This window comes from Cajanus cajan, chromosome 6 (assembly GCF_000230855.2).
Source record: "Cajanus cajan strain Asha chromosome 6, NIPB_CcT2T_4, whole genome shotgun sequence".
Classification (NCBI taxonomy): Eukaryota; Viridiplantae; Streptophyta; class Magnoliopsida; order Fabales; family Fabaceae; genus Cajanus; species Cajanus cajan.
Window position 1 is genome coordinate 5,446,287 of NC_138522.1, and position 59,235 is coordinate 5,505,521.

A 59,235-nucleotide genomic window follows, 5' to 3' on the forward strand; every position below is an offset into this window, starting at 1 on the left:
ATTAATTTCATACTCATTTATTACTTTCAACAAAGAACAAAGTATAATAAATAGAAAATCGGACAGAACAACGGCACCTTCAACAAAAACAAAGTAGAGTAAATAGAAAATCAAACAGAACAACGGCACCTTCAACAAAGAACAAAGTAAAGTAAATAGAAAATCAAACAGAACAACGGCACCTTCAACAAAGAACAAAGTAAAGTAAATAGAAAATCAAACAGAACAACGGCATCTTCAACAAAGAACAAAATTGAGTAAATAGAAAATCAGACAGAACAACGGCAAGGGATTGGGGGCCAATCCGACAAACAACTATCCAACAATTATCCCCACACCCCTGAGCGAGGTTCTCACTCCCCCCCTTACCTGGATAAGCAGGAGCTGGAACTTGGGCAGGGTCTCCTCCTCTGGATTATCTCTTTCTTCCCTCTCTTTCTTTCTTTCTTTCTTTCTCTTTCTTTCTCTCTCTCTCTCTCTCTCTCTCTCTCTCTTCTCTTTCTCTCTCTAAAATTTCACTTTCTTCCTCTGTATAAAAATTTTCACCCCCCTTGGCCCTATTTATAGGCAAACTGGTGTACCCGGAACGGCCCGTATTGAATTCGGAATGGCCCGTTCCGGATCCTTTGAATTTGTGCAAATTTCTCAACTGGAACGGCCCGTTCCAAAATCGGAACGGCCCGTTCCCAAAAAGCAGAACGGCCCGTTCTAAAACCAGAACGGCCCGTTCTTAATCTCAGCAGAACGGCTCGTTCTCCCTCGGGAACGGCCCGTTCTCCATACCAGAACGGCCCGTTCCAGGCCCGTTCTAGGACTACAAAAACCTCACATTTTCAACATTTGGAACGGCCCGTTTCACTTTTGGAACGGCCCGTTCCGGAACCCAAAATACCCCTATAACTTTATTAAAATTACGAAAATGCCATTAAAATAATAATAATAAAAATTTGGGTGTTACATGTTTTCAAGTATCCTAATATTGTGATAAAATATGAGTTAGAATTGATTTAAATGAATAAATATTAGAACTATATATTCATATGTATCACAAAGAAAAAGTAAGGGAAATAACATATGAATTAATTGACATTGTAATAACTATCCACAGTCAACGGTAGAATGAAACAACATCAAATTAGCCTCAAACAACTCTAACCTCTCGTTTGCACTCTCAAGTGATAATTTATAAAGCATCCACAGTCATTATAATTTTATGGATTGAAAATGTTTCCCTTAAAATTACAAAATCATTTCAACAAAACTATATTACAAATAGTAAGAATTTAAAATTCTTTAAATTTGTAAAAATTTTCATCCAAACACACATTATAAGAATTATTTTCCTTATCTTCTTATCTTGTCCGATATATATATATATATATATATATATATATAAGCAAAACTCAATAAAATTATTGATTAAACGATAAAGTATACAAATTTTTAGACTTATAAATTTCACTTTATTATATAAATCAACAAGTTTAATATTTAAAAAGATAAATAAAAGTATATATAATTTCAATATATTATTGTAAATTTAATATAATAATAATAATAATTATTATTATTATTATTATTCATTTTTATTGAAATAGATCAATCTTTTAATATATTATAGTATATATAATTTTAATATATTATATATAGTCATTAAATTTAATATAATAATAATAATAACTAATATTATTATTCATTTTTATTCAGGTAGATCAATCTTTTAAGTGTAATATAAGTTTTTTTTTTAAATAACTTGTAGCCTATGCTTTTAAACTAAATACATATTATAATAAAAACTTTAGTTTATTTAATTTTAAATATATTTGATTACTTTGTACGTTTATGTAGTTATTTAGAGAGAATATCATTTTTTTATATCGAAAGAAAAAGTGTTGTACATAAAACTTTAAAATTTTGTTAAAATTTCAAAATTGAACTATTATTATTGTTATTATAAATATATTATTATTTTAAATTGGAAATACTACGATTTTGCATTTAAATTAAATTATATTAATCATTATTTTCAAGTTTAAATTCAAAATATTATTTATATATTAATTTAATTAATAAAAATATAAGGTAGTAATTTTAAAAATAATTGTATTTTAAAGATATTTATTTCATATTATTTATAGGAGTTAAAATGGTAGTTTCTTTTTCAAAATAAAAAATATATTTTTAAAACCCACAGAGTACTCTAATCCATACAATAAACATCTTACTCATATAATTGTCTCTTACAATTGCATTCCCTTATGGTGTGTTTGGATGAGTAATTTTACAAATTCAAGGAATTTGAAATTCTTGGTATTTGCGTATTGATCATAAATTTATGTGTTAGAACGGGACGTTCCAATTTAATTTTAATAGGGTATTTTAGTAGTCTAGAACGGCCCGTTCCAGTTTGAGAACGACCCATTCTGGGCTATTTAAATATGTGATTATTTAATTTATAGATCAAGTGAAAATATGTGACTAATTAACTATGTATGAAATGTGTAACTATTAACTTGTATATACATAATAAGATTTATAAATATTAACCATTATTAGGCTCTAGATATCTATTTTATAAATATTAGATTTCTTTTGATTATGAAATATATTTACCTGGATTTGAGTTATGATTGTTATAATCTTTTGATTTAATATTAGATTTTATTTATTATAAAACATAATAAATAAAATCTAAAATCTAGAGCAATTTCTTTGATACAAATATGTAATTAATTTTAATATATAATAAATTTAATATCAGAATATTTATTATAATTTTAGTTATGATTTATATAATATTTTGATTTAATATTAAATTTCTTTTGATTATAATATTTTAATATATTTTATTTGAAATATCAGTTAACATATTTTATTATAATTTTATTTTAATTTATTATAATTTCATTTTAATTTATATAATCAAAAGTGTTAATTTATTTTTCTAAGTTATTGATTTCTTTTGATTTGAATTATAATTTTTATAATATTTAGATTTATTATGATTTAATTTTTATAATTTAACAATCCAACCCTTAAAAATAATGTTTATTTTTAAGATAAATATTATTTAATTATTTATAAACTTTATTTATTAACATAAATAAACTTTATTTATTAACATAATTATTTAATTATGTTAATAGTATATGAAACTAATTAAAAAATTGATACTAAATTAATATGATTATCCGACACAAGTGAAATTTAAAACAATTTCTTTATTTTAATCTAATTCAATAATAACATGTTTGATTTAAATTAAATTTTAAAAAATTATTTATTTATTTATTTTAAATAAATTAAGCACAAATTAAAAATATATAAAAATGCTCATAAATTTTTGTTTTTTATTTTTTAATATCCATTTTCTTTTTTTTTAGGTTAGTAGCAAGTAGTTTTGCCGGGAGAAAAGCAAAAACAGAAGGGGGAAAGAGTGAGTGAGTGAAATTTGGCATCAAATTTTGAAAACCACCCCACACACACTTTCACCCTCCATCAAACTCCAATTTCATTTCTCTCTCTCTTCTAATCCCAATTCTCTGGTCCCCCCTCCCCCATCCATGGCCACCGAAACCCTAGAAGACTCCAAGCCTCCGCTCCACAACGCCAAATCGCCACCGGCCTCCGAGATTCCGAAGAAGGAGGCTTCAGCGAAGCGGGGTTTGCCCTTGAGGGTGAGGGACTTGACGCGAGTGAAACGCGAGGTCGCACGGTTGGGGGAGAGGGCGTAGCAGTTCCGGTCTCGCCGCGAGGTCAGGAAGTGGAGCACGTTTTCCAGGACGTTCTCCAGGACCTGGTCCGGGAAGGGGGCGTGGGGCTCGGGTTGTTTTACAACACATTATAAATTTATCTTAATTTAAACTATTTCAATTATTAATTTAACGAGTCGGCTCGTAACTGACTTGAGGCCATTTGGCCTATTAAGCTTAATAGGTCAGACCAAAATGGTCTGATTCTATTTAGGTCATTATTTTTAAGGTCTAGTCTTGCCTTACTTTTGGGCTTTGTGTATACATGTGTTTGTACCCATATATATGTTTGATGAAAAACATAGGTCATATAACCTTTACACACACACACGAAGTTGTGATCCGATAAAGGAATTCCTTTAAACTCCTTTAAACTTTTGGTTATTAGGACTTTTGGATGAGTATATCTATTTATGTTCTCCCTAATTTATATGTTGTTTTGTGTATACACATGTTTATGCCCATTTACATGTTCAATAAAAAACACACATAACTAGTATATTATTTTATAATTTTTTAATTTATTTTAAATCTAATTATATATTTAAAGAATCTTTATCGAGTAAATGATAACTTAGTAAATTAAAAGTATTTTTATTTTTATATAGTTTAGTATTAATATATATGTATATATATTTAATTGAAAATATTTTCTAGTGATGTTAAATTAATAAATTAAATTATACATTTTAATGCTAATTCCTCACAACATGGCAAAACAATGTTAAAATTTCTATTTGAAAAGGTGCTCACATTTAATATCTAATTGGGACTTAAATAATATTTTACTAAAAGGAAGATACATGTGGAGAATATATATATATATATATATATATATATATATATATATATATAAATAAAGGAGAGATAATATAATAATATTCATATCTCTTAAGAGAGAAAAATATTTTTTTTATATTTTAATATTAAAAAGAAAATAATATAATATTTATATCTCTCAAAAGAAGAAAATTTAATTTACTTTAACAATGTTAAGTCTAATGAACTAAACTATATATTTTATCATTATATTTGCATATCTTAAGGGAATGTAGTGTAATTTACCCTTTACTTTTATGACTAAATGGGGCTTTTAATTTCTCTATAATATAGAGAAAGAACATATATTTATCAAATTTTGTTCTCATTATTATCCAACAACAAGAAATATGTATCCTGACGAATTTTTTACCAAAATATTATTTTTTTTAAAAAAAATTACAAGATTAACAACTGTGCAGGTTTATTTACCACACTAGAACCATTTACTGTGCATGCTCAGAATTCGGTTCCCGGGGAACCGAATTCTGAGCTTCAAAGTATTATTTTTTTTTTCAACTCAGAATTCAGTTCCCGGGGAACCGAATTCTGAGTTGTTTTTATATTTTTTTCTTTCGTGTTTGCGGGGAAATTTGGGCAGATTTTGAAAGTGGAACGGCCCGTTCCGAAAGCAGAACGGGCCGTTCTGCTTAATGCCACAGAGTCATTTTTTCGAAATTGAAATGGGCTCAGAACGGGCCGTTCCAGAATTAAGAATTACACCTTTTTTTGAATGTGGAACGGCCTTGGAACGGCCCGTTCCAGGAGCTGTTTTAACGAAGGATACGTGGTTTTGGAACGGGCCGTTCTGGTTTTGGAACGGCCCGTTCTAGGAAAACAGTAAAAATGACATTAAATTAATATATATATATATATTAAAATTATATTTATTATATAATTTTAATATTATATAATTTAATTAAAATTTTAAAAATTAATTATCTTTTTGAGTTTACTAGTACTCATTATGTGATTTTAATTTTTAAAATTTTAATTTATTAAATATTGAAGTTGTATAATTTTAATATTACAATTTTAATCAAATAATTTTAGTTCTTTAAATTTTTAATTGTACAATTCTACTTTATCCTATTTAAAATTAATATATATATTAGAATTATATTTATTATATAATTTTAATATTATATAATTTAATTAAAATTTTAAATGATATATATATTTATTTTTATTAATGTATTAAATGATATAATTTTTTATTATTAAATGATATATATATATATATATATATTAATTTAATGTCATTTTTACTGTTTTCCCAGAACGGGCCGTTCCAAAACCAGAACGGCCCGTTCCAAAACCACGTATCCTTCGTTAAAACAGCTCCTGGAACGGGTCGTTCCAAGGCCGTTTCACATTCAAAAAAAAGGTTTAATTCTTAATTCTGGAACGGCCTGTTCTGTGCCCGTTTCAATTTTGAAAAAATGACTGTGGCATTAAGCAGAACGGCCCGTTCTGATTTCGAAACGGGTCGTTCCACTTTCAAAATCTGCCCAAATTTCCCTGCAAACACGAAAAAAAAAATATAAAAACAACTCAGAATTCGGTTCCCCGGGAACCGAATTCTGAGTTGAAAAAACAAAAAAAAATAATACTTTGAAGCTCAGAATTCGGTTCCCCGGGAACCGAATTTTGAGCATGCACAGTAAATGGTTCTAGTGTAGTAAATAAACCTGCACAGTTGTTAATCTTGTAATTTTTTTTTAAAAAATTAATATTTTGGTAAAAAATTCGTATCCTCACAATCTTTAGGGACAAAAGATGAAAAATAAAATTAATATTTTATAGAAATTGTAAAATGTCGTAGGGATCATTATTTCCTTCTAAATTGTGTCTTATAATAAGGATTAAAAGGAATAATATTTAATAAATACATTAATTAGTACTATATGAGGAACAAATTTGTTTCTAATATGATAATTCGTTATATTAATTCAAATTAACGTATAATATACATGTGCGAATAACTGTTAATTTGAATAAATGTAAAGAAATATTAAATGATTTTCAAATTTTGTAAAAATTGTTTACTTGATCAATATATTAAAAACTTTTAATTCAACGGTTAGATCGTTAAAATTCAATGTAAGTCATAACTTACTCTTATTTCAATTAAAATTTATGATTAACTAAAAGAACTTTTTTAACATCATTATTCCTATGTGTATAAGTAGTTGTCACTCGGTCACTTTGTCAAGTATTGTCAATACAGATAGGTCAACATTTTCTGTTTAATTTTGGATGGTATGTTATTGATGGATCAACATTGCTTAATTTTGAAACTAGGGGACTAAATTTATAATAAAATTCTTGAGGGACTAAAATTGAATATTAACAAAAGTATATCGAGTAAAAGTAGATATTAAGTCTTAAATGTAGTAAATATAATATATTTAATAAATGTAGTATTTTTAATGTTATTTATATATAAAAAACTTCATAAATAAAAAATTAATATTATATAAGGAATTTTTTAAAAATATTATATCATTATTAACAAATTCAATAAATAATATAACATAGGGTAAAATCTGTTTATTTTATTCATATATTTATAAAATATTGTATTAATAATGTTAAACATTATATTTAATAAATACAACAAATATTATTATTTAAGGAAGAAATATACTCATATATTTAGAAGAAAAAACGATTAATAACATTAAACATTATACCATTTTTTTCTCTAATATATATATTTTTTAAAATATAATATTTTATGTTGTTGATATTATTAAAGACGATTAATAACATTAAACATTATACCATTTTTTTCTCTAATATATTTTTTAAAAAAAATATAATATTTTATGTTATTGATATTATTAAAGTTAGTTATTTACTTCCTTTGATTCTTATTATAAGACATTTTTAATCAAATCACACACGCTAATATAAGTAGTTATATTAGTTAGTTTTATTGAGTTTATAAAACAAATCATGATATGAAAATTTTATAATGCTTACTTATCATTCAACTAGTATTTTAACATGTATAATGTATATGTTAAATAATTATTATATATAACTAAAATTTATAATAAATTATATATATAAATAAAAATTATGTTCAAATATATAAATTATATTTAAAATTTATATAAATAAATATTTTTAAACATATAAAATATATTTTATATTTATGATAATAATTTATATTGTCCGATAATATAATTTTTATTTATTGATAGTTCATTTTAAAATATTAAAATTTAATTCATAAATAATTATATTAAATAAAAATCTAGTTAAAAATATTCTTAAAAATAATTTTATCAAATAAAAATCTCTATAATCACTCTTGCACAAGAAAAATGTTCATGTTTGATAATGTTGGGGTTGATTGTTGATTTTCATGGGAGGGATGAAGATATTACTCCATATTGTGTATAAATTAAAATCAAGCAATTAAAAAAATAGTGGACCAAAATTGCTCCCACAATAAATTAGAAGATTATAAGTAATTAAGGCTTTTTATTAATTATATTTTAATATTCACGTCAAAGGTAGAGTTTGTACTTGGTAAGTAGTATTTTATATGTATTTTATCTCCGTGGTTGATTGTTGATTTTCATGGGAGGGATGAAGATATTACTCCATATTGTGTATAAATTAAAATCAAGCAATTAAAATTAGTGGACCAAAATTGCTCCCACAATAAATTAGAAGATTATAAGTAATTAAGGCTTTTTATTAATTATATTTTAATATTCACGTCAAAGGTAGAGTTTGTACTTGGTAAGTAGTATTTTATATGTATTTTATCTCTGTGGTTGATTGTTGATTTTCATGGAAGGGATGAAGATATTACTCCATATTGTGTATAAATTAAAATCAAGCAATTAAAATTAGTGGACCAAAATTGCTCCCATAATAAATTAGAAGATTATAAGTAATTAAGACTTTTTATTAATTATATTTTAATATTCACGTCAAAGGTAGAGTTTGTACTTGGTAACTAGTATTTTATATGTATTTTATCTCCGTGGTTGATTGTTGATTTTCATGGGAGGAATGAAGATATTACTCCATATTGTGTATAAATTAAAATCAAGCAATTAAAATCAGTGGATCAAAATTGCTCTCACAATAAATTAGAAGATTATAAGTAATTAAGACTTTTTATTAATTATATTTTAATATTCACGTCAAAGGTAGAGTTTGTACTTGGTAAGTAGTATTTTATATGTATTTTATCTCTGTGGTTCTTAGACTAAGAATGCAAAACTAACAAGTTCATAACTTTATAAAAGATAGAAAACAAGTGGAAAGAGAAAACAAAGAAAAAGATAGCAATGCTAGTGCATCTAACTCCCACTAGGTTATTGTTATTTATAGAAAAGGGAAACTAACTATTGTGGCTACAATTAATCATGAAACTTAAAATTAATTAATTTTAAGTTGCTAATTTAAAATGTGATTAAAATTACAATGTTCATATTATTATATCTCATTAAAATTGAATTTAATTAGACTGTAAAACAAGTGATTAATAAAATAACAAATTTTAGAGATACTTTGAAATCAAATTTTCAAAAAAATAATTCATAATTAAATTAACCTTTTGAAATATCACTAAATATACAACAACCTTTGACGTATGGAATCAACATGTCCGCCATGTCCTGGGAAATAGTAAGCAGACTCGGTTTTGGAATGACAGGTGGATCGGTGAAACTCGTTTTTGTGATGAGTTTAGTCGCCTTTACGGAATCTCGTTAAACAAAAATGACTCGGTAGAAGAAATGTATGGGGATGGTTCAAAGTGGCGGTGGAGTTGGAGGCGCCCACTTTTTGCATGGGAAGAGGAAAAGTTGGTTGAGTTGGCTAATAGGTTGGCCTCGGTAGTTTTAACAGAGGCTCACCCAGATGAATGGCGTTGGTTAGCCGAAAGGTCAGGGAAATATTCGGTGGCATCTGCTTATAAGATTTTAGCAAAGTCAAACCTTGTTCAAGTGGACACTTTTTATGATACGATATGGGTCAAAGGTATCCCTCCTAAGGTTCAAGTTTTAGTGTGGCAGTTGGAAGCGGACAGGTTACCTACCCAGGATAACCTCCTTTTGAGAGGGGTTACTCTAGAAGGACAAAATGGTTGTGTTTTTTGCGAAGAAGGCTTGGAGTCCAGCAAGCATTTGTTCCTCTTGTGTCCAAAGGCTTATGCTGTTTGGGTCAGATTATACGCTTGGTGGGGAGTGTCAGGGGTGCTTATCAACGAACTTAGGAGTTTTTGTCATCAATATATGGGATTGGTGAGTGGCAGTAAGGGTATTAAGCGAGTTTGGTCCTTTGTTTGGTTTGCAGGTATATGGCAGTTATGGAAGGCTCGAAATGAGAACATTTTTAAAGACAAACTCTTTAAGGTGGAAGAGATCGTGTTCATGGCACAGTTGAGATCGTGGGAGTGGTGTACGGCTGCTAGAATGGTGTCTTCTTCTTTTCCAGAATGGTTGATGAACCCATTGTCCTGTGCAAGTGTCCCTTAAATTTGTTTTTTCTTATTTTTGGGTCATCTTGTTTATAATTATGACTTGCACTTCTTGTGCACAATTTTCTTGGGATTAATAAATTCTTAGCTTATCAAAAAAAAAAAATATACAACAACCCATTTATTTCAAAAGGTTAAAAAGAAATATTTGGATTCTCATATAGGATGTAATATATTATACCTAGTGTAGCAAGCTATTGAATCATACTTAAATTGATAAAACATAACACATAATATAGTGAGTGTAGCAAGCTATTGAATCCAAAATACTTGTCATGTGTTAGCGGTTAACCAATCATAATACACTCTGCAATATCCCACACAAGTGACCCCACTTGAGACTCATATAGGTAATTTCATCAAGTGTATGTTACAAATCATACGCCACCCATAAAAATATGAAAACCATTAAAATATCTACAAGTGGTCAAGCTTTCTCATAATCATATAAAGCTTAACTATAAAGATTCTCCTCTTATTAATGTAGGGTTCAACATTTTTTCACAGCATAGAATGGGTTAGAAAGTTAATTTTAGTGCTAACAGAACTAACAAATTACTTGTTCTTCCTATTGAACCTTCTTCATGGGATCTCCAATTACAAATGGTTGGTTACTGTTACTAATTATTTTCAAGTGGCTTAATAAAGTCTTGTTCCCCTTGATGTCTCATAACTAATATCTTCTCTAAGGGTTTAATGTCAACGAATCAATTAAATCCATTATTGACTTCACATAATCAATAAATTTCAATCTTTTAAGTGATTGCTTTATCATTTTATTTTTTACTTTTATATTCCTAATGAATATTTGCTTAAATATTTTTCAACCATTAAGTCTCATATTCAGTCATTTTCATATCAATAAACTCTAACTCAATAACTATATTTAGTTGATATCCATGTAATTGCACTATAACAAAGTGTAATGACACAATAACTAATGAGTTGTCTCATTTGGATTCAAGACCAAATTAACCATCACTATATTTTCTAATATAATGAAAACTCCACAATGTTAAATATCATAATTTAATAATTTATGGTACCTATCTAGCATCTCATGTTATCATAAATTTTCTAATATGGAGAACATCACACTTGCATTATAACCAAATAAAAGACTTAATTATGTTTTTGATCTTTCAAATTTGGGGTATATATCTTTTTGATTCCCAAATTTAAAGCTTGTGTATTTAATCCCTAAAATATCAAAAAATATTAATTTAATATCTAAAATTAAAAAATTTCTTTCCAGTCTCTATATTTTTTTAAAAACATTATTTTAGTCTCTTAGGGCCACTAATAACATAATTAAGCAAACAGACTAAAATAATATTTTTTTGATATTTTAGGGACTAAAAACATAAATTTTTAATTTGAAGAACAAAAAAATTATATAAAGGGACTAAAATAATATTTTTTTTAAAATGGACTAAATGTAACACTGTGAATTTTGTTAGTAAATTGTCGATTTTATTAAGTTAATTATTGTTGTGATTAGTTGTTTAATTGTGTGGAACTAAGGATTTAGAAATTCTTATGAGTTTTTGTTGTTTAAGAATTATTTTAAGCTAAGGTTTAGTTGACCGGTTAGAGGATGATATATAAGATTTTTCTTAAGACGTATACTTCATAAGTTCATTTTTTTAGAAAACTAGAGAGAAGTTAAAGAGAGGGGCTTTGGGGCCATAATTCTCTCTTCTTCTTTTGAGTCTACTAGAGAGTGCTAGGATCCTTTCATTGAGATATTTGAGTAGTTGTGTAGAGATTCAAGTCTCTAGAGCTAAGAATCAAAGACCCTAAAGTGGTAGTGTGAAATTTCCTGGATGATCTCATTCTTCTCCCTCTTCCTCTATTTTAGGTGATCGAAGGTAAGGGAAGTTATTAGATTTTTGTTGTTGAAACCTTGTTTGAATTGTGAACTTTTGTGGTTGTCTTGGTTGATTTTGATATTGAAATTAATTAAGTTGAGTTTTTAGATGGTTTTTTGGAGAAGTTGAGAATATGTGATGATTTGAACTAATGGTGGGATGTATATAGGAATTTATGTTGTTTATGAGTTGATTATGTTGTATGGTTATGTTTTCTGGTGCTACATGTTGCTTTAGACTGTTTTTTAGGTAAGGAGAGCTAAAAATATAATTTTGTCAAGTGCATATATTACCATTACGTTGAGAGCAACTTCATGACGTCAACCATGGTGTAGGCCAAAGGCTCTCTACTTCCTTGACATAGGCACGAGATTGATAGTGCCAAGCATGAGTTAGTTGGGAGTTCTTTGACTTGGTCACGCTAGGCATGGGTTGAGGAGTGCCAAATGTGATTTCCTTTGGAGCACTTTGACTTGGTGACGCCAAGCCCCAGTTTAAGTGGTGCCAAGCATGATCATAGTAGTAACTCTCTATCTAGATGACACCAAACACATATTTTATTGCATTAGAAGTGAGTCAAGCAGAGGCTCCCTACCTAAATGAGGTCGAGCTTATGTCTAGCTATGTTAGGCGTGATTGACACATGGGCTTGTTAGAATATAATAATTAAGTGGCTCATAATTGGAATTGAAATAATCGTTATAAGTTTCAAATTTTTTTGCATTATTGGCTTTTAATGGAGGAGCCAGATTAAAGGGAAGTTACATTTTTAAGTTTATGAAGGAGCCCTGCCCTTGCCTATCTAAAGCCTGTGATGCTCCATTGGAGCCATAATTCTCCCTTCTTCTTTTGAGTCTACTAGAGAGTGCTAGGATCCTTTCATTGAGAGATTTGAGTAGTTATGTAGAGATTCAAGTCTCTAGAGCTAAGAATCAAAGACCCCGGAGTGGTAGTGTGAAATTTCCTGGATAATCTCATTCTTCTCCCTCTTCCACTATTTTAGGTGATCGAAGGTAAGGGAAGTTATTATATTTTTGTTGTTGAAACCTTGTTTGAATTACGAACTTTTGTGGTTGTCTTGGTTGATTTTGATATTGAAATTAATTAAGTTGAGTTTTTAGATGGTTTTTGGAGAAGTTGAGAATATGTGATGATTTGAACTAATGGTGGGTTGCATATAGGAATTTATGTTATTTATGAGTTGATTATGTTGTATGGTTATGTTTTCTGGTGCTACATGTTTCTTTAGACTATTTTTTAGGTAAGGAGAGCTAAAAATATAATTCTGTCAAGTGCATATATTACCATTACGTTGAGAGCAACTTCATGATGTCAACCGTGGGGTAGGCCAAAGGCTCTTTACTTCGTTGACATAGGCACGAGATTGATAGTGCCAAGCATGAGTTAGAGGGGAATTCTTTGACTTGGTCACGCTAGGCATGGGTTGAGGAGCGCCAAATGTGATTTCCTTTGGAGCACTCTGACTTGGTGACGCCAAGCCCCAGTTTAAGTGGTGCCAAGCATGATCATAGTAGTAACTCTCTACCTAGATGACACCAAACACATATTTTATTGCATTGGAAGTGAGCAATTAGAGGCTTCCTACCTAAATGAGGTCGAGTTTACATCTAGCTATGTTAGGCTTGATTGACACATGGGCTTATTAGATTATAACAATTAAGTGGCTCATAATTGGAATTGAAATAACCGTTATAAGTTTCAAATTTTTGTATTATTGGCTTTTAATGGAGGAGTCAGATTAAAAGACAACTACATTTTTAAGTTTATGAAGGGGTCCCTGACCTTGCCTATCTAAAGTCTGTGATGCTCGATTGATTCACACATATTCAGAAAAGGTTAAGGCTAGAAGACTTCTCTATACTCTCTAAATTTTCTTCTCTATATTCTCTAAATTTTCTTTCTCTAATATTTGTGTAGTTTCTTTGTAATAAATAATAATAATGGTTGTGACACCCTTACTACCCCAACAAATACATCATAATAATGTAATTAAATTAAGAAAAATAAACTTTAAAAGTTGGTAAAAGGGTTCACATAAACTTCATAATTGTTCTTTCTTCAATATCCAAAATAACTGAAAATAAAACTTGGAAGGTAAAATTTAAGAGTTTACAAATTATTTTCAAAATACAAGGTATAACTCAAAATACATATAAAAATCTATATCCTAGAATTTTCTGCCCCGATGTCACAATATCAAAGCACACCCACAATTCAACTGTTGGCATCCTTGATGCCACTCAAAGCCGGATCTTCCTCACCTAAAACATCCACAAATTGTACGGTGAAAAAAAGAAAGCATCTATATATATAAAGTACATAAGAAAAACGCAACATATCGTCCCATTATACTTAATAAAATATTCATAAACATTTCAACATATCATAACTCGATCAATCATACATCATCATCATGTCATAATTCGCAATCACACCAATCATCACAAATCTTGCCCTTCACACTATGCCAAGGTCACGTTACCCATTTAACAATCCAAGGTCGTGCTCACCCCTGATATAACATTGTGCCAAGGTCACGATTCCCCTGTAGCATATCTAGCCCAGGGTCGTGCTCACCCCCGACATGTTAACCAAGGTCACGATACCCACGTAATAATTCAAGGCCGTGCTCACCCCTGATATAACACTGTGCCAAGGTCACGTTACCCCTAACCCAGGGCCGTGCTCACCTCTGACATGTTAACCAAGGTCACGATACCCATGTAACAATCTCGGGCCGTGCTCACCCCTGATATAACACTGTGCCAATGTCACGTTACCCCTAACCTAGGGTCGTGCTCACCCCTGACATGTTAACCAAGGTCACGATACCCATGTAACAATCCCGGGTCGTGCTCACCCCTGGTCATAGGTGTGAAGAACCACAATCACATCTCATTCACATTCCACACAACATCTCATAGTTCAATTCCATACACACATCAGATAAGTCCAAAATAATGGGTTTCATACACCTCAAGCAATTCACATTTAAATCATCAATTTTTATCAATTAATATAATAATTAATGGAATTACATATTTAATATAATCTTAACATAAATAGTAAAACCCCCAATGGTTCTAAAACTTAACTCACAGACACTTTTCTACAATTTTGTTTTCTCTCCCAGATTATCATTCTTACAAATTAAATATATATTTCTAGTCCTCAACACATACAGAATCTAATGGAATCATTAATTCCTCAAACAGAAATAATCTAATTTTTCCAAAACTTAACTTATAGGCACTTTTCTATAATTTCGTTCTCTCTCCCAGAGCATCATTTTTACAAATTAATCATATATTCATAGTTTAAATACATACAGAATCACATAAGACCAATAATTCTCCAAATAAAAATAATTATAAAATTACTCATAATCCTAAAGGCTCTTCCTCTACCCAATTTCCTCATGTAACTCTACATATAAATAATCTCCTTTTCCCTCGTACCTTGATATGTAGAAGCTGAACCTACACAAGATCTGGTTGGTCTCCCTCGCTGGGTTTCCCCTCGATCTGAAGTAGAAAGTAGAGGGAAAGAAGAGAGAGAAGAAGAAAAGAAATCAGAAAATGAGAGGTGTGCTTTTTGGGAGTGGCAGAGAGCTCAATTTATAGGCATCAGGCTTCGCCGGAATGACCCGTTCCAAATCCAGAATGACCCGTTCTGGACCCTTAAATCATGGGTAAAAACTGACACCCAGAACGACCCATTCTCAAACCAGAACGGACCGTTCTAGTGTACATTTATTGCTCACAACAGCCATATTTTGGAAACGACCCGTTCCAAGCCCGTTCCCATTTAGGGTTATAGGCAGTTTTAATAGTCCGGAATGGCCCGTTTCAACTTGAGAACGGCCCATTCTAGGCTACTAACTCACATTCATTTTGGTAGTTTGGAACGACCCGTTCCAATTATAAGACTTACCAAAATACCCTTAATAAAAATAAAAATGAAATAAAAATTGAGGTGTTACAATTCTCCTCGCCTTTTAAAAATTTCGTCCTCGAAATTACCTAAAGCAAATAAAAATGGATATGACACTTTCATCTTCTGCTCTAGCTCCCAAGTAGCACTTTCAGGTGTAGCTCCTCCCCAAATAACTTTCATCAAAGGAATTTCCTTACCCCTAAGTTGCTTCACCATTCGATCCTCAACTCTCACCTGGGTAGCTTCCATAGTTAGGTTCTCCTTAACCTCAAGATGATCTGACTCAATCACATGCGAAGGATCATGGATGTATTTCCGAAGTTGGAAAATGTGGAAAACATCATGGAGATTTGACAGATTAGGAGGCAAAGCAATTTGGTAGGCAACACTACCGACTCTTTTTAGAATTTGGAAAGGACCAATAAATCGAGGAGTAAGTTTTCTGGATTTCAGTGCCCTGCCAACCCTAGTCCACAGAGTGACTTTCAAGAACACATGGTCACCTTCTTGAATTTCTAAGTCTTTTCTCCTCTTGTCAGCATAACTTTTCTGTCTACTCTGAGTTGTCATCATCCTCTCTTGTATCAATCTAACCTTATCAGTGGTTTGTTGCACAATCTCAGGTCCTAAGATAACATTATCACCAGGCTCGCACCAACACAAAGGGGTCCTACATCTCCTACCATACAAGGCTTCATAAGGTGCCATACTTATATTAGAGTGGTAACTATTATAATAGGTAAACTCTATCAAAGGTAAAAGACTATCCCAACTACCCCCTTGGTCCAACACACAGGCTCTAAGTAAACCTCTAAAGATTGAATAGTCCTCTCAGTTTGACCATCAGTTTGAGGGTGGTAAGCTAAACTAAGTCTAAGTTGGGTCCCTAAAGCTCGTTGTAAGCTCTCCCAAAACCTAGAGGTGAATCTAGGGTCTCTGTCTGACACTATGCTAGATGGTATCCCATGCAATCTCACAATCTCATTAATATACAGTCTAGCCAATCTCTCTAGAGAATACCTAATGTTAATAGGTAAGAAATGTGCACTCTTAGTCAACCTATCAACTATAACCAAATGGAATCATCCTCTCCTAGTCCTAGGCAAAGCAACTACAAAATCCATAGAAATGCTATCCCACTTCCACTCGGGTATACTCAAAGGCTGAAGTAGTCCTGGAGGTTTCTGATGTTCTATCTTAGCCTTCTGACACACTAAACAGGCACTGACAAATGCAGCTATATCTTTCTTCATCCTAGGCCACCAAAATATCTTCCTAAGGTCTTGATACATCTTAGTTGCTCCTGGGTGAAAACTAAGCTTGCTCCCATGACCTTCCTCTAGGATCAAACATCTAAGTGTAGGGTCACTAGGCACGCATACTCGGTTTTTAAATCTTAACACTCCATCTACACCCAAGGTAAATTCTCCTCCAATACCTTGTCCTATAGCATCACGTCTAGCTACTAGAAATGAATCCACTAACTGTGCTTCTCCAATTTCCCTCAACAACTCACTAGTCACCCGAGTCATATCTAGTCTCACACTACTAGGGGTCACCTCACAAGTCAAACTCAAGTCTCTAAATTGAGCCAAAAGTTCCATCTCCCTAATCATAAGAGAAGACAAATGCAAAGATTTCCTACTTAAAGCATCAGCCACCACATTAGCTTTGCCGAGATGATAACTAAGATCAAAATCATAGTCCTTAAGGAACTCTAACCATCTCCTTTGCCTCATATTTAATTCCTTTTGGTCAAATAAATACCTAAGACTCTTATGATCACTAAACACCTCAAATTTTGAACCATACAAATAATGTCTTCAAATCTTAAGTGTGAATACCACAGCTGCTAATTTAAGATCATGGGTGGGATAATTCTTCTCATGTATTTTCAATTGCCTAGATGCATAAGATACGACCTTTCCTTCTTGCATTAACACTCCACCCAATCACATCTTAGAAGCGTCACAATAAATCACAAAAGTCTTACTAAGGTCAGGCAACACTAAAACAGGTGCACTAGTCAACTTCTCCCTAAGGACTCGGAAACTATTCTCACATTTACTATCCCATACAAACACAACTCCTTTCCTAGTTAAACTTGTCAAGGGTAATGCTAACTTAGAGAATCCCTCTATGAATCTTCTATAGTATCCAACCAATCTAAGGAAGCTCCTAATCTCACTAACTGACTTAGGTGTCTCCCACTTAAGCACCGCCTCAACTTTAGATGGATCTACTGCTATACCCCCACTTGAAATCACATGTCCTAAGAAACTCACCTCCTCTAGCCAAAAGTCACACTTAGACAACTTGGCATAAAGTTTTCTCTCCCTGAGGGTTTGAAGTACTACCTTTAAGTGTTCCTTATGCTCCTCTTTAGTCTTGGAATGAACTAGTATGTCATCTATGAAGACAACAACAAATTTATCCAAATACGAATGAAAAATTCGGTTCATGTAATCCATAAAAATTGCAAGAGTATTCGTCACACCAAAAGGAATTACTAGATACTCATAGTGTCCATAACGAGTCCTAAATGTTGTCTTAGGTACATCCTCACCCTTAACTCTAATTTGATGGTACCCCGATCTAAGATCAATTTTACTAAATACACAAGCACCCACCAAATGGTCCATAAGATCATCTATCCTAGGCAATGAATATTTATTCTTAATGGTCACCTTGTTCAATTGGCGATAATCTACACACAATCTCATGCTACCATCCTTCTTCTTAACTAATAGTACGGGTGCTCCCCAAGGTGATACACTAGGCCTCACAAACCCCTTCTCCAACAAGTCTTCTATTTGTTTCTTAAGCTCCACTAACTCTATGGGTGACATCCTGTAAGGTGCAATAGAAATAGGTCATGTTCCTGGTACTAAGTCTATGAAAAATTCTACTTCTCTTCAAGGTGGTAAGCTAGACATATCATCAGAGAAGACATCCGAAAAGTCACACACAACAGGCAGTTCATTCACCAAAACATTACTCTCAGAATTCAAAGAAGCTAACAACATGTACACTTGGGCATCCTCTTGCAAAGATACCTTAACTTGGTTGGCAGTCAAATAATCCTTACTCACTTTTTTGACAGACTCACCAAAAACAATAAATTTATCAGCACAACTCAAAAGGACATGATTGGAAGATAACCAGTCCATACTTTGAATAACAGCTAGCTGACTTAGAGGCAAACAAATTAAGTCAACCATGAAATCTCTACCATTAATAATCAAAGGACACTTTAAACAGACATCAGAAATAGACATTGAACCATTAGTTGGTGTCTCTACTATTAATTTAAAAGATAAGGAAGAAACAGGTAATTTTAATTTGGACACACACGCATGTGATATGAAAGAGTGGTCGCACCAGAATCATACAAAACAATTAGAGGAGTTCCATTGATGAAACGCATACCCTGGATTAAGTCTTCAGATTGCGTAACTTCAGCACCACTCAAGACAAACACCCTTCTTGTCGCTCAAGGTTTGTTAGCACTCCCTCCAACCTCTGTTGTCTTGTTCTTGGGGCAATCACGAGCTCTGTGTCCCTTCTCTTGATAGTTTAAGCATGTTATTACTCTGGGCAAAGAACACTCATATGCCCTATGACCTGGCTTCCCACAGTTGTAGCAGTTGTTGTGTGGAACAGAACCCACACTTCCCCCTCTAGAAGTTTGGCTAGCCATTGGAGCTTGGCTCCTTTGTTGCACAGAACCTTGATTATTCACCCTAAAACTTGAGTCCCCAACAGACTTGGTGTAAGGTTTATTCTTACTAGATGAACCAAACTTATTATTCCTCATGGGTCCTCCACTCTTATAATGAGTTACCCTAGTACGGTTGTCCTCATCATATACTCGGCACTTGTTTACCAATTCATGATAGTGAGTGATCCCTTGATAATTGAAAACTTGTTTAATCTCAGGGCGAAGACCACTCACAAACTTCACACATTTGTCCTCCTCATTGCTCACACCATCATACATAGGACAGAATCTAACCAAGTCTTCAAACTTAGTCACATACTCAGCCACAAAATTTTCTCCTTGCTTCAACTCAAGGAATTCCTGTGACACCCTTACTACCCCAACATATATATTGTAATAATAAAAACTTATAAATGAATTTTTCAATTTTGGTAAAAGGGTTCACATGAGAATCTTAAAAATTATCCTTCAATAACCACAATAACAAAAATGAAACACAAGAGTTTTCAAATTATTTTCAAAAATAACATTTACAATAAAAACCTATGTTCTAAAAAATCCTTTGCCCCGATGTCACAATATCAGAGCATCCCGAAAATTCAACCGTTGACATTCTAGATACCACTCGTAGCCAGATCTTCCTCACCTAAAATATCCACAAATCGCACGGTGAGAAAAGAAAACATCTATATATATAGCACATAAGAAAACACAATATATTATCTCATTATAACTTAATATTCATAAATATTTCAACATATCGTATTTCAATCAATCATGCATCGTCATCACGTCATAATTCTCAATCACCCAAATCATCACAAATCTTGCACTTCACACTATGCCAAGGTCACGCTACCCATTTAACAATCTCAGGCCGTGCTCACCCCTGATATAACACTGTGCCAAGGTCACGTTATCCCTATCCCAGGGTCGTGCTCACCCCTGGCATGTTAACCAAGGTCACGATACTCGCGTAACAATCTAGAGTCGTGCTCACCCCTGATATAACATTGTGCCAAGGTCACGTTACCCCTAACCTAGGGTCGTGCTCACCCCTGACATGTTAACCAAGGTCATGATACTCACGTAACAATCTCGGGCCGTGCTCACCCCTGGTCATAGGTGTGAAGAACCACAATCACATCTCATTCACATTCCACACAACATCTCATAATTCAATTCCATACGCACATCTCAAGCAATTCACATCTAAGTCATCAATTTTTATCAAGTAATATAGCAATAATATTCATAAATTAATATAATAATCAATTTTAATACAATCTTAACATAAACGATAAAATTCCCAATTATTCCAAAACCTAACTCACAGGCACTTTTCTACAGTTTCGTTCTTCCTCTCAGGTCATCATTCTTACAAATTAAATATGTATTTCTAATCCTGAACACCTACAGAATCTAATGGGATCATTAATTTCTCAAACAAAAATATTCTAATTTTTCCAAAACTTAGCTTACAAGCACTTTTCTATAATTTCGTTCTCTCTCCCAGATCATCATTCTTACAAATTATTGGCATATTTATAATCCTCATCACATACAGAATCTAATGGGATCATCCATTCCTCAAACAGAAATCATCCAACTTTTCACAACCTAACTTACAGACACTTTTCTATAATTTCGTTTTCTCTCCCAGAGCATCATTTTTACCAATTAATCATATATCCATGTTCCTAAATACATACATAATCAAATAAGATCAATAATTCTTCAAACAGAAATAATTATAAAATTAGGGTTCTTTCTCTACCCAATTTCCTCATGTAACTCTACATATAAATAATTCCCTTTTCTCCCGTACCTGGATAAGGAGAAGCTGAATCTAGATATGTAGAAGTTGAATCTACACTAGATCTGGTTGATCTCCCTCGCTGGGTTCCCCTCGGTCTGAAGCAGAAAGTAGATGAAAGAAGAGAGAGAGCAGAAGAAAAGAAATCAGAAATGAGAGGTGTGCTTTTTGGGAGTGGCAAACAACTCTATATATAGGCATTCTGCGCCGGAATGTCCCGTTCCAAATCCGGAACGGCCCGTTCTGGACCCTTAAACCATGGCTAAAAATCACATCCAGAACGGCCCGTTCCAAAACCAGAACGGCCCGTTCTGGTGTGCATTAATTACACCCAACGACCATAATTTTGGGAACGCTCCGTTCCAAGCCCGTTCCCATTTAGGGTTAATGGCATATTTAATAGTCCGGAACGGCCCGTTCCATCTTGAGAACGGCCTGTTCTGGGCTATTAACTCACATTCAATTTGGTAGTTTGGAACGGCCCGTTCCAATTTCGGAACAGCCCGTTCCAAGCTACTAAATCACATACATTTTGGTAGTTTGGAACGGCCCATTCCAATTCCGGAACAGCCCGTTCCAAGCTACTAAATCACCCCTATCTCCTTTATAAAATTACCAAAATATACCCTCAATTAAAATAAATAAATAAAAAGTGAAATAAAAACTAGGGTGTTACAATTCCACTTGTTTCTTATGTCTCACATCTCGAGGAAAGTATTTCTCCAAGAATAGCTGCTTGAAATTCTCCCAGTTCACTTGAGTACCTGCAGCTATCATTCTTTGCAAAGCACCTTGCCACTAGATGCCAGCCTCTCCAGAAAGCATGAAGGTAGCCAAAGTCACCTTATGTATCAAAGGACATCGCATAGCTTGGAATATATTTTCAACTTCAAAAATCCAGTCAGCAGTTCCATCATGATTATAACCCCCACGGAAACTTGGTGGATTTTTTCATTGGAATCTCTCCAATCAATCTACCTCTGGTCGTTGGTTCATATTACCAAGAGCCTGAGCCATCGCTTGTAGAGCATCAGCGATTGCATGATCATTCCTACCTCCTACCATTACTTTTCTGATCCCCAGAAAAGTTAACAATTATACTCTAATTAACAACAAACTTAATCAATCGTCATACTAGCATATCAATAAGTTCAACAATCAATTCACTACATCATTCATCTACCAAACAAGCATAGTAGACTCATAACTCACGGCCGATTGGATCAACCAGGCTCTGATACCACTAAATGTGACACCCTTACTACCCCAACACAAACATCATAATAATGTAATTAAATTAAGAAAAATAAAATTTAAAAGTTGGTAAAAGGGTTCACATAAACTTCATAATTGTTCTTTCTTCAATATCCAAAATAACTGGAAATAAAACTTGGAAGGTAAAATTTAAGAGTTTACAAATTATTTTCAAAACACAAGGTATAACTCAGAATACATATAAAAATCTATATCCTAGAATTTTCTGCCCCGATGTCACAATATCAAAGCACACCCACAATTCAACTGTTAGCATCCTAGATGCCACTCAAAGCCGGATCTTCCTCACCTAAAACATCCACAAATTGTACGGTGAGAAAAGAAAGCATCTATATATATAAAGTACATAAGAAAAACGCAACATATCGTCTCATTATACTTAATAAAATATTCATAAACATTTCAAAATATCATAACTCGATCAATCATACATCATCATCATGTCATAATTCGCAATCACACCAATCATCACAAATCTTTCCCTTCACACTATGCCAAGGTCACGTTACCCATTTAACAATCCAAGGTTGTGCTCACCCCTAATATAACATTGTGCCAAGGTCACGATTCCCCTGTAGCATATCTAGCCCAGGGTCGTGCTCACCCCCGACATGTTAACCAAGGTCACGATACCCACGTAACAATTCAAGGCCGTGCTCACCCCTGATATAACACTGTGCCAAGGTCACGTTACCCCTAACCCAGGGCCGTGCTCACCTCTGACATGTTAACCAAGGTCACGATACCCATGTAACAATCCCGGGCCGTGCTCACCCCTGACATGTTAACCAAGGTCACGATACCCATGTAACAATCCCGGGTCGTGCTCACCCCTGGTCATAGGTGTGAAGAACCACAATCACATCTCATTCACATTCCACACAACATCTCATAGTTCAATTCCATACACACATCAGATAAGTCCAAAATAATGGGTTTCATACACCTCAAGCAATTCACATTTAAATCATCAAATTTTATCAATTAATATAATAATTAATGGAATTACATATTTAATATAATCTTAACATAAATAGTAAAACCCCCAATTGTTCCAAAACCTAACTCACAGGCACTTTTCTACAATTTCATTTTCTTTCCCAGATCATCATTCTTACAAATTAAATATATATTTCTAATCCTCAACACATACAAAACATAATGGAATCATTAATTCCTCAAACAGAAATAATCTAATTTTTTCAAAACTTAACTTACAGACACTTTTCTATAATTTCGTTCTCTCTCCCAGAGAATCATTTTTACAAATTAATCATATATTCATAGCTTAAATACATACAGAATCACATAAGACCAATAATTTTCCAAACAGAAATAATTATAAAATTACTCATAATCCTAAGGGCTCTTCCTCTACCCAATTTTCTCATATAACTCTACATATAAATAATCTCCTTTTTCCTCGTACCTTGATATGTAGAAGCTGAAGCTACACAAGATTTGGTTGGTCTCCCTCGCTGGGTTCCCCTCGATCTAAAGTAGAAAGAAGAGGGAAAGAAGAGAGAGAAGAAGAAAAGAAATCAGAAAATGAGAGGTGTGCTTTTTGGGAGTGGTAGAGAGCTCAATTTATAGGCATCAGGCTTCGCCGGAACGGCCCGTTCTAAATCCAGAATGGCCCGTTCTGGACCCTTAAATCATGGGTAAAAAATGACTCCCAGAACGGCCCGTTCTCAAACTAGAACGGCCCGTTCTGGTGTACATTTATTGCTCACAACGCCCATATTTTGGAAGCGACCCGTTCCAAGCCCGTTCCCATTTAGGGTTATAGGCAGTTTTAATAGTCCGGAATGGCCCGTTCCAACTTGAGAACGACCAGTTCTAGGCTACTAACTCACATTCATTTTGGTAGTTTGGAACGACCCGTTCCAATTATAAAGATTACCAAAATACCCTCAATAAAATAAAATAAAAATGAAATAAAAATCGGGGTGTTACAATGGTTGCAAATCGAGGTATGTTTCCACATTATATTTTATATTATTTATTTTTATTTTGTAATTTGTATCAAGGACCAATGACCAAGTAATAAATATTTTATTATATTTATCATAGAGGTCCAACAATTAGTATCAGAGTTAAACTTCCAACCATTTTATTCATATATATTATATATAATTATGTTATTTTCGCTACATACCTTATATAATTATAATGACCATATTCATACAAGATTTTATTTATTCATTTATTTTACGTCTATGGATTAATCATAAAAAAAATCTATTTATTTATGAATAAATATACCAATGTATATGCAGATTAAAATTGTATCAAGATACTTACAAATAATCTTGCATGATTATTAATTAAAATTATCTTGATTATTTTCATGATTTGAGTTGAATTATAATTGTTAATTTTAATTTATGAGGACAATTGGAATTGGACCCAAATTATCATATGTACAATTCAAATTGTGAGTTATAATATTTCTTAAATCTCGAAGATTATAAAAATCATAAAGTTTCTATATATATATATATATATTTATCTAATGATATTTATATTTTTAATTAATTATTAATTAATCATAATATCTTTAATTAATTAAAATTATATACTTTAATGCTTAAAATCATATAAAAAATTAGATATAATATTATAATTGATTATATTAAATATAATAAGTTTATCACATATAAATTATTGTTCTATATATAATCAATTATTATAACTTTGCTCATAATTATTCTTTTCACCTTTACTACACATCATTCATTTTTTCTTTCAAATATTTAAATATACTTTTTATATCTAAATATTTTTAACAAGTTGCACAAAATCAAGCCACTATACAAAGACTCAAATATTCACAGTAATTTTCGATTGTCAGCTTTCAATCACCGATACTCATAAAAAAAATATATTCCACGCAATATGCAGGAAATAATAACAGCAATTATATTCTATAATTACGATTAAATCAGAAAAAATAACAATTATCATAAAGTAAGGCAAAATTGCAATCCGTTTATAATCGATCAAATACCGATTAATGGGCCAAATATTAACGTATAATAATTGAATATAACAATTAACATAATTGAAACCAAAATATCATAAATTATGGTTAATGATAATTAAAATTAAAAATAGAAATAATTTAAGTATGTACCCATTAAAATCGCAAAACTAGGTAGTATAAAAACATTAAACTAACAATAAATAATCAATTAAAATTAATCCATATTTACCGTTATTCGTGAATAAAATCAAGCAGCATGCTTCCGGTTAGGGATTGTTTTTTTAATATATAAATAAATAATCGTATAATAAATTTTTATATCATTTTAAACAACTAAATTATTATTTCTTATATATATTTTTATAACTAAATATAAAAATGTGATATGATTATAAAATTTTGTTATTTTTTTTTATATATTACATTCATAAAAAAGTGAAATGTATGTTTTTGAGTCTCTAAAGTTTTTTAAGTTCGATTTTAGTTTTTTAAAACTAAAATTTGTCTTATTTCAATCATTTTAATTTGCAGATATAAAATAATTAGCCTTCAAAATTATTTATATAATACTTTATAATAAATAATAATATAGAAATAAATTAAATAAAAAATATTATATATATTATTTTTATTTATATTTTTAAAATTATGTTAATTATTTAATATAATAAAAATATGTAATTTTTATTTAAGTTACACATTTATTTTATATTATAAATATTTATATATAAAAATCCACGTTTACTTTTCACCCGATGTCGATAAGTCGTCGGTCTGAACTAGCTTCCAACAAAGGCACCTGAATTGGGAATTTGCATATTCAAAGAATCAAAATCCAAGTCAAATTCTCTCATCAATTAATCGACATCCAAAAACACGTTTACAAGCACATTCATTTGCAAATCAACTTATACCCAATACATCTTTATATTGTAAAATCCAAAAGAATCCTCGTTTTAAACTGATAAATTGATTTTAATTTAAAATATAAAAAATTAAAACGAATATTTTTAAAAGTAAATGTCTACAGTAAATCATAAAATATGATTAAAAAATAAAAATATAATTAATCTATCTTTTTACAAAGATTTTTGAATATTAAGTAAATTCACTTGTAACAAATAAAATAATACGGGATATAAATTTTCACATCATGTTTTCTGAAAAGGTCAATTTTTTTTTTTTTCATCTCTGGAGTTGACTAACTAATCTTCTCACTACGTTAAAGACACCTCAAAAGGTAGGATAATAGTCTAAGTAAAAATGTCAAATTTAAAATCAAGCAGTTAAATTAAAAGGACAAAAATGAAGTATTTTATATTATAGTGTTCACTATTGTTGGTCACGCGGCGCCAAAGTAGGGTTTGTACTTGGCAACTAGTACTAATCACTAATCACAAAGGGCTGCAAAATGGGTGGTCATTTATTTTCAAAGATATGTGGCTATCTTACAATCGACACCACAGAAATACCAACGACACGTTTACCATTTTACCCATGCAACAAATAACATACTAACTCAATAATGAATTACTAGAAGTTGAATTTTTATTATAATTAATTTTTGTTAAAAGTGTGGGGGAGGAAAGAGTGTTGGTAGCATTTTTCAAGTAAGGGCAAAAACGGAAGAAAGAAAAAAACAAAATATCTCTCTTCCATCTTGCATCTAAAAAGCCACGAGTGCGTGCGCTTCACACTAACACTGCATTCACCAATGGCGGCTACAGCTTCCAAAACCCCATTCTCTTCTTCATCTTCTTCTTCTTCTTCGTCCTACTCCAACAACACCTTCCCCAAACTCATTCTCAGATCCACCCTCGCTCTCTCTCCCAACCTCACCCGCGCGCACCCTCTCGCAATCTCCTGCTCCCTCCCCAAGCCTGCGCCGGCCGCAGCGGCGGAGGCGGCGGCCCCCGCGGCGGAGCCCTTCCTCTCGCGGTTCCCGGCGGGGGAGCCGCGGAAGGGCGCGGACATCCTGGTGGAGGCGCTGGAGCGGCAGGGCGTGACGACGGTGTTCGCGTACCCGGGCGGCGCGTCGATGGAGATCCACCAGGCGCTGACGCGCTCGGGCACCATCCGCAACGTGCTCCCGCGGCACGAGCAGGGCGGGGTGTTCGCCGCGGAGGGCTACGCGCGGTCCTCCGGGGTTCCCGGAGTGTGCATCGCGACCTCCGGCCCCGGCGCCACGAACCTGGTGAGCGGGCTGGCGGACGCGCTGATGGACAGCGTCCCCGTGGTGGCCATCACCGGGCAGGTCCCTCGGCGCATGATCGGCACCGACGCCTTTCAAGAAACCCCTATCGTGGAAGTGACGAGATCCATCACGAAGCACAATTATCTGGTGCTCGACGTCGACGACATTCCCAGGGTCGTCAACGAGGCCTTCTTCGTCGCCACTTCGGGCCGCCCCGGCCCAGTCCTTATCGACATTCCCAAAGACGTCCAGCAGCAGCTCGCCGTTCCTAATTGGGCCCAGCCCGTCAACCTCCCTGGCTACAACCACCGCCTCCCCAAGCCTCCCACCCCTGCCCAGTTGGAACACGTTGTCCGTCTCATCACTGAAGCCCAAAGGCCCGTTTTGTATGTCGGCGGTGGCTCTCTAAACTCCAGCCCCGAGTTGCGGCGCTTTGTCGATCTCACCGGGATTCCCGTTGCCAGCACTTTAATGGGCCTCGGCGCTTTCCCTCTCTCTCACCCTCTCTCTCTTCAAATGTTGGGCATGCATGGTACTGTTTATGCCAACTACGCCGTCGATAATAGTGATTTGTTGCTTGCCTTTGGGGTCAGGTTTGATGACCGTGTCACTGGCAAGCTCGAGGCTTTCGCTAGTAGGGCTAAGATTGTTCACATTGACATTGATTCTGCTGAGATTGGGAAGAACAAGCCGGCGCACGTGTCCATTTGTGCTGATTTGAAGGTGGCTTTGGAGGGGATTAACACGATTTTGGAGGATAAGGGTGTGAAGGGTAAGATTGATCTTGGAGCTTGGAGGGAAGAGCTTCATGTGCAGAAGCAGAAATTTCCATTGGGTTACAAGAGTTTTGAGGATGCTATTAGTCCTCAGTATGCTATTGAGGTTCTTGATGAGTTGACAAATGGGGATGCTATTGTTAGCACTGGTGTAGGGCAGCATCAAATGTGGGCTGCACAGTTTTATAAGTACAAGAGACCTAGGCAGTGGTTGACCTCCGGGGGTCTTGGAGCAATGGGTTTTGGTTTGCCTGCTGCAATGGGTGCTGCTGTGGCCAACCCTGCGGCTGTTGTGGTTGATATTGATGGGGATGGGAGTTTCATTATGAATGTTCAGGAGTTGGCTACCATAAGAGTGGAGAATCTCCCTGTGAAGATATTGTTGTTGAATAACCAGCACTTGGGTATGGTGGTTCAGTGGGAGGATCGCTTCTACAAGTCCAACAGGGCTCACACCTATTTGGGTGACCCGGCTAAGGAGAGTGAGATATTCCCAAACATGTTGAAGTTTGCGGATGCTTGCGGGATACCGGCGGCGCGTGTGACGAAGAAGGAAGAGCTTAGAGCGGCGATTCAGAGAATGTTGGACACCCCTGGCCCGTACCTTCTTGATGTCATCGTGCCCCATCAGGAGCATGTGTTGCCAATGATTCCCAGTAATGGATCCTTCAAGGATGTCATAACTGAGGGTGATGGCAGAACTAGGTACTGAATGCCTAGGCCAAATGCTGCTTGATGCTTGTTTTGTAATATATATATATAATATAATGCTGTCGTAGTTGCAGGATTTGGCCTGTGGGGAGCTTCATAGTTTGTAGTGGTTTTGGTAGCAAGACTTTGTATTCTCCTTTTATTTAACTTCTTATTATATGCAGTGGCGTCTATCTCTAGTATGATTTCTCCTCTTATTTGTAACTTCTGGTTTTGCTTTAGAATAGTGAGACTGAAGATGATGTGCAAGTAATAGAATATCTGTTAGGAAATCTAAATAGAATCTGTTGAAGTCAAAGAGTGAATGTAGCATTTTGAAAATGAGATGAACAGATATCATGTTACATATTCAATCTATTTCTTTGCCTTTTTGAGCAGTTCGTTGCTATATGTGTAGATTCGACATCTTTTGGAACTTATCTAGGCAACAATTGTATATACACATTCCTTCATCTTTTATTTTTTGTTAACTTGCCATTTTGATTTGATGGTAATTGTGACTAATTTGTTCATGTAGTTAGGATTTGGACCATTTGGTCGACAAAGTTGTCTCTGTGGCTCTTATCTTCACTCAGAGATTCCGTATTTCAGAGATAGTTTTTGGAAAGTTAGAAATGCAAAGTCATATAAATAGTGAAACAGACATCGAAAACGACCTCAATGATAAGTAGATTTTAAAGTTTAGGGTTTATGGTTTGTTTATTGATTAGGGTTTCAAAGTTCAAGATAACTTAATGTTGCAAATGGATTTGTAAAAGGAAGTTTTCTAAATTAACTTATACTATCATTCAATTGCAAGTTGAATTTTATGACGAATTTGTTTGCGTTTAAAATAATTACTATAAAAGATATATTTTTATTATTTGTTAGTTTTTATATTGACCAAAGAAATTAAATTCGTTAATATCCCATGTTCTTTTGTTTACTTATAGGTTCATAATTCAATGTATTCACTAATTAATGAATTTTTCTTATTTTCAACAAATCACCTAAAATCTATTTGTCATTAATTTTATGGTTAAATTTAAGCCTGTTGTAATTTATGAAACCTATAAACATAAACATCTACATCACTTTTAAGAAAGAGTAATGATATTGGACAACTATTATTTTTCTTTTCTTTTTATTATTATATTTATTAACGATGGTAAGAGATAGATGTAAACAAAATGATGTTTTATTAGTTGTTAAAAAAGGAAAAGATAAGATTTTACAGATGAAAATTCAATTAAAAATCTAAAAAATTCATTCTCTATTTAAGGGGAGATATAATATCAACATTAATAATGAAAATAACTTACTATAGGCATATGTCTATGCTTTAACCTACATTACATGTAAATCAAGCAAGATATTTTTAGAAAATAGATTAAGTACAAGACTTTTATTAAAGTTTATTTAATTAAAAATATTATATTCTAAGTTATTTCAAAATTTTATTAAGTCTAACCAACCTATCTATTTAAATATAACAAATGAATATTTATTATTATTATTATATCAAAATTGTTATAATACAGTAAAATCATATTTATTTATCTTTTAAAATATTAAACATATTGAACTTATATTAAAAAAGTAAATTTTATAAGTCTTTTAAAAGATAAATTCATATTTTATTTTAAAAAATTTATTACAAAATATTTTTTAAATAAATTAGTATCATGAATACCATAATCAACCATAAAATATCTTATAATTTATAAACAAGTTAGACTCAATTTTATAAAACTTAACATATCTATTTAACTATTTTCACTTTTATTTTATACATGCTACACCAAGACCAAATCCTAAAAAAGATCGATGACACATCATATATTTTTGGCCAAATTCAGATTCAAACCTACCATATTGAGATAAAGAGCAACTGAAAATGACCCAATACGCACACTAAATAATTGCTTTTAAGTTAGATATCGAGTCTATTGCGTTTCATTTTCATTTTCTTGAACTCAACCGGATATTCATGATGAGCACGTTCCAATTTAACAGTCTCCACCATCCTATTCTCCATTATCCGTTGTGTGCTTCTGAATTTCAGAACATAGTTCTAAGAAATTTATGTTGATGTAATCTAACATAGAACAAAGCAAATCTTGCAGTAACGAAGGATGGACAAAACAAAACCAATCTTTTGATCTTTTCACCCCCAACAACTTGATGGATAAACATGTCTTGGTCTACACGTCCCTAAACATAGATGTTACCAAATGCCAGCACAGAATTTCGTGACACCACTCACCTAGCTAAAATTTCCACGTATATGTGACCACTTGGATTTGTATTTTTGTATTTAGCTAGATAAAATATAAATGGCTGGGGTTTGGGACATCTTCCAGTTCTTGGAACCTAAAGGTTTCATTACTAAGCACACCAAAACAGGATAAGAGAGTTTTGCGGCTGTAATTGAAGATGCTGTCGATGATTTTGGCTAAGGCAATAGGAGGGACACATTCATTTGTTACTCTCCGAATTGGGGTCACAAGTTAAAATCAGATTTAAAATCCTTCAAAACCAATTGACTAATATGGAAAAAATGGGTTTGGCAGAAATAACTTACCAAACTAAGATAATTAATCATATAAGTTACAAACAAACCAGATGATTAGGATTTATAAATTCTTAATGCGCTCCAACCAGTAATAAGTGGTCTTATATATGCAGGTGTTAATTTATTCAATCTACAACTACGCCAGGAAAATTCATGGCTTCTCATAGTCCATGATACCAATTTTGCTGAGTACAAAATTTAGATGCAGCTTCTTAAGCATTTATGATATGGTTCTCCAATCAGAATTGAAATTTCACTTCACTAATCCATACAGCAAAAGTTTGTGTTAAAGATTAACATAAGGTATTTAGGTGAAATTTCAATTCTGATAAGAGAAAAACCACTTAAGTAGTGCATGAAAACTTTGTCCCCTTGCTAATTGTTTTGTAGTTAAAATCATAAACAAGTACTCCTTATGAGTTATGACTCATTCGACTACCTGAGATGAAGCAGCTGAGATCTCAAAGGATTTCTTTCTAACCAAGAGGCAAGTGATTCTTGAAGGATTTGAGTGAGTGTTGTCAAGACTACAGATCACAAAATCCGGCCGGTGAAGTGCAAGAAGATGTGGCCGATCCTTTCCCACCACCAAGGCAGATGCATCAAGCAGAACATGCCAATTGTTCCTATGAGCCTCAGAAATCCAATGCATTGTTCCATTTGCATCAACCGGATAAGAGAACAAGCCTTTTGAACTGATCTTGCACCTCCTCCTGAAGTTTTGGCTCAGCTGAGATCCACTGATCCTCAAATCCAACCAAGTCTTGGGTGCTGAGATCACCTTTGACTCCTTAAAAGAAGCAAATTCCCTGATATAGTCCTCTTCCTGATCAAGAATGGTCATGTAGTAGTTCCCCTTAACAAAAGGGTAACTTTCTCCCACCAACATCATAGCATCCTTGTAGCTTGGTGTGAAGAGAACCAAATACTCAGCATCAGGCAAACCATAATGCCTCAAAACCTTGTTCCTTGCTTGAATTTCTGGGATAGAGATGAAGCTTCCAGGAAATGAGGATTTCTTGTTGAGAATGTCTAGCAATCTTGATGGCTCCAACTGAATCTTGGCCCTATCCATTTCAGGGATGTTAGCACCAAACAAATATGCAGAAGACTCTCTTGGTGACTTTCCCCTTTCATCCATCAAGGGCTCTGAAGGCTCCTCATAGATGATAAAGCTAGACAAGTCTATCATCCCATTTCCATCTTCTTCAATGAGGCCTGCATATTCTGGATACTTTGCTAGGACATACTGTTCAACATATTCCATTTCTTTCTGTGTGATTGGACCTGACCATCTAATGTCAAGATCAGGGATAGTTGATATGGCTTCAGCTATGATATGAGCTGGAATCAATGCATGCCGTTTCTGCAATTCATACCATTTTTCACCTTCAATGCAACATCTATAAAGAAATAAGGAAAAGTGGGAATAGGAATGTTATAGTTACCTTTATAACCATACTGTTTGATTTGCAGCTCTCACTTATTAATTTGTGTGTTGGAACTTTGTGAGTGTCTGTGATTTCATTTTCTACCATCTCATGATATGTTACCTGACATAGGGTGTAGAATTCAGAATTGTTGAGGCTTCAGTGGTTGAAATATATACAACTCTCATAAAAAGATTAAAAGTGTGTTTAGAAATAAGCTTTAAAGAGTTTCTGAAAAACATCTCTACTGAAAATAAAGAATTTTTTTTGACAAAGAAACTCAAAAAAAAAAATTATACTTGTATCCAAACAGGTTCAAACTAGAATCGGGTATAACTCGGAATTGTGAGTTGTGACCACTTTACCTCAGATCCTCCGTCTGAAATTTCATGCTCCTGCCTATTAGTCCCCATAGAAATATTTGTCTTCACCAGTTAAGAAACATAAGATACTTTTGTTTTTCAGTGTACAATACCTGAGAAAATCTTAGGTAGATGCCAAACAACAACGAAAGGAAAAAGAGAAGCCTATATTTGTAGAAGTCCTATTGAAATTTGAAAGATCCTCTAGCAGAGGTGGGTTATGAGAGATTAAGGGTAGAAACAAACCAATATAGTGAATCAGGATGATTAAGATGGGGATATTATGATGGACTAAAAAGGTGAAGAATGAAAGGAAAAGATGAAGAAAGGAGGCATGTTTGAAAAGAAGACTTGGCCTAGCAAAACTCACAGAGATGAAATTTCTTGTTGAAGCTGTGAATCTTATTATGGCAAAGTAATTAAGAAATTGAATAAAGTCAGATGATTACACCGAGAAAGACAATAGCAACGCTTTAAAATAGGAGGTGATGATGAAAGGGGTGACATGTTCCTCTTGCCTTAACCATGGTTGACACTTGACACGATATTATTCTCCAGAATTATTCGCTTCTACCTAGTATTATTGGTTTCAAAATTCAAAAAATGAACCTTAATTAAATTCTGAACCTGGGTTTTTATTGTTTAAGTCTATTAATTGAAGTAGTGGACACGTTAGGAGAAGATTTTTGAGGTGCAGCTTTCGAATGGCAACAACATCAACATATTTGTTAATTGCTAATGCAACGTCACTCTGGGAATTCTATATTTTTAATGGAAAATGACCATTGGAGAACCTTGATGGAATGTCAACTTAGGCGTGGCATCAGTTTTTAAAAAATTCTTAGAATAATTTCATAATGAATATTTCATATTTTCAAATCACCGGCTAATTTAATCATATTATCTTCTTGAAAGACCTCTAAAAATGAGATGTGGAAGTAATATTATTGAATACTCTACGTTAACTAATGAAATGATTATAACAGTGCATAGAAATATAGAATAATTCTCTTATAATTAAGCTGACCTGTAAGGTTGATTAAAATTTCAATTTCACTTTCTAAAATGATATCAAAATCAATTTTAACAATTATTTATTATTATTGAACTTATTGTATCATCTGCACTCATCCACTTTCAAAAGAGCTGTCAACATATCCACATTTGTTGTCGAGCATTCCTTCTAAAAGGTGTTGAGAAAATGTAGCTCCATGCATGCTTGATAATGATAAGAATGGAAATAAGCTCTTTACTTGTACGAAATAGGAAAACTTTACATTAAAAAAGTGCAATTCTTGGTGTCAATGGTAGGAGGAATCGTAGATTGGTTACTCGATTCAAAAAAGAGAGAGAAATAAAACCAAAATTTAGCAATAATAAGCACCATGATTTAGTTGATGCAACCAACACTATTTAATAAATGGGCGAAAGATTTTATTGAAAATGGAAGGGAAATTTCTTAATTGTATTTCCCATATGATACGCTACATGTTTTGACAAGGACAAAAATATTAAGTTAATAGTAGGATCTTATGGAGGATTTGACCTTTATTTGTTTCCCTGCCGTAGAAAACACCAATGAGTCTTCGAAAACTAATTAAACAAATGCATCTACGAATACAATATGTATCAATCTTTATTTATAGGTAGGAAGAGGGCATTATACCGTTTAGAGATGCCTTCAAAAGAATATTAGATATGGACAAGGACAAGGGGATCACAATAAAGCGTTTAATAAAATATAACTAACCAAATATTAACATAAAACTCTTGAAGATGTAGTGGTGGGATTGAGAGATAATTGCTAGTATTTAGATTTCATTGTAATAAAATAAAATAAAATAAACAAAACAAAATTGATGAGATGAGTAACAATTAACAAAGCAATGGAATGACGTTAGCTAGTGGGAATTTTGAATCTCTATACGGAGATTACTTGAATGCTTCAATTGGTAATTACCCAATAAGTGCGGAAATTGGCAAGTTAACTTTAAATAACTATATTCTACTGTAAATATATGATCTGATTTTGATTAAAGATATGCTTTTAATCTTTTAAATTTAGGAATTTAAAAATATTTTTTAATCTCTATAATTTCAAAAATAATTTATTTTTGTCTCTTTTTTTTGTGCAGCATCACTGATCAAAATATATTAAGTCAATTGTGCATATCAATCAATAATAGTTGAATTTTTCGTAATATTTTTGTTTACAAAATCACTTGTAAGTAGATTCTATGTAGCAGATTTACCAATGAAGTATGGATAATAGGTATTTTTCTAAATTACAAAGACTATAAAGATATTTTTTCCAAAATAATTTGGAGAAAGAAAAAAAAAACTAATTTCTTGGACTAAAAGCATATGTAATCTGAGTTTTATATATTTATTTATCATATGTTTTCATAAGTTTTGACGTAATATTTTTGAAAGTGTAACCGATGTGAAAGTTTATTTAAAGATTTGTTTTAAATAAATTAATAAAAATTTACACAAGAGAATGACTTTAAGATCTTAAATAACTCAATGTGTATAATTTCAAAATATTACAGTAATAATAGTAATTTTAAATAAGCTTTACAACCCTTTAACTATCGCGTTTTTTTATTTTTTATTTAATCTTTCATTTGTAAGTTATAATTTAGTCCTATCCTAAAAAAAAATAATTTAGTCCTATCTTACAAGGTGTTAGACTATATCCATCATATTACACCATCAATCTTTATCAAACAGAAATTCTAACATGAAGAAGTATGAAAAGTGGTACATTAATAAAACACTATTTTTAACCGTTAAATTTAATAATAAAATAATTAACAGTTTAAATTTGTTACATGTAACTTGTTTATGAAAATTTTTGTATTTTACAGATTAGTCCTTGTTTAGGATTACTGTTTTGGCCGCCAACGGGTGGTGAGGACGAGGAAGACAACGGCAGCGAATGCGACGGCGAGACCGTCGAGGACGAGCCAGGGGTGGGGAGGGCCAGATTTGGAGGTGGCGAGGTTTAGGGTTTAGGAGAGGCCTTGAGAGAGTTGAACGTCACGGACAACGGAGAGGGAGAGGTAGCGACAGAGGAGGGACATGAGGCCGGTGGCGCCGAGGAGGAGGAGCTCGCGGCTCCGCTACCACCGTGCGAAGAAGGAGGCCGCGCCTCCACTACCATCGCGCAAACGAAGTCGTGCTTCCATTGCCACCGCGTGAAGGAGCCTGCGCTTCCGCACTGCCACGACGCGAAGGAGCCCACACCTTCGCGCTACCATCACGCGAAGGAGGCCGAACCTCCGCTGCCACCGCGCGAACGAAGTCACGCCTTCGTTGCCACTACTGTGCTGCCACCACCGTGGAAGGAGACGACCTCCGCTGCCACCATGCCTCCGCTGCCATCGCGCCTCTACAGTGCCTCCGCATATAATATAAGAACTATTTTACAATTTTAAACAAGTTGAAAAATCTACTATTGCAGGTCATTTTACTACCTCATGGATGAGGCATTTCTTTCAATGCTTCATGTTAGAACTGTTCTTTATCAAAAATCAAACTCTCCAAATATTTTTACCATGATATTATTTTTAATAATTTCTTTTATATTCTTTTTGCTCCAACTTTAAAATATAGATATTAAAAAAGATAGTGTTTGTTTAAAATACATGAAATATAATTTACACATATATTATGAACTTTTTGTTCATTTATGTATTCAAATATCTAATAAAATAGATATTATTAAGAAAAACTTTACAAAAATATATAATTTTTTAACACACATATATAAACTTTACAAAATATATAAAGTAAATATTATTAAGTAAACAATGCCCTGAATCAAACTAAACATTGTTAAACTTTGACTAGTTACTAAGTGAACAATGATGTTTGATTTGAGAATCTTTAGTACATCATTGACTTCTTGTCCAATGGTCATGGAGCTATCATCTTCTATCTACCATTTTAAGTATAAAAAAATACTAATGTTAGATTATTATAGATATTATATAAATATAAATACCAACAAAAAATTGTAATAATATTTTTTTTGCAAAAATTACACTGTTTCAAATAGAACTTCATAAGCTACTTTAAACTTCATTACTAACAATAATAAATTTATATTACATAATTAAAAATATATTTAAAACTTAAATTTAACTAATAAAATAAAATATTTCTTAATTTAAATAATTTACTTTTTATCTGTGATGTGCGGGCGAGTTTATATCTAGTTATAATTAAAAGTGAGTGAGAATTATTTCGAGAAACAGCAATGTCATATCTTTCGAAAGTGTTGTGCTCAAATGCAATACAAAACCTCATGTTTACATGATATTGGAAAAATATTAAATTAAAAAAAAAAATTAAAAGCTTTGACAGAAATCAAAGAAGGTTGGTTATATCGTTATATACAATTTTCGTCGTGTGCATGAATTCGTACTGACAAGTGACAACTATTTTAATTCAGGAAACAAGAAATAAATCTAAAATAAACCCCTCCCTTTCCCTTCAGAAAAGTGAACATTTATCAAAATTTTCTCTGCACAACATACACAGCACACAAAAATAAGGTTTCTTAATTATCAATGAAACAAGAAAAGGGAAAGGAGAGAGGGGAGAAAACCACCTTCAAAGATCAAAAATCAAAGAAAGAAAAGAACAAAGAATACTACGAATAAGACATGAAGAACTAAATCATGAATTCAGGCAAAGGCCTCTACTCCATTTCATGGAATAATGAAAATTAAAAAATGTCTTGTTTCGTGCTAACATTACTACAATTTCCAAACTATACTACAGCATTATTATGACCCTGCCCAGCTGATGAAGTTTTCGAGATTCTTTGAAGAGTGACCACCTTCTGCTATGTTATTCAAGGTCAATTCCTTCAGTTTCGATGACCTTTCTTTTATGCCTTCATCGCCAACAAGTTGTTCTACCTTCTTACTTATCTCTCCCTTTGATATTAATCCATTCTCATCCTTGTCTAATCCCACTCCAACTTTCCACACATCACAAATATATGACTTGTTAACAAACTGGTCCTTGACTAATGGCCAACACAAGAAAGGCACACCAGCACATACACCTTCGATGGTAGAATTCCAACCACAGTGACTAATGAAGTAAGCAATGGCAGAGTGGTTCAATATTTTCTTCTGTGGTGTCCATCCTACAATTTTGCCTTTACTTCCATGGAATTCGTCAGGGTATGTATTGTTTGCCTTGTTATCATTACAAGGAGGCACAACCCAAAGAAAAGGCTTGTTAAGGAAATCAAGTCCAAGAGCTAATTCCTTAAATTGGTTGCGGTCAATCAATGCCGAACTACCAAAGGCAACATATATAACTGATTGAGGTGGCTGCTGATCTAACCAGTCTATGCAAGTTGTGTCTCCTTGCCAGATTGAACTTTTGTTGGTGTCACTTTCCATCAATGGGCCAATTGGTAGGAGTATTGGTGAAATGGTAAATGCTGCAGGCTCAAGATCATATGTAGTGTTGCAAAGCCACCAGTCCCCTAACTTGATAGTTTGCATCTCTTGTGCAATATGATGAAAGAGGATCTTACCTAGGCCACACCATGGAAAGTTTGCTGTGTCCATCATTGGCATGTTTGGGGAGAGTTGAATTTCTTGTTTTCTGGTGGGGTTTCCTGTAATGACAAAAGTCATAAAACCTCTCGTGTTTGTACTTTCACTAGTAATAACTCAGAAATAAAGATCAACCATGGACAAGGTGAAGTTATAGATCAGATTTTCTCAGAAATGGTGTTAGCATCAGAATCAAGAGGAGTATTTCATAGGTAACACTTGGATTTATTCTCCTAACAATGTTTTTAGAAGTAAAACTTAACAAATATTTAGTGAATGATTTAAAATTTGAGCATTGCTTTAATCTGATATGGATGCATGAAGTAGCAAGAAAATAAGATGGTGATGGAACAGCACATGCATGTGTCCAGAATGTGTGGCCTATTGAGGAGAAAGTTTCATTCTGTTCATTCGTACATACTATTTGGTGTTAATCACTAATTATACCCTCAAAAATTTGACATCGAAGTACTAGAGTTTATGAAAACAAGTCTACTACCTATCTAGGTACATTTGGGTATTCTAAATCTCAATACAAAAGCACCACTATGCTCTCAAGCTACCCAACTTCCAAAACAGCTCTTTAGTATTTACATGTGTTTCTAAACATAACAGTAAGGTGCCAAACAACAAAATTTACTTCTACAAAACAATTAAAAATTGACACTTCTTGTTAATATAGAAGTAGAAGCAATTCAGGTTAATTGAGAAATTTAGTAGATGCAATTTGTATCGAACAATGCAAAATTTAACCATAAGTAATGATATGCAGCAGAGTAACATGAAGATTGGAAATTAGTACAAGTACTGTCCAACATGGTTTAAAATCTTTTCTGTCCCTTCTCAGAATGTAGCAATGAGTAAACATTATTCTTTACCATCTGAATCTATAGTTCCATCATCAATCAGCCTTGGGATGCAATCACATGTAGCCAACGAACTTGCAGATGCAGGCCACAGAAGAGCTCCTTTAATTCCCATTTTGTGGCCAACTTCCAAGGCCCAACCCATATTCACAGTGACAACAATGCAAGTGATGTTATTGTTAACATGCAAAGCATTGATATCTTGTATGAGCTTGGGAAGCATTGCATGCATGTGGTTTTTGATTGAGAAAATAACTTTCTTGTGGTCACTTCTGTCATCTTGAGGGTCCAAACCATCCGGGAGTGTCACAAACTCTATCTGGTGTCCGTTGGGGTTGTCTAGCCCAGCAACTTCTGTGTTTGCTCGTTTGTGGTGGAACTCTGTGTTTAGAAAAGTGATCTTGCAGCCATGTGTGGCAAGAACCTGAGACAAATGCATAAGGGGATTTGCATGTCCTAGCGTTGGATATGGAATCAGAAGAAAGTGAGGGACACCCATTTGCTTGAAAATTGGCTCTCAGTGCATGAATTGGAAGATGAAAGTGTGTGACTGTTCCTTAATTTAAAGTGAACTTGGTTGTAGTTAAAATTAAAAAAAGGCTTTTATATATTTATTATTACTAAGAAGATTCAACGTCCTAACGTGTTGCAAGGCTTAAAATTACTTTATGTAATTATCTTTTCAAATGTTGCACCCATCATATTTCTTTCGTAACAGTTAAAAGACTAGTTTTGTTGTCATTTGCTTTCTTCTCCTAATCTAAGCTTTAGAATTAAAATTAGGAAATTGATTCTCTTTAGTAAAATTAGCAAATTGATTCTCTTTAGAATTAAAGTGTCTTTCGTAGAACAAAGCTCAATTAAAATATAAAAATAAAATAAAATAAAATCATAGAACAAATCCGTATAAGGGATGATTAAGTAAGAATCTTATCTACAATTACATCATGTATAGCTTTATTTAAATGTTGAAGCGTGGGAACGTCACTAATATCTTATTATGAAGTGAAGTTTTAAACCTCTTTCGTCATTTTCTATTGTGTTTTTTTCTGTTTTCAAATTATTAAATTTCAATTTAATTGGGACGATAAATATTGTTCACAATCAAATATGAAATAGTTCAAATTTTAAATAGTAGTTTATACTTTGACCTGTTTAAAATTTGATCTAATCTGACCTATTTAATAAAAAGGTTAAACTTAAATTTTAAAAAACAATATATTTATTTAAAAATATTGAACTTAGATAAAAAATTATTTATTTAAAAATAATGAACTTAGATTTATACAAAAATTTGTTAGACTTGATAAATCAATATATTTATCTATGATATAATAAAAAAATATCGTTATTAACCATATAATTAAATAAATAAATTAAAATATAAAAATTTAAATTATTAATATTTTTTTACATTTTTACTGCACTTAAACATTTTATATTTTCTGTTCATACGAAATCAAGATATCGAAAATAAAAACTCTAGTAATTATATCTTTGTCTACTTTTTTTTATTTTTTATGGTTGATTATATATAAAAAAATATTTAATTTTTTTTTAATAAGATTATCTTTTTCATTACCGCATATGCTTGAGTGTATGTTAACATACATGAGTATGTGTAATTAGTTTTTTATTTTTTATTTTTTATTTTAAATTTTAAATTCTAATAATAATAGAGTAAATTATTTTTTATCAAAAAAAATAAAACATATATTTAAAAATATAATTATTGATTTATTTAAAAATTAAATCTATTGGTCTATTTAATATTATTAATACAAAATAAGGTTTTAAATAAAGTAATTATAAAATAGGCAACTTGTGAGACATTCCTCTCTCCACTTTCTTCTTTATCTCCCGTGATATCACCCCTTTATCATCCAAGTCAAATTCCAACCCAACCTTCCACACATCACAATTATAAGCCTTGTCCAATAGTTGGTCAGCAAAATAAGGCCAACACAAGAAAGTTATCCCGGGCCTAACACCTTCAACTGGGGTGCCCATTTTAAAATTTTGTCACGAGTGTCTCTAAATTTGTTAGTGTATGTGATTTTTGTGCTGCCACTAGCATCCTCACGCACAACCCACAGAAAAGGCTGGTTAGTGAGGTCAAGTCCAAGTGCTAGTTTATACTTTATACTCAATAGTCCCGGCGAGATAGCTCCGGGCGTCCTGATGTGACAAATGTCTGCGTATATTTGTTTCTCGAAATTGAATAAAGGGTGAGACCATGTATAATTAAATAAAGGGCATCCTTTATGCTACAATGACCAGAGAGGGCTTAGCTGGAGTGCTAAAAATTGCGTTTGTTTTACCTCATTTTTAGATAGATCAACAAAGAGGAAAAAAGAGACAAATATTATCGAGTATCTTATTATTATGTAATACTATATAGCATTCCTAAGTGTATTTGTCAATATGCCTAAACTATATTAACATGAATTGAGCAGCCTTTGTGCTTCCAAATTCAAATTCAGCCGTGGTATTTATCAACAGCATTCCAAGTGCTACATATATGTAATTCATAGCCAAAAGACTGAACAAAATCAAATAAACTGTAAAACAGAAGAGATGAATGAATCCCAATTTTTATAGTTAAACCTGCTTGCCTAAACAATTATAACCTTTTTTTTTTTTTTAAATGAATCTGAAAAAATACAGAATTAATGACTTCAAGTTGACTTCGGAGATCGTCAAGCTCATCATCATTTGTCACTGATAGGAGATTCAAGAGTGAGCAGGTTTTGAAACTCAAGCGCACTAAGAAGTTCGTGAGTGAGACCTTCAAGCAAGACATCTGTAAAACTCCACTAGCCATTACAAAATGAACTATAAAAATGAAACAAATCTAGACTCTTTCAGGTAGATGCTTTTGCAGCCAACATTGTCATTACAAAAAACAGCAGGTGCACAAAAAGGCACCTGATCTGGATAAATTAAGTTAATTAACTTGGGGTAACATACGATTGAAATAAAGTTGGAAGACAAATGGAGAAAACTAAATGATAACATTCCAAGAATGGGCCAGATGAAAAAAAACTCCACTAGCCAAGTGTAGAGAGATTTTCCCATATGGGTTAAAACAAACATGGGAATCCACATCAGCAGCTTTATAGCCAGTATCACGTATGCAAAGAAACTATGGAAAGATATCCAGCATTTTAGCTTAATTAACTCAATGAGCTTTCTAATAAGAGGCCCGTAATTTTAGGCTTTAAAAAGTGATTCATTTTTAAGAGATTCTTATATAAGCAAAAGCTGATTTGTGTTTGGTTACAATTTTTAAATTAAAAAAAAAAAAAAACACTTTTTTAAAACTTCCTATCTCTAGCAGCTGCTTTTTTGAGAAGCAACTCAGTTTTCCACCTTTTTTCTGCTTGATTATTTAAAGAAGTTTGTCAAAACATTTCTAAAATTCCAATAAGTACTTTTTTTTCTTAAAAATAACTGTTTTTTATAGGGGGAAAATAACATTTAACCAAGCGGGCTCAAGAACTTAAGAATATGATTAAGGAATAAGGATCCAATTAGAAGAAGTTAGTTAAATTTTCACTAATGACATATGTACTTGTTTAAGTTTTTGACAGAACTTGTGAAGACAGCTTATGATGTCAATGAGTTGTTTTCAACTTATTTAAATAAACTCTTCAAGATAACTTATAAAATGTTAAAAACAGCTTTCAACATATAGTCCATATATGGATTAAATTCTGGAACTTTACAACATAGAACCAGGTTAATTAAATTCAATTATTTACGAAAATCAATCGTCAATGGTGAATAACGACCAATTTCAAATACAAACACTCATCAGAGGAGGTGCACATGCAAAACAGGCTGTTTCACCAGGAATAAGTAATTGAATATGACCATATACAGCATCCTCAGCAATACCAGTTCAAGTTTTATTTGTACGAGTTTTGCATACACAGTAAATTCTCTGAAGCAAAATCAGCCGACTGTACAGATTGCTGTACACAACATCAGCACATATATCCTGGCAACGCAGGGACAAGAGGAGGAATTGATAGAGCTTGAAAATTTATACAAATGCATCAAAGAAGTGAATGCCCCAATTCCCAAGCAACTACCTTAACTCTGGAGTATCCACCTGGTTCAGCCTTAGTGAGATTAGCAACATGTTCAACGTGCATTTGAATGTTCAAAACAAAAGAAAAGTCTAGTGCAATTGAATGCTCAAAACAAAAGATAAAAAATCTAAGCAAATCAAGCAAATGCTACATAAATGTATTATATACAGATGAATGACACTGTTACAAGCTCAATATGATTTAACTTAAGAAGATGAGGATTGATTTGTTCTAGGATGTGAATTGTAGAATCAAGAATCAAATGAAAAGACGGGAAAATACCTTGAATATGAATATGAAATTGGACTCTGCCCAAATGCTAAATTGAAATTGCAACAGAAGGCAACATTTTTAATGCCTCCTCGGCTCATGCATTTGTTACTTGGTAGCACGCCTTCTGTCACACCAGTGTGCAGCCAATGACTCCATAGTCATGCCATGTTTACAGGTTTTGTTTTTAAGATAATTATTACATGCATAATTGACCATAAGAGAATTTGAAACAGTGCAAATATCAAGAAAAGGGATAAGAATTACCTCCAGCAGTTTCAGAATAAGTTATTATTCAAAATCACATATTGCTTAAAATTAATTCTCTAAAAACCTTTGGCTAGAATTTTGCGAAAGAATGAGTATTTTCCATGCTTCCCTTCTGAGCTTTTGTCTCACTCTAAATATGTAATTTTTCAGATGCCTTGCCTCAACTTCATGCTTGATGTGCATTATGCATGGGTCGTTACCCTGAACTGGATCTAATTTTGCATGCTGTCATGAGCTGAGAGATGGTTGAAGTTTATGATAACGGCTACGAGATTTGGGGGCCTAAAGTTTATGATGATGAAGAATGGGACCATGAAGATATGTAGTAACTAGTAACCTTAAGGGTTGACATGTTATTTAGGCACCATTGTATGGCCCATCAGTAGTTTTGTGCCAAACTTCCATATAGGTGCTAACAAACGAAGTTAAAATTTATTAATCTGAATTCTGAATCTGAACTACAATGCATTTAGGTGATGCACCAGTAAAATATTGTATGCGGAAAGGAGTATGAACCCTAGCAAACTTTTTGTGAATCTTAATATATATGACAATGTATGATTATATTCAGTTTTTTCAATTTAATCATAGCTATGTTAAAGCATTTAAATTGAAAACAAATTTTAAAGACATAATAAGTATATCATGATATGATCATGATGAGGACCATAATAGTTTAAAATTAAAATCTAACCATAAAATGATATTATACTGTTCAATAATAGAAGTTTTATTACAAGCTTCATTTTTTTTCATGCTCAGATATTTTAGGAACCCTTCACCTAACTTATTTTATATAGGTTTATATTAGATAGATAAGATCGCAAAGGAAAAGAAAATGTTTATTTTTGTCTAACATTATTTTGACAAATATTTTTGATGCTCAACTTCACACTTATGTTTTATAATATAAACATTGATCTCTACAATATTTTTCAAAATATAAGTACAACTCCTTTTATAAAAATAAAAATAACATCAATCAATGTTTTACTAAGGGAGAGTTTAAGGGGCTGTGATCAAAATATACTGTTTTATTTTTCTTCCCTTTACAGTAAATTATCATCATCAAAAAGGGGGAGAATGTGGAAGAAAATATACACAAATGTTTTGATGATGCCAAAGTGATTATAAAACATTGAAGAAGAATCAAGGTTGAACTAAAGTAAGTTGATGCAAGAACAAGATTTCAAGTGTTACATAAATAAGTCTTGTCAACTTAGCTAAGAATGTAAAAGAATCTTTTAGAATTGCAAGTATGTTTGGCCTTGAGAATAAGTTTTCAAAAATCTCAAATTAATCTCTTTAAATTTAAGCAAGTTTTAAATTTTTGAAAGTAAGTAAAAATGTTTTTGAAAGACTTAACAAAATCTTTAAAGAATAATTCAAATCATTTCTTAAAAGAGATTTGTGAAAGAAATTATTGATATGAAGTTTTTTACATAAAAGTTTTTGAAACAATGCAAAAATATGTTCTAGTAATCCATTACTAAACCTTGTAATCCATTACTAAACCTTGTAATCCATTACCAGAACAAGGAAACTTCAAAGTTTAAATTTTGAATACAAAATGTGTTTTGATAATCGATTACCAGACCTTGTAATCGATTACTAGAAGAGAAAACTTCAAGAATTTGAGTTTAAAAGATACATCGTTTCAAATTTTTTGAACTTAAAATCGTTGTAATCGATTACCAAGTCTTGTAAACGATTACCAGATTATCTTTTCTAAAAAATTATAGAGAGTTACAACTTTTCATGAAAAGACATAACCTAAGAAACAATTGTCTGTAAATACCTATAATTTTTCAGAAAAAAGTTACAAACTCTATTATGAAAAAGTCATATACAAAAACATCTTGGTCAAATTCATTTGTATTATTCTAAAAGAGTTCATTAAGATAAAAATGTATATCTACTCTTAAAAGAGAGTTATTCTGTAATTCCAAATTGATCATTGGATCTGCGAGGGAGAAAGAATTTTTCTCCTTATTGGTTTTTGAATCTCAACACAAGAAAAGGAAGTTCCGAGGTGTTGAAAGATTCAAGTCTTGTAAGAGTTACAAGAATAGGGAAAATCTCAAGTTGGAGACTTGAGGACTGGATATAGTCAGGATTAGCCGAACCAGTATAAATTGAGTTTGCAATTCTTCTTTCCCTACACTTTTTAATTACTTGTTATTAATTGTGATTGAGTAGTTTGTATCATCATTCATTCTTTACATATAAATTTATCTGAGGAATTGAATTTGTAAGAAAGTAATTTGAAAAAGTTTTATAAGAGACTATTTGACGAGGCTATTTGACTAACAATATTTTATTGAGACTTAAATTAGTCAAATTTATAAGTTGATTGTACTATATATTTTGAGCACACAAATAAGGATAGGTACTAGTTTCTATTCTACTATTTATCCAAAACTTTTATCACATTTTGAAGTCTAAATATTGGACAAAAGTCTTAGGTTAGTAACTCAAAAATAAATGAAATGTCAGATTAAATTTAGGAGTTAAGATCTAGGACATTACAGTGATTCTCTTATATAACTGGCAAGAATAAAATCTCAGTATTCTGTACATACTATGGATAAGTCTGTTTCATTCCAATGGAAAGGAGCAAAATGCTGCAAAGCAACACCTATTTGAATATCAATAGCAACCATCCGTATATTCAAAAGCAAGCTGGTTGGCAAAAATAAGCATAACAGCACAAAAGTCAAGTAGACCATCTATAAAAAGAATTGATATCACATGGCATATGAAATGTAGTAAAATGTTTTCCTATGATCACAATCATTCGTGCAGACTAACAGCTCTCACCTCTTGCTTAATGCATGTACATATTTTACGGATATAGTTGTGCATCAATACTCAATACTCCACCATGATTGTGGTATCTTTCTTTTTTATCAAGGATTAACATAAACGCACATTTCATTTTGTAAATTTTAACTGCTCTTGTCCCTCCAATGTAAAACATGCTGGAATGCTTATCCACTATAAAGATGACTCCCTGAACATGTTTGCTACCGAAAATTTCACCCGCTTGCAAAATCACCTCCACTATCCATCCGCTGCAAAGAACAAACAAAAGGAACAGATCTAAATATTTACAATGACTGAAATATCAATATCATAATAGCTTTATAGTACACGGCAGAAGGAAAAGCCAAAATTAACAACTCATCATAGTGCTATGAATTCGCACATCCATTAGCTAACTTGTTTTGAATTTCACCCTAAACAGGACAAGGACACCAGGTACTATTGCTATGAAGCCACCCTAGAGATGAGCAATAGTGATTTCTATGGACATTTTATTTTTTAAGTCAGCTTTAAAAATGTCTAAATATACTGGATGTCCGAATGTTGACAACTCTATCTCATCCACTCACCAATTTTCTTCAAATTTAATCCATTAGTAAGTACATCCCACCATTTTTGGCCAAGCTGGGCTACATATGATGGGCTTAGCCCATTATGTTTCCCATTTATGAACCAATTGGGTTTTGGCAGTTTAAGTCAGCTTAAAGCAAGCTGGTTTTGGCTGAAAGTTTTGAAAGAAACTAGACCAGCAATCTTTAGAACCCATAGAATAAAACTCACCATTCTTTTGCTGACATAAGGCTGTATCTTGATTGGCATCTCAGATTGAGTTTCAACATTTAACTTCTGTTTCTCCCTCTCAAATTCTTTTCTGGATTCTCTTCTGCTACCAGATTGCCAGACTCTACCAAAATTAGGAAGCCAGTTGGCATCATACTCATTCCTTACAGTTTCTCCCCTCTTTTTCTTCTCCATTTCAATCTTTCTCTTTTCAGCCCACGCTGCTCCCACCCGTTTTGGATTCAACTTCTTGGACTTTCCTAACTTGTTTGAATGGGAGACAGGGTCTCCCAAAACAGGCTTAGAATATATCTGAACTACCTCTGTTGCTTCAACCCATGGTGGAGGTGCTCCAGAATGAAGATTTCCACCAGCACTTTCAGTATGCCCAGAAGAGATTGGAATTAACAGTGGTAGACCTGAAAACGCAAAAGAATCATATGTAGAAAATGCACCATGATATTGATACTAATTCACCACCACATTCAACCTCTATGCTACCTATCCATGAGAGAGTTACACTGGCATAGTAAAATCTTAAAACTCTTTCTCTGCATTCATATAAGTCTTAAATATTTTGCACATGTGTACAAATACAGCAATGCAACTGAGTGTACATATTCGATTAGCATATGCTTTGCAGCTTCACAGAACACTATAAGAATGGAAGAAAAACAACATTTTCATAATTACAAATAGATACCCTGATGACTGCTCCCTCCGCTTACCATTCTACCGTTGTTGTGCACCTGGCACATTCATACAAAAATGCAAAACTTTTTATCAGTACTGAATTACATGTTAAATTAGACATCTACAAATTGGGAAGAGAACATAAGTCAGAATAGTGTTAAAAAATAAATTAGATGTTATAAAAAAGTACAAGAACGAAGTGTGTGAAGCCAACCATAATCCATGATCATCAAGACATGAACATTAGATGACTTAAAATTAGGCAAAACTTCAAACATATTGACCTTGCTTCCTTACCAATGAAGTTACCAACCAATGACTGCTGAAAGCCTAAAACTCAAACAGTTAGATTACAATGACTAATGCGAAACAAAAAGCCTAAGACCAAACATACCTGTTTATTACACGAGTAACCATCACTTGACCTTTGTCTACCATCACAAGGGAGAGAATGGTTTCTCCTTTCAACTGAGACACAAAATAATCACAGAGAAAATAAGTCCCAGATTCATCAAATCTCACACGAGGATGATAGTCGTAAAGAGTAAAAACTGACATTTCCAATAAACATGAAAAGCATACCCGCAAAATCTTGCAAAGCAAAAGGAATTGCGGCAGAACTCGCTTCTGAAGAGGTGGCAACGTTGGCGACTCCGGAGAGTCCTGAACACGATATCTGAGACTCATTCGTATAGCATTGTAAAGGCAAAACAGCATTTGAAGGATACGATTTCACAGAATGGGAATAAACATTTTCTAAACTATCAACATTTCCACTGTGGACTTGATTATGGATATCATCACTTGAAGGACCAAACACCTTTCCGCGACATCCCTCACTCGCTTCATCCTTTCGAGCCACGCACCTCTTCTCCCACTGAACTCGCAAAATAACAACAACCGATCAGCAATTGTTTCTTAATTCCACAAAGCTAACAAAAACACGTGAAAACAAAATTGATACAATTCATGCATCACCTTGGCTACATCGTCATCGGAAACCATAAACGCGTCCAATTGATCCGCAGCAGCGCCGTATTTCCAGAAGAAGTGCTTCAAATTCTTCACGTGTTCGGCGCTCGAGAGGTGGCGAATCGCATTAGCACTGGAAGGGGGAAATTACGATTTAGACCTTGGCTAATAAATTTTTTAAAAAAAATAAAAAAAGTGGATAGCGTACCAGGCAAAGGAACTAGAGTGTTCTTCGATGTCTTGGTCGCAGAAAACGCACCAAATGCGATTGCGAGAGGCGAGTTGGGAATCGAGAGGGATAGGAGCGTTGAGGAAGAAGCGAACGTCGGAGAGCTTGTTGCGGAAGCGAGAGAGGAAGGTGGAGAGGGATTTCTTGTGGTTGGGGAAGTACTTGTGGCGGAGACCTTGGTTGTGGTTTATGTTGCACGCTTTGCAGAACTCGTATTCGGCTTTCTTCTTCTGCTTCGTTGTTCCCACTCTCGCGTTCTCGCTATCGTGTTGCTCCTCCATGATCCACCACGACGAATGAACTCGTTTCCTTTTCCAACCGCTGAAGCCGAACCTTTGGAACTGGGAAAATAGGAATTTTAGCGCTAAACTAGAGGGGACTACGTGAATCCATTGGGCCGTTACAACGGGAATTCATTGAGCCGCTACAATGGGAGTCCACTGGGCCATTATTCTAATAAGATATTGTGCAAGTACAGTGAGTGCTAAGGGACGTAAAACATGCAACAACAAATAAAGATTGGCTAATGATATATACATCATTTTTTTTTGTATAAGACACCTCCTTTATTTTTATTTTTTTAAAATCTTAAAATATTTATATTTTTTCTTTTTTAAATTTTTAATTTTATATATCTAACTTTTAATTTATTATTTTTTTCTTTTCACATATCTCCTTCTTTCTTTTTTTCAATTTTTACATGCACTATCTTGTCTTCCTCTAATTTCTCACCTATTTTAGTGGATAGTTTTAGTTCTTTTGATTTTTATATTACCTTCTTATTTTCTCATGTCTTTCACTTTTTCACATGCACCAAAATTATAAAATTGGTAGACGACAATATTGTAAGTACGTGTAACTTCCTCGACTATTTCTATCAAACTAGACATATTTTTTCTTCTAACACTTCCTTTCCTTTCACCCCTCCAAAAACCTTAACATTAAGTTTAGTGTTATGAAAAAGACATTTTCACTATTCTAGAGTACTACGCGGATAGTGAAATCAGTGAGAAAACTGAAAGAGAAAAAATAATAATAATGTAAAACTAAAAAAATTAAAATTACCTATCAAAATAGGTGGGGGTAAAGAAAAATTAAGAAGATTCATGTGAAAATAAGGGAAAGAGATATTTAAAAAAATGTTAAATTAAATATTAGGAGTGAAAAATTAAAAAATTAAAAATAATAAAAATTAAGAATATTTTAAGAATTTAATTATTTTAAAAAAAAAAGAGAGTATACCTTATAAAAAAAAATTAAAAATGGTGTATATATCATTATCCATGAAGATTTTACATGTAGGACTACTCTTCATCAAAATTTTAATTATGGCTTCTTTCAAAGGAGTTTTTAATAAATATTTAATTTAATTTTAATTATGCTACGTGAGATTTAAAATCGGATAGAGATAACTGATTTTAAATCTCCGATGTTAAAATTGTTTCTTACACTAGCGAAAGTAGTGATGCTAATAGTTTTTGAATTTTTCAAAAAATGTTATAAATTTTAAAACTTAATTTACAAAATGTGCAAAAAAAATTATTCTATTATAAATTAGTATTTTTTGGGTCATCATGTTATTATTAGTGTAAAAATTTTACTGACTTTTGTGGGAGAACCTGATTAGCAACTTTTAAAATTTAGGGTCAAATATTTTTTTTTGTTTTAAAAAATATATCTATGTGTAATATATATATTAAACATTAATATATTTATGTGTTATTTCTATTGAATTAATCTTATGTAGTAATTTCGGTGTTAATGTTATTTTATGTAAAATATATAACGTTCTTATGATATATTTTTTCTATAGTTTAAACTACATACAAAGAAATATGGTTAAACTCATTGAACAGTGAATACATCAAGTGTAACATCGAAAGCGTATATAGTTTTCAAACGTCTCACTTTAGCCCTTGCAATTTCCACTTCCAGCATTCTTCTTCTGCATGCATATATGTCAGTTGCTGAAGAACTTTCCTTCTTCTCCATTTCAGAGGCTCAGTTTTCCCAGTTAACTTTTTAGCTTCTAGGTTCACTTTTTCATCGTAAAATCTGTGCCTTCCATTGTGCCTAATTCTATCTTATTTCCTGCAATACATTAAATGCTTTTTGGCTTTCGTTTCCCTTTTTTGTTTTCCAATGAATGTTAATTTAAATTTAAATTATATTGACACTTTTAATTACCTTTTGTTATTCCATTCCATTTAAACTAAAATAATAAATAGATTGTCACCTGAAGTGACACGTGTCAATATTTACCATCTATTGGTATTTATTTTAGTTAATTTTTTATTATTCCATTTGAAGTTAAATTTAAGAAAATCATTAAATTGGTGGATATTAAGAGATTGACACTTGAAAAAAAAATTGCATCTTGTGTGTCTTATATGAAACAAGTTTGAAAAACTTCTTTAATAATTTCGTTTTGTGAAAATAAAATATCATTACGAATTAAAATTATCATTATAATATATTATTAAGAATTTATCTTGAATGTTGCTCAAGTGCAACATTGCCACTCATTCTTTTTCGGTAGAAGGGCTTACGAGAATTGGCATTTGCATTAGAGACTATCAAGATGCTTTTATTAGAGCCCGTTCAACCATGATCAAAGGTTGTGCGGAGTCTCACGTTGGTAAAGTTTTTGCTTTTCTTCATGCCATCAATTGGACTCATAACCAGAACTTGGAGAATATTATTTTTGAAACAGATTGTAATCGTATCTCATCCTATTTCTCCAATCAGCATTTTGTTGATGTAACTGAATTTGGTTACTTTCTTGACCAATGTAAGCCTATTATCCCCAAACTCTCATGTGAGTTTCTCCCCTAGATCTGCCAACATTGTTACTCATAAGCTTGCTAAAGCAGCAATAGATAGTGCAAATCTTTGTGATTTTTTTCACATTCCAAATTGTATCGTTTATGATATTCTTAATGATAAGAGTAGAGCTGTCAAAGTGAGCTTAGCCCGGTGAGTCAACCCGGCCCACCACGAGTTTGAGCCGGGTTGGGCAAAAAAAACAATTAAAAATTTCAGTACGGGCTAATTTTGAACTCGGCTCACCCGGGATTGAACCCGTGGTGAGCTGGACTGACCCACCAACCCGTAATAAAAAAAATGAATAGTTATTGGGCCAATGCAGCCCATTAGGGTTTCATTTGAGAAATCACGTCAGTTCACACACTCTCACTCTCACACCCTCAACAGACCCTTTCACTCTCACACCGCACAGCACCACACTAACCACCAATCCACCATAGCTGCCACCACACTAGCCACCAATCCACCATAGTTGCCACCACACCACACCGCACTGCATAACTGCCACCACATCGCATCGCTCCGCATAGTTGCCACCGCACCACACCACAAGCCACCACGCGCACTGCAAGCCGTCGCATGCACCGTGAGGCACTACAAGCCACGAGCCACCGCCAGCCACCGCGCCACACTACGTGCACCGTGAGCCACTACGAGCCATCGTGAGTTTTTTGGACTTTAATTGTATATTAAAAAAAAGTAAATAAAAAAAATTACATTTTTTTTAAATTAGGTGAGCCAACCCGTAGTGGGTCGGACCGGGTTTAATTTTTTTCAGCTCACTAATAAATGAGCCAGGTTGAATTAGCCCACCAAATGATCAACCCGTGATGGGTCGGGCCGGGTTACCTGTTTTGGCAGCTCTAGATATGAGCTAAGTTTCTATTTTTCAAAATAAAAATCCACTTTGAATAATTGATACAAAAACACATCATGGATTACTCATACATGTGTAGAAAAGGACAAAAACATAAACAAAAAATATAAAAAGAACTTTGAATAAAGTGGTACCAACGTGAAAACCCAACACTACAACTCTCAATCAAAATTTATCTTCAGTAATTTTTTTGGCTAAAACCCTAATTTGATCCCTTATAATATTAAAAAATTTTAATTTGGTCTCACTTTGATTTTTAGTTTCAATTTAGTCCTAATTTATTTTAAAATACTTCAATGCGAGACTTCTGTCCAAATTTCACAAATGGTATTAAAGGTCCATGAGAATCACACATTTGATTCCAAATCACGACCATGATTCTCATGGTACTAAATCTTGGTGGGAGAGGGCTTTTCTTCGTTTTTGTTCTCGTTCTTTGTTCTCCAATCACCATCGACATTGGTACTAAATCTTGGTGGGAGAGGGCTTTTCTTCGTTTTTGTTCTCGTTCTTTGTTCTCCAATCACCATCGACATTGGTATGTTCACCTCCACCTTATTGTAACTAACTTTATTTTATTATCCGAATTTCTCTTTTTAAACTAATTTCTTATCACTCATTATCTCCACTTTTTTAGTAGATTATTCCTTATTCTTATTTATTATTTTTTAATTAGCTAAAACTGCATTTGGAATAAAAACAACCTTATTGTAACTAACTTTATTTTATTATCCGAATTTCTCTTTTTAAACTAATTTCTTATCACTCATTATCTCCACTTTTTTAAGTAGATTATTCCTTACTCTTATTTATTATTTTTTAATTAGCTAAAACTGCATTTGGAATAAAAACAACAGAACGAATGTTGAGAGTGGGATTTGAACCCACGCCCTTTCGGACCAGAACCTTAATCTGGCGCCTTAGACCGACTCGGCCATCTCAACATTGTTGATAAGGAACTAAATGTAACGATATTTCACAGTTATTTAACCAAAGATCAATTACATTCATCTCAAAAGCGTTTTATATGAAAAAATCCATATACTTCTCTTTATTCTTTTTACACACACAGCTTTATTCTCTTTCTATCTTTATAATTAATATATATATATATATATATATATATACACTTAAATTTATTCTCCATCTTTATAATGAATAAAAAAAATATTTTTATAATCATTTCAAATTAATATTCTTTTATCTTTACCTGTATATTTAACTTTTACAACTACTGCGCTCCTTAATCTTAGTCTAGCTTGTAGTGGGAATGAAGTGGATTTAGTATAAACCATGAAAATGTGGGAAAATCTCAAACTTAAATGCTCTAAGTATGAATAACGTATGAAATATTTGTTAATTATAACATAACACATTTGACTTAAGTCATGCTATAAATTAGTGTTTCGCAAACATGTTTGGGAGTTGTATTTTATTTTTGTAAAAACTTATTTATGGAACTCATTGCAAAATGTAATTTTCCCAATTCTAATTCTTTTTTAGAACTTAGTTTCCGAAATAGTAAAATATTCATTTATAGAGCTAAATTTTAAAATGCAAGTATTTTTATAACTTCTTAAAATTTATTTGTTGGAACATTATTAAACTGAATTCTGAAAATTAAGTTTCAAAGATTTACATATTTCTAAAAATATGTTTTAGAAATTAGTTTTCAAAAATGATAAATTATATATATATATATATAGAGAGAGAGAGAGAGAGAGAGAGAGTGAGTGTGAGAGAAGTACAAAAATATAAAGGGAATGTGAAAAGGAAAAGGAGAGGTGCAAATAGAATCCCCTGGCAAGCCTGTAACACATTTGAGTTTTTGGGCTCAATTTTTTTTCAGGTTATTTACATTGGGCCGTACGATTTTCTTTGAGGAGGAGTTTGGGCTTAAATTACTATATGTGATTCATGAACTTTTTAAATAAAAATATATATATAAAAAACCAAATGCATAAAAGTTAAATTTGTGTTTTCTTGTTGTTATTTCTAAGCTTATTTTTATTATTTGTTGTTCGTTTTCTAATGTTTGACTCAGACAAACTAGTTAATATTGGATGTATAAAAATTTAATAGTATTTTTAGTTTTAATTTCATTTTTTTATTAAATTAGTCTTTTGGTCTCAAATATCATTTAATTCACAATTTTGATTCATTAATTTTTAATTTCTCATTTAAAATAAATTAAATTAAAATTTAAAATAAATTAAATTAAAACTAAAATAATGATTAAAACATCTCCTAATTTTTTAAAAAAATACACATCACTTTCATAAAAAAAATGAAGTAGAGATTTTCAATCCTATATTATTTTTTTACTTAATTAAAAATCTATTAACTCAACAAGTAAATGAACCCATTTTACAATAAAAGAGAAGAGAATGATAGGATAATAAGTATTTCACAACTCACTTAAAACTAGAGTCGTCAAAGTGGGCCGGGACCCGTGGGTTAACCCGGCCCACCTTGAAAATGAGCCGGGCCGGGCAAAAAAAGTTTGAAATTTTATAGTAGGTGGGTATATCTCAACCCGACCCACTTTGACCTAGCCCACTTAGGCTAAACTCGTGGTGAGCCGGGTAGCCCACCAACCCACCATTTTTTTTGCAACAAAAATTTAAGCATGATTTGTAGTTAATTTTGTATAATGGGATATTGAAAATTTTTATTTTAGACTTTTATCATGATTTGTATTTAATTTTGTATGATGATTGATTATTAATGATGCTAATTTTATGACTATTATGTTAATTTATAATTAATTTAAAATTTTGAATTTTGTTGATAATTTTTTTTTTTAATTTTTGGTGGGCTAGTGGGCTGGCCCGTATAACCCACCAACCCGTGGTGGGCCAGGCCGGGCCAAATTTTTTTTAAGAAAATTAAAAGTGGGCCAGGTTGGGTTGGCTTGTTTTTAAAGTGGGTCAAGGTGGGCCGGCCTACATGGGCCGGGTTGGCCCGTTTTGACAACTCTACTTAAAACAAATAGATGAAAGAGATTAACCCGTTTTCAGGTTCATTTTAAAACCATTCAAGAAGATCTGATATACACTTCATCACTTGAAAAAGAAAGGGGAGATATGTATATGTGCTTCATATAATAGCACCTTTGTAAATTGTTCATACAATTATGATATAAGTTGACAAAGAGGGGCCAAGCTAAACCAACGACAAAGGGTGGGGAGTGGTTGGCCACAACTTGAGCAAAGTCGTGCATGGGATGGGTGCCATGCCCCTAAATACAATATCTCCCTAAATCTCAAGAACTAGTATCAACCATTTAATTTGGTTGGTATAATGTATTGTTTTTTCCCATCTTAATTTCTTCTCACAAAAAACAGATATGTACTCGACAACTTTCAGTCTTATCCCCATATATTGCAGTCCACATCATTGATGTTAATTTGATCTATCATAAGTTTGGAAAGCAAAATCCTCATTAACATATTCAACAAATTAATATGTTAACATAGTGATCAAATACTTTACACTCACACATTATGATACAACAATTTATTTAAGAGAAAATATGTGTATAATATCTACACATATAAAAACTTATCAGGTTTCAATAATAATCACAATATCATAGGTAAGGTTAGTTTTTTATTCAGTAGATTAGAAAATATATATGACAAAAAAAATAAAATAAATACACCTCTAAGGACCCCACAATGTAAATCAATATTTATCTACACCAATACGACTCCACCAGAGAGTTGATCCTTCATACGCTACCCAACCCTATTTTTTTTCTTCAATTTTAGTGATCAGGTTCAACTCGCTTATAATATCTCAACAATTTATGTCAATTATGTGGCTTTTTATCTACTTGCACAACCACATTTTTTAGTGGGCTTGCATCACATGCTGAGATAATTGAGCATTTGTGTTCTATTCTTGCGGGTGTTGATTTTATTTTAATTAGGCACTTGAATAAATTCGTTTAAATTTTCTATTCTGTGTATTAATTATGAAGCGGATGAATGTTAATGTAGTCCAAAATGAGATTTTGTATCCTTCTAATTATAGAAGAGCCGTTTTAAGTTGACCATTTTATATATATAGAAGCTTCCATTCAAGAAAAGCACAATTTCAGAAAAACAATCATGTATAAGCAATGCATTGGAAACATCCATATGGCTTATGATTGTAAAAGTGAGCCACTCGAGTATTAGAGATAATTTGTTCCAAATATATTTTTATAATGTGATTTTTTCGAAATCTTAATTATTTTTTACTTTCTCTCTCATTTTCTTGTTTCTTGCTTTATTGTATAACTTGATACGAATATTGTGCCCATATAATTTCACAATATCAAATCGTGGGTGAGGTTTTTTGTTTTGATATATTAATTAACACATATGTTATGCAAACACTACTCCCTAATAATGTTTCCAACTATCACCATTTCTTGTCTTAATGGAAATGGACAAATGGGGTATTCCCTAGTAATGTCTCAGAAGAAAAGGCATATCTTGGGAGAATCGAAGAATATGAGAGAAAAAAAAAATAGCACTATTAAAAATATGTAATTTATATGTTAGTACATTTTATTTATTGTTTACGCTTTTTTTATTGTTTACAAATTAAAATTATTATCTAAAAAAATAAAAGAAATTAAATTTCTAAAATAATTTTTTAGATAAACAAGGGTAGTCCTTTTGAAATTAGTATCTCTTGGTTCAATAGAGAACTCTCAGTTATTTATTGTGCTTTGGTGGATTTTTATTTTAATTTGGTATCATCAAGCTATTTGATAAATACATGTGATTAATAAGATTCCGTGCCTCAATTAACTCTGTTTACACTTTTATAAGAAAAAGTGATACTAAATTACTAATACTCCTTTTTTATAAATAAATAAATAAAAAAAGCATAATCAAGTTGTCATAACTATTATATTTCTTATTAAAATAATTTCTTTTATAACCAGTGTTACACCTTAATTAATTTTTTAACAGAAATTAATATAATTACATATTAGATATGTGAAATTAATTTATAAAATTATTAAATAGAATCATTAAATAGGTTAAGTTAGTCTAACTTAATCTAATCTAACCTGCACAAATCACATGAATTTTTAAGCTAATTTGACCTGATTTTTTTTTTTTGAACCAGTCCCATGTTAAGCCACCAAACTATTTGGCTAAATTGACCTTAAACAAAAATGTAAAAAAAATTAAAAAATGATTTTAGATC

The 59,235-nt window shown here is 32.6% G+C and overlaps 5 protein-coding genes and 1 non-coding gene across 7 annotated transcripts; 2 read left to right on the forward strand and 4 right to left on the reverse strand.

The window, feature by feature from the left end:
* The first annotated feature begins 3,563 nt into the window (after positions 1–3,563).
* Positions 3,564–10,078, forward strand: LOC109796036 (uncharacterized). Its single transcript, XM_083076004.1, has 2 exons — positions 3,564–3,715; positions 9,256–10,078. Exons 1-2 carry the CDS (start codon positions 3,564–3,566, stop codon positions 10,076–10,078), a joined length of 975 nt encoding a protein of 324 aa, XP_082932130.1.
* Positions 10,079–27,387: 17,309 nt separating this feature from the next.
* Positions 27,388–29,775, forward strand: LOC109797293 (acetolactate synthase 1, chloroplastic). The gene has a single exon (XM_020357280.3). It carries the CDS (start codon positions 27,421–27,423, stop codon positions 29,386–29,388), a length of 1,968 nt encoding a protein of 655 aa, XP_020212869.1. The 5' UTR covers positions 27,388–27,420; the 3' UTR covers positions 29,389–29,775.
* A 2,201-nt stretch (positions 29,776–31,976) lies between these two features.
* LOC109797636 (uncharacterized) lies at positions 31,977–34,353 on the reverse strand. The gene is made up of 3 exons (XM_020357738.3): positions 33,737–34,353; positions 33,390–33,494; positions 31,977–33,307 (listed from the first exon to the last, which is right to left on the reverse strand). The coding sequence occupies exons 1-3, from the start codon at positions 33,782–33,784 to the stop codon at positions 32,369–32,371; spliced, it is 1,092 nt and encodes a 363-aa protein (XP_020213327.1). The 5' UTR covers positions 33,785–34,353; the 3' UTR covers positions 31,977–32,368.
* Positions 34,354–38,058: 3,705 nt separating this feature from the next.
* On the reverse strand, positions 38,059–40,905 carry LOC109797978 (UDP-glycosyltransferase 83A1). Its single transcript, XM_020358161.3, has 2 exons — positions 40,197–40,905; positions 38,059–39,380 (listed from the first exon to the last, which is right to left on the reverse strand). Exons 1-2 carry the CDS (start codon positions 40,681–40,683, stop codon positions 38,530–38,532), a joined length of 1,338 nt encoding a protein of 445 aa, XP_020213750.1. The 5' UTR covers positions 40,684–40,905; the 3' UTR covers positions 38,059–38,529.
* A 6,637-nt stretch (positions 40,906–47,542) lies between these two features.
* Positions 47,543–50,734, reverse strand: LOC109795653 (coiled coil protein). Of its 2 annotated transcripts, XM_029270822.2 has the most exons (8): positions 50,301–50,734; positions 50,099–50,225; positions 49,703–49,997; positions 49,515–49,588; positions 49,418–49,450; positions 49,131–49,176; positions 48,428–48,846; positions 47,543–47,895 (listed from the first exon to the last, which is right to left on the reverse strand). In XM_029270822.2, the coding sequence occupies exons 1-8, from the start codon at positions 50,600–50,602 to the stop codon at positions 47,860–47,862; spliced, it is 1,332 nt and encodes a 443-aa protein (XP_029126655.1). In that variant the 5' UTR covers positions 50,603–50,734; the 3' UTR covers positions 47,543–47,859. The 2 variants fall into 2 exon arrangements, with proteins under 2 accessions (XP_029126655.1, XP_020210727.1); XM_020355138.3 differs by lacking the exon at positions 49,418–49,450 and having other exon boundaries at positions 50,301–50,731.
* A 4,153-nt stretch (positions 50,735–54,887) lies between these two features.
* On the reverse strand, positions 54,888–54,968 carry TRNAL-AAG (transfer RNA leucine (anticodon AAG)). The gene has a single exon. It is a non-coding gene; the product is annotated as a tRNA-Leu (tRNA).
* Between the last annotated feature and the right edge of the window lie 4,267 nt (positions 54,969–59,235).

Excerpts from the sequence above, each read along its gene's own strand:
- LOC109796036 (XM_083076004.1), top strand. The coding sequence starts at position 3,564 with ATGGCCACCGAAACCCTAGAAGACTCCAAGCCTCCGCTCCACAACGCC. Across the intron at positions 3,716-9,255 it reads GTGAAACGCGAGGTCGCACG|GTGGATCGGTGAAACTCGTT; the intron begins GTTGGGGGAGAG and ends TTGGAATGACAG.
- LOC109797293 (XM_020357280.3), top strand. The coding sequence starts at position 27,421 with ATGGCGGCTACAGCTTCCAAAACCCCATTCTCTTCTTCATCTTCTTCT.
- LOC109797978 (XM_020358161.3), bottom strand. The coding sequence starts at position 40,683 with ATGGGTGTCCCTCACTTTCTTCTGATTCCATATCCAACGCTAGGACAT. Across the intron at positions 39,381-40,196 it reads TGGAACTATAGATTCAGATG|GAAACCCCACCAGAAAACAA; the intron begins GTAAAGAATAAT and ends TTGTCATTACAG.
- LOC109797636 (XM_020357738.3), bottom strand. The coding sequence starts at position 33,784 with ATGGGGACTAATAGGCAGGAGCATGAAATTTCAGACGGAGGATCTGAG. Across the intron at positions 33,495-33,736 it reads TTTCAGACGGAGGATCTGAG|GTAACATATCATGAGATGGT; the intron begins GTAAAGTGGTCA and ends ACCCTATGTCAG. Across the intron at positions 33,308-33,389 it reads CAAACAGTATGGTTATAAAG|AAACGGCATGCATTGATTCC; the intron begins GTAACTATAACA and ends TATGAATTGCAG.
- LOC109795653 (XM_029270822.2), bottom strand. The coding sequence starts at position 50,602 with ATGGAGGAGCAACACGATAGCGAGAACGCGAGAGTGGGAACAACGAAG. Across the intron at positions 49,451-49,514 it reads GTTACTCGTGTAATAAACAG|GCTTTCAGCAGTCATTGGTT; the intron begins GTATGTTTGGTC and ends TTTGAGTTTTAG. Across the intron at positions 48,847-49,130 it reads CGGAGGGAGCAGTCATCAGG|GTCTACCACTGTTAATTCCA; the intron begins GTATCTATTTGT and ends TTGCGTTTTCAG.